General features: G+C 38.9%; 1 long non-coding RNA gene across 1 annotated transcript; it reads right to left on the reverse strand.

Moving 5' to 3' along the window:
• Positions 1-29,405: 29,405 nt before the first annotated feature.
• On the reverse strand, positions 29,406-57,315 carry LOC120372339. The gene is made up of 4 exons (XR_005584906.1): positions 57,181-57,315; positions 51,446-51,573; positions 32,612-32,768; positions 29,406-29,510 (listed from the first exon to the last, which is right to left on the reverse strand). It is a non-coding gene; the product is annotated as an uncharacterized LOC120372339 (long non-coding RNA).
• Between the last annotated feature and the right edge of the window lie 14,774 nt (positions 57,316-72,089).

The following is a 72,089-nucleotide window of genomic DNA, read 5'->3' on the forward strand; positions in this document are numbered from 1 at the left end:
AAATGTACTGTCACATGAGAATATCTCATTTTTTCCCAATACTGTCAAAGTAAATGCCTTGCTCAACAAAAGTTTTTGCAGTATTTTGGGTTCCCACTAGGTCAATAAGTATGAAATTAAAAGAGATTTGTCATTTAAGAATCAACTCCACAAAGTAAACATGGGCCATATTCTGTGAGAAGAGTGCTTCATATGCAGAGAAAGCAGGTTTGATAGCCAGAGAGATAATGCACATGTTGGTAGCCTTTAAGTGAAACATTAGAGCCGAACCATCAAGTTCAATGTAATAAAAGAACTTCTACTAAGTATGTGAACTTCTTATTGCTTGTAAGAGTTAAGGGGTATTCAATACTGCAAAGCCTTTATTGCAATGGTTCACTTTCCTGGTATTCTTACTATCTGAGATGCTAGGTGCCCTCTTATTCTCTCCTCAATTACCCTTGGCTAGGTAAACATCTATGACAATAATGAATCTGCTGCCTCTCCACTTCAGTGCCAGCAATCTATAAAGCCTATCTCCTCCACTGTCTTTTCATCTGGCATGTATGTTAAATGCAGGAGAGACAAGCCTCCCTTTCACATCACCACTCAGGAGAGGGAAATAGATAGCAATGAAAATCAACCCAGAAGGACTAATTTGTTCAATAATCAACAATCTTCCATGAGGGAGGGAGGTGTAAGGGCCTCAAGGTTCAAAAAGCAGAAATAAAAGTGAATATATTTGTATCTCAATACTGGAGGGAAACAGACAATAGTGATAAAATATATGTAACCAGAAATCTTAATTAGAAAAATATAAAATACAAATAGAAATGTTGTTGTGAGAAGAAGTATGAACTATGGTTAAAATGTCAGAGGCACGTCTATCACGACATAAAAAATGGGGCTTCTGTGACACAATAACTACTTAGTTAAAATATCAGCGGGGTAGCCGAGTTAGTCTGGATCTGTAAAAGCAGCAAAGAGTCCTGTGGCACTTTATAAACTAACAGAAGTTTTGGAGCATGAGCTTTCATGCATGCATCCGACGAAGTGGGTATTCACCCAGGAAAGCTCATTTTCCAGAACTTTTGTTAGTCTATAAGGTGCCACAGAACTCTTTGTGGCTTTTAGTTAAAATAGGATCAACAGCTAAGTCCAATTGTTTAAATTAATTGTTCACATTTGATCACTACTGTGACGGAGTGGGAATTTTCTGTAAATATTTTGTATGATTTCTGTGTGTGCCTCAGTATCCTCTATATTCTGCATGGCTAATTAGGAGGTGAGAAAAGGCTGTTTGCTCTTGGGTAGGCTATGCCAAAGGTGTGAATGGTAGCTAACTATCTTGGGTTTGGGACCCAGGTGATTGGAGAGTCCATGAAGACAATGGTGAAGCCAAACACCAGGACATTTACCACCTAGCAACTAACGATAGTGGAGGGCCACCCGCTCCGCAGGAAGCCAGCCGTGTTTGACAAGCTGGACAAAAATGGTCTGAGGATGGACCAGGTGGGACTGGACTAGGAACTTGAACAAAGAGCTCACAGGCAGACAGAGCGGAAGCCAAGGATGGACACCGCTTTGTCTAAGGCTCTGGGTAACCAGAATGGACCATGTTGTAGCTTTCTGTTCTCTATGCTAACCAAGGACTTTCTATGCTATAGGTAATAGGTAATAATTGGAGATATAACAATCTCCTAGAACTGGAAGGGACCTTGAAAAGTAATTGAGTCCAGCCCTCTGCCTTCACTAGTAGGACCAATTTTTGGCCCAGATCCCTAAGTGGCCTCCTTAAGAATTGAACTCACAACCCTGGGTTTAGCAGGCCAATGCTCAAACCACTGAGCTATCCCTCCCCCCATGTCTGCATTCCAGACATCTAATAAATCCTACTGCTTTTACAATGCTGGCAGAGAGTCACTACAGCTGCTTAAGGTTGGGGTACATTGCTCCCTTTGGGTGTACAAGTCTCTCTCAGGTGTCCAACTCTGGTGGACTTGCTGAAGGGAGCTCACAACATGACACCTCGGTGCTGAAGGCCCAAAGTTCAGTCCAAGAAGGTGGTGAAGCCAAGTGGCTTACCCTAGTGAAAGAGGGAAAGTGGGACCCTAAATGGAGATCAGGCACACTGAACGGGTCCTCCCAGGAACTGTTCCAGAGAACCAGACCTGTGGATCCATGACAATTATATGAATGTAAAAACAGAGTAATCCTAAAATGAAAAGAGGGTCTGTATTTTTAATAGACATATTGATAATGCAGTACATACATTGATTTAAGTAGTATCAAATAACTCACTGAAATCAGTAGAGTTACTACACATTTATAGATATGGGAGACTAGAATTTGGTGCATCATCATATTCTCCACAAAGAGTCAGTAATCTTTAAGTTTGTGAGTAAGTGTGAACCTATGGTAAAAGCAGCTGTTTGTCCTGAAGTTTAAACTACTAAGAAACAGGAAAGTATTGTTATTCCTTTTTCTATCTGAAAGGTTGTCCAAACTTTTGGATCTAGTGTGCTCTTTCGGTTGAGAAGAAACTGATATTGAAATCAGGTATTTCTTTGGGCTTTTCTACCAACAGTTAGTCCATGGCAAGCATAGGTGTGACTCTAACCCACACTAGCCTGCTGTAGCCTAACGGTCTGTAGGCGCACTGCTGATGCGTATTAGCAGTTCACTAATGTGCTTTGATCTAGTCCAGTTTCAAAGAGGACTGGATTAATGTGTATGAACAAATTGTTAATGTGTGTCACCAGGATCCACAAGACAGTTAGTCAATGGGCAGAGTAGCATGGGGTAGAGTCACACCCAGCTTGCTGCAAATTAATTGTTCATATACATAAACCAAGTGATGCAATCCTATTTATTTACAAAGAATGTACAAAGTCTTATTTCCCAGAACACATCAAGAATCAAACAGCAGGAGACTGTTTATTTGCTCACAGTTCTAAGTATCTTTCCAGCCAGCTCTTAGCTCAAATGCGCCATTTCCAGGCTTTTATCAGGGCCATAATGCCAGTGTTTGTTCTGACTCTGTCCTTGGATTTCTGTTCCTTCTCTCTCAGCTTCTCTGCTGTTTCTTTGCTTCTTTCACAGACACACCCTGCTCCACCAAGCAGAACCCTTCTGCCCACACGTGCCCTCGGTGCACTGCTCTCATCGGCAACGGAAGTGCTATAAATGTAAACGCTCTCTGGCGCCTGTGAGAGTGAGTGAGAACCCAAACCAGCACTTTTCTTTTACTGGTTCACTATCACCATTGAAACTGACAGAGCAAAAACTCTGCAAGTGTAGACATAGCCTTAATCTCAACTACAGTGGTACTATCACCCCACTATTATACATAGAAACAGAAGTCAAAAGATAATGCCACGTATAGCTAATTCTAATTCCTTTTCAACAACGTCTTCTTAGTATGTCTAATTAACTGTGATCAAAATGACTGAAGTCTTGGGTAATCCCACAATAAATGAATTTAGTACTCCCTTATCATTATTACACTTCTTTGCTACAGCTATCTAAAGTTGTACAGGTCATTCCAGTTAGGTTGTGATATTTTGCTTTTAGAAGAATCTTTCTGTCCCATTTAACACCGGATATCTAGTTCCTAGTTATTCTAATAATTATAAAGTTTTTCATATTTGGCCTACACTTTCCATGCTGCAGCTTAAATACATAACTTCTTGTTTTGTCTTTGTAGATGAAGAAGATCAATTGGTCCCTGTTCTCTTTCTAACATCACTTTCTGTATGTGAAGACAGTCATCACAACTCCCCTCAGTCTTCCTTTCTCTAAACTGAATAAGATCAACTCTTCCAACCTGCCCCGTGGGTCTTATAGTGCAAACTGTTTACCATTTTATTTGTACTCCTCTGAACTTTCAACTGTCTTTCATTTTTAGAAATATGGTGTCCAAAATGCAGCGTTCCAAACAAGCCTTGCCAATTCAAAGTTGAATGGAATAATTACCTTTCTTAATTTGCAGTTGATACTCTTAACATGATCAAAAGATCAAAAACTGGACTTTTTAAAAAAATAAGTTTTGTATGTGATCATGCTAGAAATTTCCTAATTAGATATTTCCTAATATCTAACCTAATTATAACGGTAGTTAAGTACTGGAATAAGTTACCAATGGAGGTTGTGGAATTCCTGTTTTTGGAGGTTTTTAAGAACAGGATGCACAAACACCCATCAAGGATGATCTAATTGTACTTGATCCTGCCTCAACATGGGGAAATGGATGAGATGATCTTTTGAGGGCCCTTCCAGCTCTACATTTCTATGAGTCTATGTATTTTAACACTATAATAATGTATAGGCACAAGAAGCCCAAATTAAAGTTGCATAGACAACCTTTGTTCTCGTATTTCCTAATTTATGAGAACTTGACTTTGCAATCTGAATGCTCTGTAGCTGTAGTTTTTGAATGCAATGTTAAATACGCAAGAGATTCCTTTTAAAATGAAAGGAGAAGTTCTTCTGATCTTTTAGTTATAGGTGTCAGTTGAACGTAACTTATATGTGGAGTACCTCTGGCTCACCATTTTTGAAGTCATCCAAATAACGAGACCCTCAGCAATTCTAATGCTACCCTGAGGATGCATAACCCCCACACACATAACACTACCAAGGGAGTGCTACAATCTACAACCACTACCTAGAGCCCTGGAGCCCTACCCTTCACAATCCTAATACCTGCTAGAGGTATACTACCCATCCTAACCTTAGCCCTACCTTCCACAACCCTAACCCTAGCCCAGGGAAACACACCCACCTTAACCCTATCTGTAGCCAGGGTAACCATTCAAAACCCATTCCTAAAACTTGCCTGGAAATTCTTACCCTCCACAACCCAAACACCATCCTGAGAAGTGCTACCATCCAGAATCCTAATCTGAGCCCAGAAGGTCCGACCCTCCACAACTGTAATCTTAATGCAGGCAGCCCTATCCTCCAGAACTGTAAACCTAGCCCAGAAATTCAGCTACTTCACAAGCTTCACCTTAGCCCAGGCAGCCCAACTCTCCCCAAACCTAACCCCAAACCTACGGAGCCCTGCCTTCCCCATCCCTAACTCTAGACCAGGAAGAGTGAAATTCCAGAAGCCCACCCCTAACCTGGGAACTCTGACACTCTACAAGCTAACCCTAGCTTGGAAAGTCCAACACTCCTGAACCCTAACCTTAGCCCAGGGAGCCCTGACCTCCACACCCCTCACCCTATGCTTAAAGGTGAGCATGTCCTTCAGTGCTTTGCTGAATGGGTATCTTAACCTGTAACCCTTCTCTTGAGTTAACGCTGATAGGTTTTTACAAAAACATATCTAGTGTTCTGATGGGTCTGTGATGTCGAAATATCAGTTACAGACCTGGTTGAGAATGTTGTAATGAATGTCCAGTTGTGAAATAAGTCATCCCTATTTGGACCCATGTCTCCAGATATTAAATGTATGGATCATAAATTCCTATGTTATGTATCTCTCTCTCTCTCTCTCTCTCTCTCTCTCTCTATATATATATATATATATAAGTTTAGCTCATCCCAGTTGAATAAAGGAATAGTGACAGAATACTAAGTCATATTTCCTTCAGGGGAGAAATTTTGTATATTTTACCATCTAAAAGATGTACTCAAATGGCAAGATAGGGTTTAGCTCAAAAAGGAAATTATTCTGCTGCCTAAAGCAAGGTGGAGATGGACAAGACAATTGGAACAAATGAGAATTGCAACAGCAAAAATAAGCACATGCAATATACAAAATCTCTTTAAAATATGCCAACCCAATGAAGCCCGGAAAATATTGAAATTGCGAACAATAATATTGTAATGTGAAAGCATAAACCACAAAAACAAGCAGCTGTTAATTAAAGCTGAAATGCATCCCACCTCCCAGCACAAAACCTGACAACTGGGCTGTGTGCAGGGAACTATGGGTGGATCTGGGAGGCAGAACAGACCTATCCAACCTGTGGCCAAACTACAGGGTTAAAACACAGTCCCCTAATAGCAGCATTCCAGCTTTTGGAGCAGAAAAAACATACAATGTTTTCATACCCATGTATCAAAGAATTTAGGGTCCCTGAATTCATAGAAATTAGAAGCTTCCTTCACACTGGCTCATCAGGACCAGTACAATGCTGATATAGATGCCACACACTGCTGCTGTTGCACCTGTATTTTACACAAGCAGCTAAGAAAGATATAAGGTGAAATTCTGGCCCCAGTTAATGAGGATTTTGCCATTGATGTCAGTACGGACAATTTTCACCCACAATGTTTCAGCATAAGATTAACATTAAAGAAAGTGTTACCATAGACATTAAAGAAACTGAATCCATAGACATTGCCAGAGGTTGTCTAAGAGATGCATGAAAATCCATCCTTGAATTTGCCCCAATACTCACAGATACGCTCTATTAGGTAACTATAGTTAAGTAAATCTTTTGCCATAGGGAGCTCTCTTCCCGCATGTCACTAATACAAGCTTAGTTATGACGGTCACCGATAACATTTCTCTAAATCTATAAAATGTGTTCTCATGTTAAATAAAAAGTGAAAACAAGCCTATGGTATATCTCAAAATATCCTCTTAAGGAAAAGGAGCTGAAGCTTTTATGCAATGTGGTAACACTTTCTAGTCCCATAAACGTGGGAACAGGATTATCAATAAAACAGACAGTTTTTATTTAGCCCATATTTTGTATTTGAAAGATGTTCACTAATCCTCTCCTTCAGTGGGAGATAGAGGTTTGCATTGTGCTAATACATCACTATATATACAATTTATAGTAAATGAGGAATGATGTGTGCATGCAGAGTTCTACATTAAATACAAAAAAAATCTCCAACTGTCTTACAAGACAGTAGGGTCATAAATGTACAAAACAGAAATTGTGATAATGACCATAATTTGGCTTCTTTGAGACTATATAACAGCTTGTGTTATTTGTTTTAAGGGGTGTGTGTGTGTGTGTGTGTGTGTGTGTGTGTGTGTGTGTGTGTGTGTGTGTGTGTGTGTGTGTGAGAGAGAGAGAGAATGTAGCCAAATTTCTATGGTTACTATGGGAACCATAACTTTGAATTTCTTGGCTTCTGTGTATGTAGAATCTCAACCATAATGTATTTTTTTTGCTTATTATTTCTCTGTGTGTGTTAAATTAAAAAGTAAAATAAATGTGTTTGATTGTGATATTGGGATCATTATCTGGACATGCGTTTATTAGATTGCCCATTACATTGACATGCTACATTCCACAGTGCATACTGTGCATCAGGTAACCAGCACTCTACAGAGCATGCAGAATTTGAAAGTTACCAGCGCAGGTGTAGGGCAGGTAAAAGGCTACCAAACTGGCTGGGCTGCTTCCAGTGCTAGGAAATGTGCATGTTGGAAGGGAAATAGGGCATCAGCAGATGTCCAGAAAGGTGGCAACAGTTTTGCTGTCTTCACTATGTTACAAATGCAGATTCTGAATGCTCAGTAGAGTGCTTCTCTGATATTTCTCCCAGCCATTTACAGAGGAAGAATATTAAAACTGCTGACTATCTGAAAAGGTAGGCAGCAGTCATAGTCAGAAGAAAGGGACCAAAGGCTCTTCTCCTATGGCCAAGCAGGGGAGTTGGGGGTGTGGCAGCAGCTCCCCCCTCACCATCTTGAAGTAGAAATAACAAACCAAGTACATTGTACAGCATCCCCCATTATAAAAATTCTTCCATCACCCCTGTGCTCTAGGGTAGTGGGATGCTTTCAGCAGAACACTCCTTCCTCAGGAATACTGGAAGGTGGCCCACAACTTGCTCCCGCAAATGCCTTTTCAATTCATATTCAAGAACTAGGATCAGGTTTTCTTGTGACAATCCAAAATGATTAGGTCCAAGAAATAATTGCCTCCCTCAAAATGGGGTTGTTCCAGTTCTAGGACTTTAACAAAGCTAGTAAGCTCAACTGCAATTCTTATGGGTATTTACAGTTAGCACTTAACAAGAATAAAAACAATTGATTAGAGAATTATAATAAGAATGTGAAAACAAGAAAAGCTTGCAGTGGGTCACTTACGCTTTAAGGAATGAAATTTCTGTTTCAATTAGGTACGAAAACAATGTTACCTAGAAGCAATTACATCAGAATCAGGCATGAATTGTCATTTCTCAAATCAAACACAAATACAAAAATAATGTACAATATTTTCAGGGCTCATAGTTAGGATATAATTTCCCACAATACCTAGGAAGACAGGTAATGTGACAAAGCACCTTATCCAAAATCCACTGATGTGAACTGAAAGGGCCCTGTTCAGTCAACTTTGGGTCAGACCCCAAAGTAGAACCAAGTTGCAATGCATGGGGTATGGAAAGTTTATTTAGAATGGATACCATTAACATCTGGTTTTTGTCCCACCCAGACCAGTAAAACAATCCAAAATGTGTGGATTTTCCCATTCTAAGTATAGGGAATACTCCAGTAAAAGTAAACACATACATGTGGGAAAAAGCTGTTTCATTGGCATCCCTTATACATTGATTATTTCTTCCCCCACACAGTTCCACAACTCTCAGCCATATAGAATGTTATTATTAATATTTTTTCCTTTTTACTGCAGACTAGCCTTATCCTCAGACAAATCAATTTGGTAGACAGCCAGCAAATGTATATTTCCAAGGTTTATGCTGCAATGCTAGCCACATTCAATTAATATTTCAGCTGGTTACCATGTAAAGTTACAAAACCACCACTCAAATAAAACCAAAGCACAACGGGTCAATTTTTGCACTATTAACCTTGCATAATCACACTGAACTGAATGAGGTTGTGTGAGGTGTGAATCAACACAAATATTGGCTCCATATGTTTAAGGTAATACAAATCTGCAAAAAACCCCACCAAAAACAAAAATACCCCCACACCACAATTTCTATACCAATCACAGCACACATTCTATCGCTACAATCAAAATTTCAGAGAAATGCCAAAGAGACTGGATGACTTTGTTTAGCTAAGTGATGACTAAGAGGGGGCACGACCTGCACGTATATATTTGAAGAGGAAAAAGAAGGAAAGAAGAATTTGTGTAGATTGACTTAAGGGGGCACAACTAAAAGTGATGGGAATATATCTTTCTGACAGTGAAATGTATTAGAATGTGGAATAGTCTCTGAGGGGAAGTAGTGGAAAATCCTATCATTTAGAACAGTTAAGACATTATCAGATAACACTAGAAAACTGCATACTGTAGCAAACATTCCTGTATTAGAAGAGACTGGACTAGGAGACTCAACAGTGAGAAGACTTTCATAACTTTACTTTCCATGGATTTTAAGATCTTGCCAAATGAGCTTAAAATATTTTTGCCAGTGTATGTGACTAGCAAGCACAAATGAAAGCAGAGGGGCAGATCCTCAGCTTCTATGAATCAACTTAGTTCCCTGGACTTCAGCGGAGCACCATCAATTTACACCAGCAGAGGATCTGGCCCAAATACCCAAGCAAGACACTTTGGTAAACATAAATTAACATAAATTGGGTCATTATTCATTCAAATGTAATGAGTTTCAGTGCTATTTACATAAATGTCTAGAAGGCAAGCAAGCACTTTAGGATGACAAAAAGAGTTTCACTGTTCAAAAGAATTGCTAGGGAGTAGGAGAAAGTAAAGGACAATAGCTGACCTTTACATAAAGCAAAAATACAATACATTCATTTTACAACAAATTTAGCCATCAAGTGAATGATATTTAGTTCTTCTCTGCAACACTGAGACTTTATTGGAATCAGGCCACATTTCAAAAGAAAATCATTCTGTGCAAAATGAACATTGGGCCAGATTTATAAAGACTCGAGGTGCCCAACTTCACCTCTGATTTGTGCACACAGTTCCCACTATTGTGCATATAATTGCACAATTACTGTAACGTCACATCAAATTAGGCTGTCAGTGGCCCATTTCATATGTGTGATTGCATACCTCTGAAACCCAGCTACAGAAATTCTTCTCTCAAGTGATGTGCAGAGTTTTCAGTAATGGGAAAATGCTCCTGAGGACCAAGATCTCTCCCCATGAAGATGAGCTCGGACAGCATTGTCTCCACATACACCTGCATGGAAACAATGAACAGAACCTGCAGCCATGCCCCCCAAAAGGTTTCTTTCAACTCTAGAACAGTAAGAGTGCACTTCAGGAGAATTGCTAGTTAGGCAGGAGAAAGAGTGCAGAGCTGCAACAGGGACCAGGAATGGGAGCTGGAGGCATCTTAGCAGGAGAGTTAGCCAGCAGTTCAGATAGTGGGAATCCCAAAGGGATATGTCTGCACTTGAAACTAGGCCTCATTGAGCTAGTACACTAAAACTAGTTGTATAGGCAGGGTAGCATGAGCAGCAACTCAGGCTAGCCAACCAAGTACATACTCATGTGGTCTGGACAGGTTTGCAGGGAAACTAACCCCTCCTTCTATTCACCCCTGCCTGTGCTACTGAAACTATGCTGCTAATTTTAGCATGCTAGCTCAATGACTGCTAGCAAATATCTCCCCTCAGGCTGGGAACTGCACCTCTAGCTCCAAATGTATACATACCAAAGGGTTACAGGGCCAGTGTGGGGAGAGGTGACCTGGCCATCCCTGTAGTGGGAAGTAGAGTGCATTTTAGAATTTGGCAGGAGAAGTGGGATTATGGACACTTTTTGAGGGAGATGGTAGCAGGTGCCAGTAGGGAATTTAGGAGTCCAAGTTAAGGAGGCAGAAAGACAGTGAGGGAACAGGAGGGGATTTTGGGAACCAAGCAGGAGATGGGATCCAGATCAGGTTCCGACCCAGCCACCTGTCTGTTATCAGGAAGATAATCACAGTCCTTGGTGCAGGGACATCTTACTGAATAACTTAATCATAAAGAGACCATACATCCTCTTAAGATATGGGAGCATCCCAGCTATTACCATAGAGAGGGAGCCCCATGCCTTTTGTAATTCTCTCCTTGGACTCTCCACTATGGGAGAAAGGTGAAGAATCCTGTTCATGTTTACAAAGGAGGATTTGGTTAGAAGAGCCATGAGTGATCTCTCTATGGTGTGTTCTCTTTGAGGCTTTGTTACAGTAGGTGCTTCCCAGAGTGCCCCTGTCCAGTACTGTGTGGGGCAACCACCAACCAGCTTCAGAGCTGGTCTTCAGCTGCTCTGCCCACCTTTCAATGCCGCCTTCTGGCTTGTACAGTCTTAGTCCTTCAGCTAGTTCACTTACATTTCTTCTCCTGGGACTCAACAAGTCTGAAGCAATACTAACATAAACTCTTCCCTTTCCTCTGAGACATGTGCTAGGCACCAGTCTTTCCCAGTCCCTGGCCCTACCTAGCCTTCTCTCCCATGGTAGACCTCTATTCTTTGCCTGCTTCCAGCATGAGCACCTTAGAAAACCTTCCCTTTTAGAATGACATCAACTTGAAAAGCAACAGCTTCAACATTAATGTTACCAATACACTAACTAATAAATTACCCAATAAATTCAAAGATGGACTTTACCCCACCAATGATTACCACTCCATAGTCTTACAAGGTGTATTTTTCTTCACTTACAGCAATAACTGCAATTTTCCCCATCACTTAAAATAAGTAAGTTTTATGTGCATGCAGTGAAGAGCAATTTTGAGCCAGAAGTATTGAGATTCACAGCACAGTAGTAACTTTTCTCATCATACAAGCAAGAAGAATACCATGAGCCAAATTTGGATGCTATAGCCAGGCAATCATGGTTCATAGGCCCCCCCTCCATACAGCCAACTTACTCACATGGCTGGAGGGATTTTAGACATTAGTAACAATCCTTTTCCCCAAGGCTTGGTACACAAAGTTTGACCTTTGAATCTGTTGAAAGAAAAAAAAGTTGCCCAGAAAAGTCAGTAGAGATGAGCAAATAATTTATAATGCACAATTTGATGAAGTTTGTTTTTTTCTTTGTTTTCCCTGTTCAAATTATTTGATTTCTTCAGTGAATAATTCATTTACAGCCATGTTGTTGTGAACATTTTCAGTTTGCTCTGTGTTGCTGTTACATAAGTTTTCAATCAGCTCTAGTGATGGTGATCATGTATTTGAATTCTGAACCTCTGTTTGATTTCACCATCTTCATGTTTCTTATTTGCTTCTAGTATGAACAGGATCTTTCTTTATATTAATGTTTGGGAAATGCATGTTCTTCATGTAAATACTCATAGCGGCATGCAGACAAGTGCATTTATGCACAAGAGTATTCACGGCTCTGTGTTTGTTATTCCTTATTCCTCCGTTTTAAAGAAGAGCTCCGTGTAAGTTTGAAAGCTTGTCTCTCTCACCAACAGAAGTTGGTCCCATAAAAGAGATGATCTCACTCACGTTGTCTCTCTAATATCCTGGGATCAGCATGGCTACATCAAGACTGTATACACTTTTTCTGTATTTTCTTAAAAGGCAAATAAAAATTGCAGCCCAACTAATATTCATCAAGTTGTGCTTGTTTCCTGTGGAGAACAGTAAGAAAAGTAATAACTTGATTCTGTCATATCTGGAGTTTATAATGCATTTGCTTGTGTGCCATATATTATAAGACGTAATACGATTCCAGGGAAATACTTATTCTTGGGTGGATTGCACAGATAGATTAAAATGCTTTTTGCATTGTACATTTTACTGTAACTTATAGCTTCCACTACTATTTAATCATTGTGGACTTTTTCTTTCACTCTCTCCTTGCCTGTCTAGTATAATTCTTACTCTTGCTTCAGTTAGTTTCATCCATTTCCTTTTGTCTTTTGAATTTCAAGTCAAGGTCAGCTAAAAAGACCTTCTGTGTTGGCTCCCAGCAGAGTAGGAGATAGCTTATGCGAAGGCAGAGAAACAGGTACTCTCCCCTTTTTGAGCTTTGCGGGGGTAGAAGGACAACTTAAAGGAAAAGTTCTAACAGGAAAAAAGAAAGCTAGAAGGACCCAGAGGTTTAAGGCATAACCCTTCAGAAAAAAGAGGTCATATAAAGGTCTAAAATTGTATATATGTTTCTTTGGGCTTTGATGGAAAGTTCTTTTAGAGCTTGACTGGGAGAAAGAACTCCAAGTGATTGGAGAGTTTGCAAGCGTGCTGAATTTTTTTGCCTTATCATCAGTATTACATATTTTATAATATATTTTTTCATGAGTAAATTGTTCAGATGTTTTTCCTAGCTGTCCAAAAGGCCATGATATGTATAAAAACAGCATTTCTATAAGTCTTCTATAGAAATAATCCATGTACAAAAATTGGTTAAAGCACTGTCAACACTGAAGCCCCCCAGAAAGCAAACAGATGTTGATTTCAGGCTGTTACAGCACTCTTAGCTCATGCTGGATATTGCTAGGTATGTGACACACCATATATAAAACAACACACTGATCTGAGACTGCAAAACAGGGAACATGTGGGGTGATTCGAACTAGCTGGGAATATTTTGATGAGACATTTTTCATTAAAAATGTTGATCCTTTGAAACTGAAACTTTGCAAGGGAATAGGTCAGTTTCAGTGAATTTCTTGACTTAACATTTTCTGAAAAAATATTTTTGACATTGTCAAACTAGGACATTTTTAAAATAAATAATTCCACTTTTCTGATTTGAAACAATTTTGAAATTTAAGCCATGGGGAGTCTTTTAAAAATTGTTGAAAACAAAAATTAAACATTTTGAAAATCATCAAAATGAAACCATTGGAATGACCCCAATTTAAAAAAATATATTGAATTAGTGGTTCATGAAAATTTCCAAAATTTTGACTATGTCTCTGTTCAAGAAGGGAAAGATCTTCAAAATTTTGAAAATGTTTGTGGGTTGAGAAAACCATTTCCTACCCAGTTTTGTTCAGTCAAAATATTATTTTTTATTTTGATTGCATAACATCTGACCATTTAAAATGACATAGAATATATTTTTTCTAGTAGATGAGATCTGCCATAACCCAATTTATTTTCCTTCATTGTTGACATTTTGAGACTGTAAAGCTGACTAAGAATCTATTATTTTTATTACAGTTATTCAAAATATGTGCAAACATAATAGCAAGCACAACTCACTTGGCTTCATTACAAAATTCATAATAAGTTTGACAAAAGCTTCCCAAACGTGGTCTGATTTAAGATTCTAAAATATGTGAAATTTGTGGTTTCGAACTATTTCTACTCTCCACTAGTAACAAAGCAAAGTAAGGTAAGTATGACTGGTCATCCAGTTCTTAGCCTTTATGTGACAAGCTAATTAGTACAATGGAGTTAATTTATGCCCTGATTCAGCAAAGCAGTTAAGCACAGGCTTAGCTTTAAGAATGTGAATAATTCTGTCTTTGTTCAGCACTTAATCAAATGCTTAACTTTAAGAAAATGCTTAACTGCCATTGACTTTGGTGCTTTGCTGAATCAGGTCCATAAAAATATTGTAAAAGGTTAAGCTTAAAATTTCCTCTTTTGTGCTTTAGGCCAAATTCTAATAGTATCTTCTAGGATCAGGCCCATCAAGACTAACTTATTACTGGGAGCTCAGAGTGCTCAGCAGCTCACACAATATAGGGGCAATAAACTCACAACCATTTCTTCATGCAAACAATCCTTATACACCCAGGCAGCCCAACTGATTTCAAAGGGGTTAAGTAAGGGTTTGTACATTCAGACTCTACATGGTAATATTTTGTGTGTGAGTTACCTAGTTTTTTATTTTATGTGCCGTGAAATATATCTAGCTTTGACGTTTTTCTATATCTTTTGGAAAGCATAGGATACCCTTTATAATCTCATACCTTTAAAAGCACCATAACTGCAGTCATCTTGGCAATTTCACATTTTAACCTGTTCTGAGACGTTCACCGCATCACTAGTTTTCCATCACCAGCTCATATCTTAAATATGTGATTGATGAAAACTACATAACCAAGACATTTTAAATAAATTATGACACAATCCCCTCCCCCCTCAAAACCCAAGAACATTTCATGAAATTAAGATGCTTTGTAGCTAGTATGTAACAATAACAACAAAGACAGATACCTTAGAGAAAAATGGATTTTTATTTTAGGCCACTCTGTGAAAGAATCATATGATTTAAATCAATTGCTTTGGGGGGGGAATATAATGTAACCAAACAGACCTTTTTATAAGCTTCACAACAACTGCTTCCAATCCATTGCAAATGTTTATAATGGAAAAAAAATGAACCTTAGCTGTACAGTAGCAGCACTGGAGGTCAACACATCCTGAATCAAGTCAGAAAAACTACCTACACGGTAGAAATAATCATACAAGGAACATACGAGGTGTGTCATCTCACTCCTGCAGAGTAGTAACATGTTCGTTTTTTCAGTAATTCATGAATGAAACCAAGAGGCTAAAGTTTGCCATTACTTAACCCTATTAGCCTCCTTGAAATTATATAGGTTCACCTGAGGGCAGAATTAGGCTGAGCAGCATATTTTGATTCTCTCTCTGCATTTGCAGTGCATACACATGCCATACAAAAAGGCAGACAGTGAAAACTAATGGAAAACTTACTTGAAGCTTTTGACTAGCGCTGATCAAATTATTCCTGGTGAATAAGTTATTGGATGAACTTAGCCTTACATTTACAAATTTTTAATGAGCCAGATTTCAGCCCATGTATTCATTATTTGCAAGTGCTTGCTGAATAGTTTATGCAAACAAATAAACAATTCACTGTTCATTACATGTAATCTGTTCATCACTAGTGACATTGGCAATTGTTTTAGCTCCATGACTGGATGACTGACATTTTTTTAAGAGCTTGGTGTAAGTTTAAAATCTTGTCTCTCTCACCAACAGAAGTTGGTCCATAGAAGACATTACCTCACCCACCTTGTCTCAAGAAAAAAAATAGTTCCACAATATCTACAATAGGGGATAAACTTATCTAGGAAATAATAGACCATGTGAACACAAAGTTATGAAAGCTGCTATTAAAAGAATTTTGATGCGCGCTTACACATCTGAACAGCATGGCGCACACAGTATTTTTGTGTGCCATTTCTTGGATCCATACTTTTAAAAGTTCAGCTTCTTGAAATGACAATGCATAGCAAGTACTGAATGCTAGATTAATATTTATTATTTTATGGCAACTAAAAGTTGCCATAGGCACGTAAGAGAAGATGTGAAAAGCACAATCCTTGATCAAGCGAACTTACAATGAAAATTAAAGATGTAACAATGGCAAGCACTATAACGTAGAAGAGAAGGGGTGCAGGAGGATGAGGATGTACAAAGAGTCAGTGACTCACTTTGGGTGTATGCACAACTTGGCAGTTCTATGACTTTTTTCTGGTTTTGAATGGAGTTACCTTATTTCTAGGATTGTGGACTTCTAGAAATGCTACTTCTAGAAGTGATATCACAGTATGAAGATGTTTTGATATCAGGGTAATGAGCATCCTTAGATGGTAAGGTTGTTATGCACTGGACCATCTTTTTATTCTCTGTTTGTCCAGTACCTAACGTAATAAGGGTCTGATCCATGATTGGGACTTGTATGCACTATGATAATACAAATAATTATAATGAAATAAATAAATAAGGTAATTAAGGTGACTGTTCAGAAAACCCATGGTTAGGCTATATTAGAAATGCTCTGTTAGACTGGCAATGAGATAGTGAGGAATACAGTCGTTGGCAAAGAATTAGGCACTGTATTTTGGAACTAAATGGGGTTTTTATCTTTTTTCCTACAATTTATTTTCACAATTTTGCTATATCTTATTATTACTAATATTTATCATATCAAATCATTGGTGATCACATACTATTTATAATAAAAATGTAAGATGCAGAGATTCAGAGATGTATATGTTAGCTTTCTTATTTGTTTTTTTCAGTTGGTTATATGAAATTTGGTATAAGAAAAGATTTTATTGGGGGTGAGGGGAAATGCAGAGAACCGTAAACATTCAAGGGACTTACTTTGACTTTTGCATTTTTTTGCCCATCATAAGTTCCTTAATGGTCACTGTCATTACCTGATTCTTAAACTTAGCATGCACTATTTTTACCTTATATGACTTGATCATAATATATTGTATTGTACAGAATTGCTACTGAAAATTTTATAAGGAACAAATGCTGTGAGTCTTACAAGCCCTAAGAGGATTGAATAGGAGTTTTGCATTAGTAAGGATGGTAGTACTAAGTGCAGAATTATCCATATTTAAAATAATGCAAACTCTTCTGTAAGTATTGAAACTCAGTATGTGTACACACACACACACACACTTTTAGCCATAGTTTGATTAATCATAAAGGTCAGTACACTTATGTTTCAAGTCTAGCAAGTCGTTCCTAAACTGTAACACTTGCCAATATCCAGAGGGCTTGCAGGATGAGGTACTTATGACATGTAGGGTGGGGTGGTTAGGGCCTGAGCCAAACCTATTTAAGTCAATTTTCACTTTAAAAAAACTGAATACATGTTGTTCTTTTTTATGGTTTTTAATGAAGATTAATTGAAATTATTTATAGAGGAAGTGTTTATAGCCTTAAAATCAATGAACACACAAAAACCAAAGGAACAAAGTCACAAAACTTGCTTCAGGATTTAGTTTAAGTTTTCTAAACTCCTTGAATGCTGACCTTCTAAATTACATGTAACCATCTGCTCATGGAATCTATATTCTTCAGATGAGGGACTAGGAGTACAAAGCACAAATTTCCTAAGGGCTAGATTCTTAGGGGAAGCATAACTAGAGAAGCATGACCAGTAATTTCCCAGCCTCAAAATCTCTGGAGTTATCAGCAAAGATAGTGAGGAGAGGATTTATGATGTGGAGGGCACTGCTGATTAGAAAATTCACTTTAAATGGATGCTAAAACAGGAAGAGAAGAATCTTGGCTGGCACTCAAAATTTAAATAGAGCATAAAAAGCAGTTACTTTATTATTTCAGAAGAAACGAAAGGAATGTAAACAAGAATACTTGTAGGCAACTTACTGTATTAAAGAAATATAGAAGGATTGTAATTCAGACTTTGGAATCCATCAGTTTTATATTGTAAAAGAATAATAAATACAAAAAACAACAATATTAAACAAGCTTTAGAAAGCTATTTAAAAGCAATTTTAAATTAAGTAGTATATTAGTGAGCATTTGATCAGCTCAGCAACATTTTACGATACCGTGGATTCTTAGTTAGCTATAATAATAAAAAAAAATTGGAAAGGAAAACACTTGCATATCACAATTTTATTTTATTTTTAAAAATCCATTTACAGTATTGATTGCTGAAAAGCAAAATAGTGGGAACTCTACAGGAGCTGTCACTTTACGAGACAAGGGTATTGGTGTGTACATTACCTGCAGACTTGTGCAATCTCCCTCAGCAAACACTGCACTTTTGTGATGGTCTCCACTGTATCACAGAGTTCCTTTTATCTAGACTTTACAGTATTTTTTTACTATCACAGGCTCCCACAGCACTGGGCAATGGCACGTTACTGGGGAAAAGTCTTGTATAGGATTATCTTTGTGATTATTATTCATATAGTAAAATAGATGGGTACAATGCACTGCAAGCAAGTTAAATGAAGGCTTCCCAGGAGTTTACAATCTAGGGCCCCAATCCTGCAAAGATTTATGCATGTGCATAACTTTATACATGAGTGCAATGCATAGGTCTTTGCAGGACTTATATTCTTGATTACATAGAAAACAGAAAACAGCAAGGTATACATAAATAAAAAGAAGAGAGGGATAATAGGAGGACTATGGACACAACACAGAGAATTTCAACTCACTGGACTCACAGCAGGTAACACGAAGTATCACTCATTACTGGTGGGGCAGGATGACCGCAGCTGCTTGCTTTAATTCAGTAAGAGAATATCAAAATGTAAAAAAAAGCAAGTGCAATAGTTAGGTCAAAGACTAACAGAAATTTGATCAAACTCATCTTAATGAGAGATATTTTACATTTCTATAGCATATTCCATTAGAGGGTCTCAACACACATTACAAATATTAATGAACTAAATATTCCCACTTTACAGATAGGGAACTGAAGCACAGGGTGAGGAAATGACTTGTCCAACTTACAAAGGATGTCTGGCAGTGGTAGGCATAGAAACCAGGCAACTTGGCACAGTTCTATGACTTCACTAGGAAAAAAAACTATTTTTTTCTCTCTCTTTCTCTGTCTCCCCCCACCCGTGTCTCTATATATACACACACATTACAACACTATAGGGACCTGGTTGTCCACTACCTTGTACCTGCTGCAGTCACTTAAACCTATGCAATGTATGTGTAAAATGTCACCAAAGCCAAACTCTCTACTCATGCTAGTGGCAGCATTTTACATACACTTGGCACAAGTTTAAAGGGCAACCCAAGGTGCAAGCTAGTGAAGAATCAGGCTCAGAGAGTGTGGCCGTATTTTAATCTTGTAATTAAATTTATTTTTCTAAAACAAACAGATAAATAATAATACAAATAGGCATTCATGGACATGCAAGCTGCAGAAGAACATGGAGACTAGGAGAACCAGGAAGTCTCAGTCAGATGCTTGAGACACATTTTCATGAAGAAAGATTTAGATTTCATTTTTCATATTTTGCTTTCTTCCCCCTTTTCACCCTGCTCCTTAGCTCCAATTAGCTCCATTAGAAATGGATCAAGTGGAAGGTTTGTCACTTAGAGTGCATGATCTACCGACTCAAGTTTCAAAAATACTAACTTTTGATTCTCTTTCTAACAATCCTTCTCAGCCTAAAAAGACCCTCTTCTAACGTCCACGATGGCTTTGATTGAGGTACCTAACATACATATGAAAGTGCACAGAACAAGCAGAATTAATTACTTGTTCTTTCTTCTCCACTTCTATCTCATTCTGCATACACCATTTCTGGTTTTGCTAAGGACAAATTAGCTGAGGACAAGAAGTCAATATTTTCAATGTTCACTTTTCATGCAAATTCTTCAACTAGGACTAATCCCATAGAGAAAATTTAGGAGACATTGGAAAAAAGCCCTAGTAATGGTTATGCATTTTTATTCTCATAATAGTGGTTGCATTTCACATTTCACATAAGAGAAAATTTTTGTACATTCAAATTTAGTACTCATGAACAGACAAAATACAATTATTCCACAATCAATTATTACTTTTCTTCCCAGAATTGTCATACAGGTCTGTCACATCTTACACGTATTTAACATGCGTGATTTCAGCTTTACGCGGTCGGCAAAACCCCCAAAACAAACAAAAAAAGGAGAAAAATAACAATTTTAATACTGTATTTGTAGTGTGGGCAATTCTGCCCACCATTACACTCAGTGTAATTTTGACTATACGCAATTTTCGCTTTACGCGCTGACTGTGGAACGTAACCCTAGCGTAAGATGCGACAGACCTGTAATTCATATAAGTATCAATGGTATTTCATTCACTGACATTCTGCTTTCATGCTAGAAGAGGATATAAACAGAAGTAATGTCATGAAATCAAGAAAGTAAAAATGTAGGCTGAATAGCAGGGTCCAATTCCTGTTTCTTATTAGTCAAGTTCAACAGACCTTAGAATAATCTTCTCAGAAAATGGTGGACACATTTAAAAGTAGATTGGACAAAACTTTACAAAATATGCTGTAGAGCAGAGGTTCTCAAACTGTGGTCCACACATGAGAGAATGAAGGCATAGCTCCAGTAATTAGGTGCCTGGACCCTGGAGAAGACGCACATGTAAGGTGAGGTGGTGGCCTTGGGGGAAATGGGGGTAGGTGGGAGAGGGCAGTGGGGTGAGAAGAGGGGGTGGGAGGAATTTGGATGTGCAGGGCTTTGATGGCCAGAGAAAGAGATGACTTTCCCCAGCTCCAGGTCTGTGGCTGCCAGGGAGAGAAGGACCTTCTTCTGAGTCGCAGCTGGGGGGCTGCCGTGACAGGGGAGAGAGGGCACATCCATCACTACTGATATTAAAATATGAGTTGTGTGCTTTTATTTGAAAAATAAAAAATGTTAATTATTATTAAGGTTTTTCTTATATATAGCACTTTTATCCAAAGCAGTTTACAATAGTTAGCTAACGGAACAAACAACATTTGGAAAGATCATTTAGTGATCTGCTGAGACCCTCAACAATTTTCAAGCGGTCTGCAGGAAAAAAAGTTTGAGAACCACTGCTGTAGAGAACAAATCATGCATTGGCAGAGGATGAATGAGGTGATGAATTAGGTCTTATGCATCTCTAACTTCTGAGTTTACTATCAGAACAAAGGTGTGGGGAAGAGTGGATATAAGAAAATTGTGTTAAGAAAGTTAAGCTCAGGCTTAGCTCTCTTATCTACAGAGATGTTGTTATGAGATGAAAAACACCTTCTGGAGTTGCCATAATAGTAATAGGAGAACTTATTTGTGGATAAAATCTATTAGAGATGTTTCAGCAGATAACAGCAGAATATAATGTAGGAAAATAGGGTTATAGCAGAAACAAATGGCTCCTAAATAGCAAAAGACGAGCAGGATTCTATGACAAGCAATATATCCTTGTTTAAGAATTAATTGCCACCTTTCAGCAACATAGGAATTCCATCTATAGGAAGCTTGAAAACAGACATTTCTGGAAAGGGAGAATTATCCTTGCGATGTCCCAATAATCTTATAAATCAGAAAGGTAAGTTAACATTTTCTGGAAAGTGAAGGATCTTCTGGAGATGGGCCAGCACTAACTACAACAACATTTGGAAGCATCAGTTGTGCTTTTCAGTTAAAATGCAATATCATTAACATGCATGGGGTTTCTAAGTAATCTTTCCTTGACTCCTTTCTCTTAGAAATTGTTATCGTCTTTGAAGTAGCAGGAGAGCAAAATGAACTAGAGGCGCTACACAGCATGTGCATGCAAAGAAAACACCCATGAAAGTTGGCATGATCTGTTCAAGCCTAATTTGACAGCAAGGATTTTTGGTATACCTATGCACACATTTACAGACATATGGGCTATATACAGAGATAAAAATATGGGCCTGATTTTCCTCACCTTCCTTCTGCAAATAGTCCCATTGACTTCTGTGGTGCTGCCTGAGATCCTGATTGAGGAAAGCACTCAAACATGGACTTTAACTGAATAGACATGGACTTAACTATGTGCTTCAATGCTTTCTTGAACCAGTAAGGAGCTCTTGAAGGAAGAAGTTGAGCAGGACTGACCCTATAGTTTTGTATTTTATTAATCATTTTTGCTACTAGTGCCACCACTCCACTGAACACCATTAGAAAAAGGTATAAACATTACATCATCATCATCTTGCATTTTAAAGCCTCAACCCTACAGTGGGATGAGACTGGCCCTCTTTGCTGATTCCCAGAATAAGAGGTTCTTTTGGACGGGAATCATAACAGATTGTTTTAGGCCTTTAACGAGTCATGCAAGCTTCCCCATATAGGGCCTCCTCATACTACATACTGAGTATCCCGAAAGCCTACTGAGGTCAGATTGGAGCTTGATGTAAGAGGAGGTCACTGGCATTGAAGCTTTCCACATTCCTGGGAAGTTGGACTGCAAAGGGAGGATCTTGTTATCCAGGAAGATCCCTGGTGCTCTTTGGAACCCTTCCCCAAAGGTGGAGCACAGGGAGACTGATGAGGCTAATGGAAGTTGAGGGCATTTGATGCTTCTCAGTTAATAAAGTCTATAACATCACAGCACTAACCTGGAGATACCAACTCTAAAAGTCAGAAGAAGGTTTCATAATTTGTTTTCCATTTGCATTTATTCTTGATCCCTGCTGAGACTCTGCCATCATGAAAGTTGGAGCTAGTTGTGATGGGGTTTTGTGACATAGGCACCTGTCAACTAGGAACTGTACTGAGACCACTAACTCATTTTGCATAAACTACTGAAAAGCAGTCAAATTATAATGCTTTTCACATCTGCTAAGAACTTGGGCTTCAGATGGTATATTGAATTTAATATTCCCTTACGCAGATATGTAATCAGTTTTTAAGCTCAGAAATTTAATATCTCCCATGATGGAGTAAATTTCCTGTGTGGCAAAGAAAGTGAAAAGGAATTTATAGCTTGAATTCAAAGTCCTCAGCTGCCAGTCTGTATATTGGGTGTTAGTGGTACCTAAATTGCACCAAAGTCTGAAGCCTAATGCGTTCTAGCATTTTGTTGACTGTGAAGTCGAATTCTTTATTGACAGAATCCAAAATAGAATAGTCTCAATTATAAGTTGGTAAATATTTTTTAAAATAATAAAATATTAACTGTAATTCTTTACAACATATTAAACTTGGTCTCCTAATAATCGATACATAATTTGTTTGTTGCCCCACATATATTCAGTGTGTATAAAATATATTCATAGAGATAGTGGAGATATATCATTTAATCTTAGAGCTTTCACAAATGGAAGTTATTCTATAAATGTACTTAAGGACTCATAATGTGAGTCAAGTGATGGCAAAGTTCTTCCAAGGCTTCTGCATTAAGCAGCATTTCAGAAACATGAAAACATTAAACTATTACCCTACTTTTAAGGATACAGAGTAATAGAGCAGTAATTCACTGTTAAGTAGCAAATGTAGTGTACTATATGTTCAAAGTAATGCAACAACCATCCCCTTAGTACTGAAAGTTAATGACTGCCTTCTTTAGTAATGGCCCAAAATGAATCCACTATAAAACATTGGCTGTGGTGGCTGGAAATTATGGCATTATTCATATTACTTCCTGTACAAATTAATTGTAATTTCAGTCTGTACCTGAACGTCTCAGCAACGTACTTTTACTCTGGTCATTTGGTATCACTTCTCCATCTCAGAGAAAGTTTCTGGCTGACCTGTTTTTTCTGCTGCACTCAGGCAATATTATTGTAGTGTTTTATTTTAGGGAAAGAGTTTCAAAAGTGCCCAGCACAATGGGATGATATTTTCGTACAAATGGGATCAGATTTTCAAAAGGGTTCAGCTCACAGATGCTTCTATTCTATGTAGATTCTTTTCCTGCACTCATCACTGTAGCATTCCCATTGTGACAGAGAGCCAGACTGTCAAGAAAGCAGGGTATCCTAAGTCTTTTGAAAATCTGGGCATATTAATCTCTCTTTCATCCTCTCCATGGGGGAAAACACCATATGTGCAGTGCAGTGATTTGTTTTGGTAAGGCTTTATTTCCATTGGCTTTTTGATTTGAATATGTACATGTGTGAGAATGCAAGATCAAAGAAATGCGCCTTTTTTCGTGGAGTGGAAGGTGGCAAAGTGTGTGCTCATTCTTAGCTCCTTGGGGAGTTCATTCTGTGGTTGTGAACAAGCCCCCAAGGAAGCTGTGTTGTTCTGTACAGAGGAGCTTTCCCTCCTGGAAGAAAGTTTCATTGTGCATAAGGAGAGGAACTGTTGATCACAATGAATGGGAGCTGGGCTCTTTAAAAAAACTGACTCCTTAGGGTATGTCTACACTACACACTGGATCAACGGGCAGCGATCGATCCAGCAGGGATCTATTTATCGCGTCTAGTCTGGACACGATAAATCGACCCCCCAAGCGCTCTCCCATCAACTCTTGTACTCCAGCGCCATGAGAGGCGCAAGCAGAGTCAACGGTGGAGCGGCAGCAGTTGACTCAAAGCGGTGAAGACACCACGGTAAGTCGATCTAAGTACGTCGACTTCAGCTACGTTATTCATGTAGCTGAAGTTCCGTAACTTAGATCGACCCTCCCCCGCCACCACCACCCAATAGTGTAGACCAGGGCTTATTTAGATGCTGGAACAAAGTGCCTAAATAAGTGCTGTTGAATGCTGAATAGAGCTGGGCAAGAACTGTACAGAACATTACAGTAGAGTGCAATTTCTTTTTGCCAAATATGGTGTTTTCACTTTTCCAAATTGCCCACCTTCTTTATGGCTGATTTTTGAGCTCCAAGATGATCATTTTAAAGTCAGTTACTCAAAGTTTCAGACAGAATTTGAAATCAAATGCAGGAGACTAGAATGACAAATCGTTACTAACAAACGATTAATGGATATATTGTTGATTTCAAGTCACAGCACTTAATATGTATTGAGGGGGTGTAGAGCAATTAGGAGTCATGGGATATTCTGGATGATTCTTCCAAAATGCCGTTGGAGAACATAGCGGATCACATGCTCGAATGTGAGATGTAATCCTTTAACAAGGTGCAGCACGGATTTTCTTCCAGGACTGCCCCTGCTTCTCTGGCCAGTGTGGAATGAAGCAGAGCTTTTGCCTATGGATGCTAGACTTTTCTACTCTGTGGATTTAGTGGTTGTGACCCTATAAAGTACTGAGCACACTCTAGCCAATGGGAATTAAGCATCACCGTGAAAGCGCTCAGCACTTACAAGGTTTGGGCTCAGGGAATATAAAGTTTGGGATTATGGTTTGCTATTATGTTGGAAGGAAGGGAAGACTCCCTTCCTCCATCCCACTTCACTGGCATACTCATTGAGGGCTAGCTATAGTCCAAGTCTTATTTTCAAAGTAGTTTGAATTTTACTATCTGGACATTTTGGAGTTGAAAAAATTGGAATGCCCATCTGTGTTGTCCCTTGTTTTGAATCTGCTACAAATCAGTCGGTGTTCTGCACTTGAGATATTTCCTCTGTGCTACTTGATTAAACTAGCATATGGAGCCAGAATCAGGTGGCAGGCTGCAATGTCACATTCTCTTACAGCTTCTGAGAATCAAAAATGTTTCCATTGTACTTTCTTACTTTTTTTTTGTGGAACAGTGAACTTAAATCTTAGACAGTAACCTAAGGGGAACCTGGAAGGAGCACATTTTACTCTTTAAAAACCATTATGTCAAAAGACAAAAATGATAAACCAGTGCTAAAATGGGAAATACCTGAGCAGTCACAGGTGCCATTTTCTCCCCAGGTGGCAAACCATTTACAAACTGCTAGGAGTGCTACATTTGAGTACAAGGGACATTAACTTCTATGGAAACCACAGCTGAGAATCATTTTTCAGAACTATTACTTCCTCTTGAAAGTCACATGAAGCAGATAGTGAAATGCAAGGATGGGTGACCTAAAGTTTTAATGTAAATCTATTAATATCAGTCTACATTAATTTGGTTGAGATAAAATGCTTGCAAAGGTAAATATGATAAATAACTCCTACCCCAAAAACTGGATATCATAGAAACTGAAAAGAGCTACAAATATGCAAAGTTTGGATGTCCCTGAAGATAAAGAGGAAACAGCAACATTATTTCACTTAAAGGTGACCTGGGGAACCTATGGAAAATATACAATCCAAGCATGTCACATATAGATAAATATAATCACAATTTGCATTTTAAAAGTGCTTTTAATCCATGGATATCAGTGTTTTTATACACATGAAGGCACAGAAATTCAGCTTGAAAGAGCTCTTTGAGATCTTTCAGTCTGCACAGATCTTCTCCATTAGAGTTACCTCTGCTATGGACCAAAGCCAAAAAAATACGTATTAGATAGAACTTTGAGTTATTAACAGGGGTGAGGTAGAACATATTGTATGACACAGGGTCAAATCCTGGCCCAGATTGCTTTGCAGCACAAGGAAATAAGGGGGGCATGGGAGGCCCCAAAACTCCATTGCAATGGCTACACACATCACATCTTGCATCATGGAGAGAACAGCAGGCCCCACAGAAATGCTACAACTCATCCCCACTTCTCCCCAGTGCAGGTAAGCCAAGGGTCCATCCCCCACTAATGCACCAGCAAGGCCATACTGGCACACTGATAGAAGTATGCTGTGACTGGTACAGCCCTGGACTGACACAGATTACTTCCCCCTCGAAGCACAGCAGGAGACCAGAAGGCTGATTATGACTCTAAGAATCACAAACTGCTTCTTGGTCTGCTCTAGGGACAACAACATTTTGCCCCATGCTGGGGGCTGCAAAGAAAGTCACAATTCAGCCCGAAAAGAGAAGAGAATTGAGACAATTCTGGTGAACAGTGCTATATACCTTACATAATGTATTATGTGCAAGTAGTTAAATACAGCCTTATGTACTTCCATACAAACTTCTTATACATATAGACCTAGACTGTGAACCCCTTATTCACAATGGTAAGCAGTTGTTCACATGACCTTTCCCATTGTCTTTGTTGTATATAAATGCCTGACACCATTTCGGGTACTTTGCTGGAGCAACATTTCCTGCTTAGCTATAAATACTGCAGCATTGCATCCCCGTGACAAATTGTATTACAAACTTTTTTTCTCACTGCAAGGACTTATAAGACTATTTATCAAAAGATTCTAAAACTGAAATATTTATTTCCATGAGTCTATTATAATTTTGCTTTTTAGAGCATGCCATTTAAGTAAATCCTCAAATGGTTCCTTTGTAATATTTCTACACTTTGACTTCGTCACTCGCCTTTACTCCAAGTTTTGCACAATAGAATTCATTTGGAATTCAGTCTTTAATTTTTTATTTCCTTGCACATTTTCTTTTTTTTAGATGAAAATGTCATTCAGTTGTTTCCAACGCAGTATGCTATTGCTAAAGTTGGCAATATTCATGTTTTTCAATAAGGTCATGGCCTCCTGTACAAATAACTAAGCACAGTTCCAATGATAACAATATTTTCTTTCTGCTAGTTATCACTTGGGGTGAAGGTGAGCATGTAAACCAGATGTTTTTGGTAAAAATAAATTCCTAAACTCATGACCTACAAATGCTACTTCAGCATATCTTCCAAGCCAGAGAAACATCCTGCATGATTTATAATACACACAACATTATATAAGGAAACAAACTATCATTAATTTAATATTGTTATTTATGAATACCTATGCAATATTCACAACTGTGTCTACAGCCACTCAAAACAATAACTCTAATTACTTTAACTGCTCTATAATTCTCTTTTTTTATTTAGGGATGCATTGCAATTCCAGATAGTTTTGTGATTCAAATAGAGGAGGAGGAAAACAAATAGATAAACAATCATTTATCATGTGCTATTTATGCAAATACATTACACTAACTGACAGAAACAATCTTTCAACACAATGGCTAATTCTTAAAATAAGAATTTGGTAAAAATGCAAGGAGAAGCTTGTGTTCTGTCTCATCCACAAACCACATCCAAGTATTTGTTTCTCAAAACATCCTGCTTTGCTAAATAGAGAACAAATTATAACCATCCACATACTGTTTCTTCATTGATGATGATCTAGGGGCAGATTGTGATAGCCCCATATGTGAAGTACAAGGAGGAAGGAGTACAAACATAGGGTCTAGCACATTTAATACTTGCTTTCAGAGAGCACAGGAATGCTTCCTCCCTGTGCCTCTGTGTCTATACTGAAATTAAAAACCCACGGCTGGCCCACGCCAGATGATTCAGGCTCATGGGGCTAGGGGCTGTTTAATTGTTTAATGTTCAGGCCCAGGCAGAAGCCTGAGTTCTGGGACCCTTTCACCTTTCAGGGCCCTAGAGTCCAGGCTCCAGCCTGAGCCAGAACATCTACACTACAATTAAACAGCCCCTTACCCCAAGCCAGCTGGCTTGAGCTAGCTGTGGGTAGACATACTCATAGTGTTCCCTCAAATGCAGGGAGGAGGCAAGACTTCGATTCCATTCCCCTCCGTTTCACATTGGAGAAAGATACACATTGGTGTATCATCCCAAATGACAGTAAATCTGGCAGTCATTTTGTGTACTGCCCGGTGGTGGGGTGAATTATGTTTCTCTGAGCTCCTGATGGGGCAGTGGAGCTCTGTACTGCCCCCTATACTGGACAACGACTAACTGCTAGAATTTGTCTTTATTTACTTATTTGTAGAGCAATTAAATGCATGGTAAATGCTTTACACCAGTAAGTAGGAAACTCGGCTCCTGTCCTGAAGAGTTTACAACCTAAGTTTACAATTCTGCCAACACTTATGCACATGAATTGTTTTCACTACTCTAGTTGAACACAATGGGAATACTCATATGTACATTTGTTTGCAGGATCAGTGCTTATAAAACATTTAGAGACTGAGGAAGGGAGACACACATACACAAGTTTATATGCATAATATAAATGTGAATATTATAAACATATAAAGTACCAACTATCCCCATTTTTCATGCAACACAGCCAGCATTAACTGATTGATGTCTCATAGCAGCAGAAGCTATTCCTGAGTAGGGATTAGAAGGAAGTGAGGATGTTATTTTCACTGATTTTCTTGACTGTCACTCTCCCCCTATGAGATGGATGCATCGAAGAAATGCCTATAGAAAGTGCCTTTGGAATGAAAAGTTCTATAGTATATACATTTAAAGAGAAACTGCATATAGAACAGGAATACATATAATTCAAGAACATTACTAAAAATGTATTCCTTAAGGATATGAAATATTCCTTGTTCTCTATTATTAGAAGCAATCCAATTACAAAAAAGGAAACCAGGAGATAAGAAGTACCCCAAAGAGGAAGAAAAGGATCCACATGGCGTTAGCAGTTCCCGTTCAATCAATCCATCTTCATCTCCTCCATCTTGCCTGATGGATGAAATTTCAAGAGTAGCTAAAAGATCAATGAGAACAAGTCATTGTTAATGCTGCTACAGGAAGACTAAAAACAAAAACAAAAAATGTCTTCTTGCTTTATCCCCACATTACAGCAGTGACACTAGCACTTAGGTACCATTTGTGTGTCCTGAGCTCTGCTGCACACTGAAGGGGCTTGAATGCTTCCTGAGAGGAAAGCAATCATATTGAGGCTGCCCAAGAAGGAGAAATGTCCTCAAAAGCTGAATAGAGTTGAAGAGACTAGGACATTACCTTTTGGAAATGTATACAAATAATCAAAGGGACAATTAGCAAGAAATGGTCTAGTGAAGAATTGGAGATGGTGGTGGTGGTGGGGAATTCACTTTTAGGAATTTCACACACAATACCTCTAGTTCTTGTGTCCAAATGATATGGATTTCAAGCAGATGTTCATAATGATAAGTTTGTACCCCAAATATGTCATGCTAAATGGAAGTTGTGGATTGGTGTGTCTGCATACAGTCTAAGAGTTATACCTTTAGTCAAGATCTAAAGTTTACACATCCAGAGATCGGTTTCCGCACTTTCCTGAATGAATGCCCCCCTTCATTTGAAATGGATGTTCAGCAGTATAAAGTTTGAAAAATATTCCAAAATCCCTATCCTCTCTAAACTGGCTCTCTCCATCTCCAGTTTTATATAAATGAGACATGGCACATTTTCTTGATAACTAACACTATGACAGACTTCAAGGGCTGTTGGTTCTATATGCTACACTTCAAGAAAGATGAATTGTTGCCTTACTTTGAAGACCCTAGGGAAAAGGATGATTAACTGAATCAAAACATGTTTCATCATCTGAATTTTGGCAACTCTAAGAACAAGGGTTATTTAGAAACATCTGAAAGTAACGTCACTGAACAACAACAACAAAAATCACCCACTCACTCACCAGTAAAATCAGTATTTTGTCATGTATATTACTTTATATATTAGCTAGGATAAATGATCGACACAGGAGAAGGGTTCAAATTATTTGGGCTATTTTGATGCACTTGAATTTTTCAATAAACTTAGTCTCCCTCTTGCTTTGTGTTTTTCTATTTCAGAAGGATGAAATTCCATCTTTAACCAGCCACCCTTGTTTCTTTGTCAGTTTCTGTATAATATGTTTTGGAATGTATGCTAATGTAACCCTGAAACATATAATCAAAAGTGTTTAAGAGGCATTTCAATAGTGTCATAGAATGGTGGATATGTAGGTATTCCTTTGAGACTGTTACTTTGTGGGCACTGTGTTTACACCAAACTTCAGTACTTCACAAAGGCAAATCACGGAAACTCAGCAAGGTTGAAACCAGGAAAACTGTAACGGGTGTTCCTTTCCCCTCTAGCTGTTTTGTTGGTAAGTGGTGCTAGAGAAAAGCTGGGGGAAAATGAGAAAATGAAAGAAAAAATGTTCTTGGAACTGTCAGTCACACTCTCTACAAGAGACATGCAAGCCTGTATTTGTATTAAAGAACTGTCAGATTTTTTGTTAAGGCAATCTGGACTCACCTATTTCATTTAGCTACTCCAGTGCTAGAATATCATTGACAACTACCACAACATGCGCATTCCTGGATTCCATCTCCCTCCTCAGTCTTGGGTTCTGCTGAACAGTATAGTAAAATCTGGCAGCTATCTAGAACATCTCTCCACAGAATGCAGTAAAAGTAGCAAGTAGCTATATACAGGGGAGTGGGCTTATTGTAGCTACAGCAAAATGGAGGTGGGATATGGGAAGGTAGCTTGTTCCAAAATTATGCCCTTCCTCCACAAACACAGAAGAAGGGTGAGTAGCCCAGTTGTTTGTCCCCAGAAGAGTCAAGAAAGCAGAAGAGGGCAGCCTGCTGCCCCTACAAGATATCTATAAGCAAGCTATGACGTAGGGAGGTTAAGAAATCCATTGTTATGGATACCTGTGAAACTTGCTTAGTTCTCATCACATTGAAATTGCTATTTGTATTAGATTTAAATACAACATCCAAAATCAGCCCAGTCAAGAGATCTGATCAAGGATAGGATTTGTCAGGATTCATCCAACTGAAGCAAAGTTCAGTGCCCATCTGATATTGCCTCATGAAAAGTTCCCTTTTAGCATATTCCATATGTTCTATATGTATGGTTAGCATAGCACATAGGCCTGGGGTGGGCAAACTTTTTGGCCTGAGGGCCACATCGGGGTTCCAAAACTGTATGGAGGGCCGGGAAGGGAAGGCTGTGCCTCCCCAAACAGCCTGGGCCCCGCCCCATATCTGCCCCCTCCCACTTCCCGCCCCTGACTGCCCCCCTCAGAACTCCTGACCCATCCAACTACCCCTGCTCCTTGTCCCCTGACCACCACCCCTAGCCAACCCCCCCGCTCCCTGTCCCCTGACTTCCCCGACCCCTATCCACATACCCCGGGACTCCCACACCTATCCAACCGCTCCCTGCTCCTTGTCTCCTAACTGCCCCCCAGAACCCCCTGCCCCTTATCCAACCCCCCACCCCACTCCCCACCCTCTTACCATGCTGCTCAGAGCACCAGGACTGGCAGCCGTGCCAGCCACGCCACTGTGCAGTCTAGAGCACCGGGGCAGTCCGTCGGCTCTTGCAGCCATGCTGCCTGGCAGGAGCTCGCAGTCCCGCTGCCCAGAGTGCTGGCGGCATGGTGAGCTGAGGCTGCGGGGGAGGGGGACTACAGGTGAGGGGCCAGAGACTAGCCTCCCTGGCCAGGAGCTCAAGGGCCGGGCAGGAGGATCCCATGGGCCTAATGTGGCCTGCTGGGTGCAGTTTGCCCACCTCTGACATAGGCAGTCCAAGTTTCTCTAGTTGCTGTACAATGCAGATGCGGGACCAAGTCCTGAGTAAACCTTTGAGAAAAGCAGAAGCAAGGGATATATTTGCTTTTGATTGTGATGGGAGTTAGATAATTTCCATGAAATGACATGTGTTATAGCTATAAAGTCATAATTCCATAGTAATTCCATTCAGAAATGGATAACATAGTAGCTTCAATTACTGCCTCCTCCTTTTTGTCTGATTGGTTATAATTTATTAGTGTTTTCCATCATAAATTAGATTGTGATCTGAATTTGAATGTGCCTTAACCTTTATATGGTTGACAGAGTCAAATGTAGCGATCAGGATTCCTCTTCTCTCCTTTCAGGTACATGGCTGATTGAATAGGGATGGTTTCTGTCACTTCACTCTATCTTCAATGGTGGTAGAGACTTTTGCCCAGGTGTTCTCTCATTGGTATGTTGTACTATCAAAGAGAATATGATTGCTTTATACATGCATGCTCTGCAACTATTAACATCCTTCTCATGAATAATCTCAAATGTGATTAAATAGATTATGAAATTTAGGAAGATGGGAATATCCATATTAGATCAGACAATGGGTCAGGATATTCTTGTATCCTGTCTCAGAATAGCTAGTGTCAGATGTTTCAGAGGAAAATATCATCCCCTTTCCCAGCCACTTTTTAAAGACACAGTAGCCAGAACTGAACAGGTGGAGTGACCTATCCTTGATTTACATTCCAGCATTATAATATTCTGGGCATTATTTTCCTCTCTCCTTATTTAAAAAGAATAACATTTTATTTGCTGTTTTCACCACTACTGCTCACTGAGCAGTGCTTTTCATTTAGCTGCCCACAATGATGTCCAGGTCTTTTTTTTCCCCTGAGTAGTTACACTTAATTGACAATACAGCAATGTATATGAATAATTCAAATTATTCCTTCCAGTAAGCATTATCCTGCTTTTATAAATGTTATATTTCTTGTGCTATCCAGCTACCATTTCACACAGCTTTGTTAGATCTCTCGGGCATTCCTCAGTCTTCTCTAGCCTGGACAAACCTAACTAATTTTGTATGATCTGTACATTTTCATAGATTCCAAGGCCTGAAGGGAACAACATGAGCATCTAGCCTGACCTCTTGTATAATACAGATCAGGGAACTTCCCCCAAAATAATTCCTAGAGCATATCTTTTAGAAAGGTATCCAGTCTTGATTTAAAAATTGTCAGTAAGGGAAAATCTACCATGACCTTTAATAAATTGTTCCAGTGGTTAATTACTCTTACTCGTGAAAATTCACATCTTATTTTCAGTCTGAATTAGTCTAGCTTCAGCTTCTAGCCATTAGATTATGTTATATTTTTCTCTGCTAGACTGGAAACCAATTATCAAATATTTGTTCTCCAGTAGTCCCAGGACCTCACAGTAGATCAACAGCCTTGGTCCCCACCCAATTATCTTTCTGCCCCCTTGTGTCTTCTTGGGGAAGCTGTAAGGGAATGTCCTCCCTTTCTCTACTCTGGGTTCCAGTCCAAGGACCCTTATAACACATGGTTAAGCTCTGTCTTGTCAAACCTTTAGTTTCTTCCCTGGACTACTTCCTACTTTGGCCCACCTCCTCGGGGCACTTGTATTCTCAGTGGGGGTCTGCCCCTTGGGGTAAATGCCTAGTCCCTGTCTTCAAGTCAATAAAGGAAAGGCAACCAAATTAATAGAAATAAAGAGCAACACCAGATTCTCTGTCCTACTAGGATTTTCTAGCCATCTCTCCTATCTCTCTGTGCTCTCAGGCAAGTAAAGGTAGCTTGGTTCTCTACTGTGATCTTTTCTCAGAGCTGAGAATGAGAGATCCGTCCTCTTCTCTAAGCCCTTCTGAGCATCTCCCTTTTTTAAGGCTCCTCCTCCAAAACTGGCATACCTTGTACATGTGGTAGGTCCAAAGCCCACAATTGTTCCTTTATCCTTTCTTGCCTCATGCAGGGTTTGTATATCATATCCTACTCCACTGTTAACCTCTCACCATGTTCAAAGTTGACTATTTACCACTATTCTGTTTTGTCTCTTAGCCAGTTTCTGATCCATTACAGTATTTACTTAGTTTAGCCTCCCCAGACATGCTATATTTTCAAACAGCAAACAATTAGAAACTTTGGCTATGTAGCAGAATAGATCAAATGCACTTCTTGAGTGCCTCCTAGTAGCTGTGTTGGTACTGCAATCTCTTTTTTCTGCTCCTGCTGCCCCCTGTAGGTTGCCAACCTAACTAGGGAGGTCTTCAGTGGCATCACATTCCAGCCAAGTCACACAGTCAAAATGGACCCCTTCCAGGTAGCAAAGAGTTCATCAAACTCTCTGCCCTCATCAAGGTCTTTAGCCATATCTATGGGCCCTTTAAATCCAGCCCTTTGCTCAGGCTTCTAAAGGAGCTTGTCCTTTAATTAGCTTCTGATGCATTCCCTGGGCCTCTTCTCACCTGGTCCCTTTACCTGCTACTTTAAAGTTACAGTTCTCACATCCTTTCTCTCCCAGGTCTAGTAAATGCAGCCAGTTGAGTTCATTTGCCCTGAGAGGAGCACCCTTCTTCACCCCACTGGTCCCAGCCAGGAACTGAACTGTTCAGGCCTACAGCTCCTTTTACCTGAGCCTTATGGGCTCTGATTGGCTGTTTCCAAGAGGTCTCTCTAGGCAGGCCTGCAGGACCTTCCTGGGGTAGGGTAGTGGGACCACAAAACCTCCAGCAGGAGCCACAAAGGACAAGGTGAACCCTGTTACACCATCTATTAAACGAATTTTTTGCATCGCTGAATAATCTGCTTAGTTACTTTGTGTAGGCAGGGAAGAAGTTAAAAATATGACTGCAAATGAAAGTTGTTAATATCACAGCAATAGACAAAATGGCTATTTTTTAATCTTAATATTAAATATGTGGGAATCTGTGCAGTATTTATTCAGACTAGGCAAATCCCTTTGGGAGAAATAATCCTATATATTGTTGCCTATTTTTGGAATGGAACCTAAATTAAGTCTTTTTGTGATTCAAAAATGGCAGGTTATTCCCCTCCCCCACAAATAATGTATTGTTACATGCACCTTTGCAGTTCATTGCTCTGGTTAGGGCTAGAACCTACCCATGAAAACTGAAAGGATCATGCATTGCCGATAGTTTGAATAAGTTGCTGATAAGCAAATGAACTATGATGTGAACTTTGAACCTTCTGAAGTTCATCTATCACTACATTATATGGTAAATATCACCTTGACCCCAGCTCTTCATAATGATTAGGTGTTATTCTGAATGCATCTCTTTGAGACTAGAGGAATGGAGGATTGCTTAACACATGCTCACAGCTTTTCATCCTACAGGAGTCTTGAGGAGAATCTGTTTTTTTTTCAGAACTGAATATTTCTAACTATTTTTCGATGTGATTAGTTGGTTCATTCTAAAGGTCTTATTTTCAATTAGGGGAAAATGTGATGTTAAAAAGCACACAGAACTAGTAGTATTATAGTAAATTATATTAAATCAAAATAATTACTAGTAGTAGGAAGGCTTAGATGTATAAGAAGAAAGATGTACAGAGCTGTAACATGACCCTTGGTGTAACAGTGACCTTGCCATGCATTTCACAGGGCATGTGATCCCAAAACATGACTTGGGGATATATTTTCCCATCTTTCCAGGGTTAGCTAATTGAAAACAATACAAATTAAGGCAATAAATATTTAAACTTGCGATTACTCTAGGGAGGAAAATCAATGTGTCTTACTCCCTTTAGTATTTTGGAACTCTCACCCAAATTCTCCAATGGATAGCTAAGGCTTATGACTAAGAATACCCAAATAAAATATCCCCAAATCTTTGTCCCAAGCATGCAGATACTTTTTAATTTGTTTTCTTCCAACAGATATATTTTCTCATGCATCCAAGTATTAAATCTAAAGCTGGTCAGAAGAAAAATCTGACATTTGGCAAAAAAAAAAAAAAAAAAAGGGAAAACTAAAAATTTCTGCCCCAAACCAGCTATCTTTGGCTGAAAAGTGAAAAATTGTAATTGGAAAGGCTGCTGTGTTGCTTCATGGAAGTGGAATTCTGGGTGAGTCTGATTAATCTGATTGATATTTTTAAGTTGTTTATGAAAGCCTGCTGTTTTAGGAGTTGATTCTCCACTGTTGACAGGGCCTGCAGCAGATACATACCATACAGGGACAATTGGAAATACTTAAGGTTAGTCAGACAGAAAGTCAGTGCCCAAGACATGTGCCAAAGAGGCCAAGGGAGGAACCAGTGCGGCAGCCTGTTGAGGCTGTAGAAGCTGAACACAGCCCAGGGGATCCAGAGCAGAGAGGCTTGGATTCGCCTCACTGTAATCTTAGCAGGTGGCCTAGAGAGGGCAATCACTAGGATCTGTGACAGCCTCAAGGCTCTTTTCTCATACACTAGTGGGCTTCCTGGAATTTTCCATGGAAAGCAGACACTTTTTGTGAATTACAAAGGCCTGGTCCTGAAAATCCCTGCTCACATGAATAGTCTCTTACTCAGTATTTGGTGGAGAGATTGGGTCCATAGCATGCAAAGGACAACAGCAGAGCCTGTGTGGACTTAGTGTCTGAATGTTTTAAGTGTGACTATGATCTAGATGTACTCCTTAATATTGTGAGAATGCAGCAGAGAGATCCTCCAATCAGTTTTAAAATGATAGAAGATATTATCATGATCTCCTTTTGATTGTTAAGCTAGGTAATCAAAGACCACTTGGAAAATACAATGGATGAAATCCTGGCTCCACTGATGCTAATGAGAATTTTGCCATTGGCTTCAATGCAGGATTTTAGCCAGTATATCAACCATCTTGCAAACATGCGTGTTACAGAGAAACTGAAAATACTTCTCTTTAAAGCCAGCAAGACAGCAATCAGAACTGTATTGCCACTTTAGGTGCATGAATAGAGCTAATGAATTAAAATACAATACAGAAAGCACAATTAGTAGAGTGAATGGTGAGAAAGTTACTAAGACCATTTTCCTCCCATTTCATTGCTTATTCTTCCAGTATATATAACTGATTTAAATGATACATTCAGGACCTAGGAGTAGCCTGAAGCTGGAAAGTCTTTTCTGCTTGATACTTCTTACCCAGCTACTTTAGGTCTAAGATCAAATGTCACTATATCTGATTCAAAACAGCCTAGAAATACAACACTTTGGAGTTCTGGTGAATTTCTGATTTTTTTTAAAACCTGCTTGCCTTGGTTAGTAGGAATAGTAAGCTTTTAGGAAAAGTTGGATTTTCAATAATTTTTTTTTGCCTGAGCCCAGCAGAAATTGAAAGTCTTTAAGAACTGAGTTTCATCAAGAAAAGAAGCTTAATTGAAAAGCTGGCTTTCCAAAATGTCTATCTTCTACCCACAACAGAACTATTTTAAAAGGCTGCCAGGAGGCAAAGTAAAGAGGAACTGGGAGCAAATGCAACGCCATATATACATATTTTAGACACACACACAGACTCTCACTCATTTAGTATAATTGTAATTTTTTTTACCACATATATCAGGCATATGCAGCAAAGTGAAATTACCTAAATCTCAGAAAAAAATTGAAAAAGTGAGGCAATATGTGTGATGGGTTGGATCACAGAAACCCCCTTGGGAGCTGCCACCCGATGTGCCAAGACTACTTCTACCCCTGCTTTCCCTGCCAGCTTGGGACTCCAGCACCCTGTCTTGCTGAGCCAGACATTCCCATCTGCTCCAACACAGACTCAGGGTCTGAATTACTTGCCCCAAAGCTGCGGGCTTCACTGAAAGCAGCTCACAGAAGTGTTCCTGTCTTTAACACTCAGATGCCCAACTTCCAATGGGGTCTAAACCCAAATAAATCCATTTACCCTCTATAAAACTTGTACAGGGTAAACTCATAAATTGTTCGCCCTCTATAACACTGATAGAGAGAGATGCACAGCTGTTTGCCCCCCAAGTATTAATACATACTCTGGGTTAATTAATAAGTAAAACGTGATTTTATTAAATATAGAAAGTAGGATTTAAGTGGTTCCAAGTAGTAACAGACAGAACAAAGTAAGTCACCATGCAAAATAAAATAAAATGCACAAATCTATGTCTAATCACACTGAATACAGATAATCTCACCCTTAGAGATGCTTCAGTAAGTGTTTTCCTCAGAATGGACACCTTCCAGGCCTGGGCACAATTCTTTCCCCTGGTACAGCTCTTATTCCAGCTCAGGTGGTAGCTAGGGGATTCTTCATGATGGCTCTCCCCTCTGTTCTGTATCACCCATGTATATATCTTTTGCATAAGGCAGGAATCCTTTGTCCCTCTGGGTTTCTACCCTCCCCCTCACTGGAAAAGCACCAGGTTAAAGATGGGTTCCAGTTCATGTGACATGATCACATGTCACTGTAAGATCCCAAGCCTTCATTCCTCCCAGCCTGACTCACAGAAAGGCTTGCCTGCAAACAGAGCCATCCAGTCAATTGTTCTGGTTGATGGGCGCCATCAAGATTCCAAACCACCATTAATGGCCCACCCTTTGCATAATTACAATAGGCCCTCAGAGTTATATTTCATATTTCTAGTTTCAGATACAAGAGTGATATCTTTATACAAATAGGATGACCACACTCAGTAGACAATAAGCTTACAAGAGACCTTCTGCATGAAACATATTCCAGTTACATTATATTCACTCATTATAATTTTTTTATAAAATCATATAGACTGCAACGTCACAATATGTACAACACTCAGTGGAGATGATAAAATAAAAAGGGAAATATTAATGTCAGAAAAAAAATTAATTGCCAAGATTAAAAGAAAAACCCACAAAAAGCCAACCGGGATAAAGAGAGACTATCACTCCACAAAGCTGTAAAGGAGCTTGAGCAATGTTGGGCTACTGGTACAGCATTGTAAATCTTTCAAAAAAACTGACATTTATGGACTGTATATAGGGACAAACTTTTCTACAGTTTGATACGTTTCCTGAACATCATAACATATTGCACATTTCACTGATGTTAAGAACCAAATACGCACATACTATTGATTGATGTGTAAACTACTTTTATGGCAGTGTACCAGCCACTCTTTCTTCCTCATATTGAAAACAAAAACAGAAACAAAAGCCCCCAAAGGTACAACAAATTTCAGGAGATAAGACTTCGTCCATCAAGGCAGCAGGCTGTACACTGATGACTGATGAACATGACAGGTGTATGCTACAATACTCCCAATGCACCAGATAGCAACTTCTGCTGTGTATTAAAAGCTATCTTATGGAATGTGATAAAGTTAACATAGGTGAACCTTGAAAGCTGTAGAAATAATCAGTCAGGAATGAAATAATGAAAATTTATTTTGTGGGAAATACTGGCACTTCAAAGATGGGAAGTGGAGAAAGATGGAATTATTATTTGCTGACAATGTAAGAAAATGTGCCAAGTTCAGCATCAGCTGGTCCTGTAGGAAGTACATATGTTAGAATAATCCAAAATAAGATTATATAATTAATAGTATTATGGTAATGCCTAGACACTAACTGGGATTGGGGTCATTGGGAAAAGCACAGATTATTTACATAGTAAGAGATTGTCCCAGTCCTAAAGAGATTACAATCTAAGTAGACAAGACAAGACAAAGGACAGGAGGAGAATGAGAGGCGCAGAGGGGTGGTCATATGAAAAGTGGATCTATAATTAATTTTACTTTCCTCTTCTGAATAGTTTAGCCTGCTTCTCAACTGTCCCTCATCTTGGGCCAGATCCTCAGCTAGCATAAATCAGCACAGCTGCGTGGACTTCAGTGGAGAGATGCCCATTTACACCAGGTGAAAATCTGACCTTTTAGAACCAAATTTCCCTCACTTTGTGGATAGATGATGCATCATCCCAGCATTCTTATTGTAAATTGTTTAGCTCAGACTGCTGAGTCATGAATTCTAGAGTGTAGACACTTATTTATGCAAATAAACTGATGCTTGAATCATTTAAAGCTTCATGCACTATTATCATATGTAACTAAAGGCAACTGAAGAGTACTCAGTCCTGGGACAATTCCATTAACTTCTGTGCAGTTGCATACAGATTGAATAGTAACCATTTATGACTAATAGACACCTATACTCTCAAGAGATGCAATTCTGACCTCACTGGAAGTGAACGGCAAATAGAATCCTTGCATTTCTGATTTCTTGGGAAAGCACGTATAATTTACCTACCTATTCCTGATTTTGGTATTTCTTCTCCTCAAAGTTTCTATTTGTATCATTGTTAATCACGTTCATGGCGTTTGACCCATGTTTCTTAACCTATACAGTCCTTGTCTGGTTATACTGAAAGAAGGACAAGAGACACTTGATATGGATTTTAATCAGGCTGCAACTTTATTATATAGATGTCTGAGACTGAGATAAAGTATATAGTGCAGGCAAATCCATGTTTATTCAAATCATTATCTGGGGCTTCCATCAACCCCCCTTCATTTTCCATCTAGGTCCCTGAGCCAACCCATGACTTGGACCTTACCATCCATTCCCCTCTTAGGAGGGTTAAGGTGGACGATAAAAGAATGGGGCGGGGTTGGCTCCCTGCCATACCAATCATAGGAGTTCCCAACTCCTCCCCTCCATTCAGTTCCTTTATCCAGCACTTCCTTTTAAATCCTTACCAGGCCATTTATCTGTTCACTGGATGCCTTCCCTATACAATACCTGCATTGGACATCCGCCCCACACTTACAAAATAAGTTATGACATATAGCCTTTTCTTCTTACCTGAAAAGGTCCTCCCTGACACCCACTGTGGGGAAGGCGAAACTCCGCCAAAGCCAGTCTTGTGGTGAGGGAAAAATTCCTTCCCAGCCCTCCTAAAAAGGAGCAACTGGCACAATGCTCACAGTAGGTCCTAACCCAACCTGATATTCACCACCTCTAGGGGAGGGAGGATGGGTGCTGCCTTGTCTGCTGCATGGAAAAAGGGATTCCAATGCCCAGGGCTTACACCTTTATGTCTTTCCAACCTCACATTCGCAGGGGTAAGTCAGCACCACAAATCTGACCACTGCTCAACTTTTGCAGCAGTTTCTGACCTCCTCCCTTCCACCACCATAAAGTACTGCTGCCTTCCTTCGGAAAGCCTGGACAATGCCTCAACTTCAGGTGCAGTGTGGTCATTAATGTGGTATTTGTATTTTACAGACACCTTACTATTTTGATAACTTATTGCTGGTACAAAATCAGCGAGGGAGTGGAAAGCATGAGCTGTATGGTGGGAGAGTGCTAGATGTAAATGTAAAGGGTCGAGTAACTACCCCCTATAAAAAAGAAATGGACCATTAGTCTCTGAATTACCAGATCTTAGAACACAGGTAGTGTTTTCTCTTTTCTTCCAAGAGTTTACCTGTTAGTGGACTCTTTGCAGCTGCTCAACACCTTCAGTAAGCACGGTTCTGGTCTTATTGAGCATGACCCTAGCCGGTCCTGAGAGACTAAGCTTGGTGTTACATATTAATTACTTCTTGTTTCTTGTCAGAATAATCTTAATTGTCCTGAGAGATGCAGCTTCATGCCAACTATATATTTCAACTCTGTCCACCCCCATCTGTAGTAACATTCTCTGCTCATTCTGATACATTTGAAGTCCTGGCATTAACTATGATGCATTTACTGTTTTGGCAGAATAAGATTTTATGGTCCAGTTGTCAAGGGGATAACTGGAATCCGTTTGGCACAAGCAAGAAACCTCCAGTCTAGGAATTACCTGTGACTGTCACAGATGACAAAATGTTAATTAATGGATTATTCTAAAGGAACAATCAGGCTGAAGCAGCCCTTTACCTGTCTGACTTTATTAACAAATACTTTTCATCCATGACAGGTCAGTCCCAGGCTTGAGAACCTCATCTAGTTCACATGGATCCTAGTTACTGCCCTGATTACTGTAATTTCAATGAGAAATTGAAAAAAAAAGTGCTTGTGGTTAGAAATTCATATGCACTCATTAAAAATTGTGCTGTGAAATTTAATTGCCTCATGTTGTACAATAACTATTGTGAGTGTTCAAAGAGCCGTTATGTAATAAAAACAATTACAGCATAAAGCATTTGCTGAACACTTGGTGTTAAAGCACTTTCTAAACATCTTCTTCTCAGCTACAATCTCACCCCAGTCAAGCCTAGGGTGATGATTGATAGATGAAAACAATATACTCTCCTCTGGTTGCCATGGCAATGTTCCTATCAGTCTGACTGATCAATGCAGGGAGTCAGATTTCCCTGCATTACTCATCTTGCCAGAAATGTTATAATCCCTGAGGTTTGGCAGCACATCACCCCAATTTACCTTTTTAATGTCATCTAAACCACTGCAACACATTATATTAAATATACCTATCTCTGTAAAGTTAACAGTCTTGTAGTAACAGATGATCACTCTTAAGTGCACATTTCTATAAATTATGTACTGTTAAAATGAAGGGAATATAAAAGCAATTTCTATATTTTAAAGATTCAACTAATTAAAGTGTATGTTCTCTCAGTGTATCATCTGTCACTTTTAAATTATTCCAGGCTGCTACTAAGCAAATAACATCCTGGCATGGACCCAATGCCTGTGCAAACTCCAATTGATTTCTATGGAACACTTCATGCACATGGTGGTCTGTGCTAGCTCATGTACTTGCTCGATAATAGCCCAGCATTAAAGCCTTATTAAAGAGGTGTGCTCTGATAGTAGGTCAGGGAGCCAGGAACTATTCAGATATGATCTCAAGTAGATCTTCGATATATAGGGTGAAATCCTGGCTCCACTGAAGTCCACATCAAAACTCCCATTGACTTCAATGGTGTCAGGTTTTAACTGGCACCTATCTGTATCTATAGGCACCTAAAGACCTTTGTGAAGCTGGCCCTTAAATCCAATTCCAAAACTGGCTTAGGCACTTAGGCATCTAAGTCTCATTAAAAGTCAGGGGACTCAGACCCTTTGGAAAGTTGTACTTAGAATTTAACCTCCACCACCGTGTGTCCATCTATAAAATGGAAATAATATGAATACTTACTTGCTTACCTGCTTCACAGAGTTATTATGAGAATTAGTTAATATATGCACAGCCCTTTAAGGAGAGATATTAAGCAGTATAGATTGTGTTACTATAGACTCCTTTATAAGTTTGATGATAACAGCTCATTTAATTTAAATACAGCATTGTAAGTCAGTCTAAAACCTTTGGACATTGCAGCCAGAATTTCTGAAATATGTACTCCCAGTTACACATAAAAAGTGCATGGCTGATTGTGCCTATGATTTTTGCATGCGCAAATGAGAAGCTGAATATGTAACAGAGTAATCTTCATGATCATATGGGATCTTCATATATAATGTTCTCACAAATACTATAATTAAATTGTTATAATTGTTAAATTACAATATCCTGGTTTTGGTTTTCCCACTGGATATGCTTTAAGGCCCTGATTCAGCAAAAACCTAAACACGTAGTTAAATTTAGGGATGTGAATAGTTGGTGAAAATGGTGTCGGAAAAAATACTAATTTAGGAAGGAAAACCATCTAATTACATAATAGCTATGTATACTAAAGTCGACACTTAGCTGAAAACATGATAAACAGCAAATACTGAAAAATAGAATTGCAAATAGGTTTATATATTGTGCCATCTTGCCTAACTTTTGACTGGTTATATTAACTGAATCATTAAGTCTGTTGAAGAAAGTATTGACCCATATCTAATTGCACATTTTCAGAATAGAGAAGACAATAGTCCTATCAGATACTTGATGACTGGTTACCAAATCCAAATGGAGATAAATATAATAAAGAAAATACATTGAGGAGGAACTTTAGCTGGTGTAAATAAACACTGCTCCTTTGAACTCAGTGAAGTTGATTCATACCACCAGAGAATTTGGTCTTATCAATATAAAACTCATATAGAATAATGAATGACAGATTTTAAAAATGTCCATAGAAGAGTCCCCTTTCATGAGCCATATTTCTCCGGAGGTATTTGTTTGTAGCAGCTCTCTACATTTGATTGTAAACTTTATATTAAGAAAGCATGAGGGATTTCTAGGGACATAATAGCTGAGTCATATCTGAAGAAACACTGGATATTGCAGATGAAGCAGGATATTTAACACATTTTTAACATAGATTTCTAGTATCTATATTGATATCTTCTAATGCTTCAAAATCATGAAAAAATTATGCTTTGTCAGCCAGGGATTGACAAGCATAACCATTATAGACAATCACAAAGCTGACAGCATATTCCGCTGAGATCAGAATAGAACAGCCTTGGAAAGACAACAACATTTTAATAACAATAGGGCATTAATAGAATACTTTCAAAAATGAGCAGTTTAATTTTTAGTCTCATGACTTTTAATTAGAGAAAGCTTTTTAAAAAAAATATGTTTGTACTTTTTATATTTATACTTTACTGTGAAGCAAGCTATGATCCTGAAATGACTTCCCCCAAACCCAAATCTCGGTGCTCTTGCATTCTACTGCAGGATTAGGTCCTTAGCTACCAAGAACTGAATCCTGAAATTTGATGCATGCAGGAGGTGCCCTGTTCCTCTCAGAGCCCCACTGAAATCAATGAGTGGGGGGTCAACTCCATGCAATAAATTGCAGGACTGGGGCCAAAGGCCCTGATTCTGAAAACACTTGGTAATATGCTTAAATTAATTCATGCAAGCCAACCCATTGTGTTAAGCACATGTTTAAGTGTTTTCAGGATCTGGGGATGAAAATACTGTAGATATCCATTCCCAGATAAGGTGACTATCAGGCCATCCACATACTTATGTAATACAAAATCACGGGCATGAGCCTGCACTCATTATTGCATAAACTCCCCCAATACTCTGCTAATTCTGTGGGCCAGAGCCCCAACTCCTCCTTTGCCTGTCCACCTATTTGGGGTTGATTTGTGCATAGAAGGAATCATAGAATATTAGGGTTAGAAGGGACCTCAGGAGGTCATCTAGTCCAATCTCCTGCTCAAAGCAGGACCCATCCCCAACTAAATCATCCCAGCCAGGGCTTTGTCAAGCCTGACCTTAAAAACCTTCAAGGAAGGAGATTCCATCACCTCCCTAGGTAACCCATTCCGGGAACAGCCTCTGTACATAGGTGCTGGAACTAAGATTGCTGGGGGTGCTAACTCCTGGCTTGAAGTGGTTTCCATCATATACAAGGTTTACAGTTTGGATCAAGGGCTCCCAGCACCGCCACTATACAAATTGTTCCAGCACCCCTGCCTCTACACTTAGAACAGCATAGATAGACTGCACTTGTCACTGGTCCTTCCACACCCACTCCCAGGGAACCTGGTTTGGAGGCAGGGACAATCTACCTCTAAGAGCGCACCACAGCAAAAACTAACAACAGAGCATGCCTGACAGGAATCATTAGGGATTACTGATGTCATTAATATTACTTGCTTGTTTTTATTTTTAGGGGGAAAAAACTCCAAACTTGCTGGTCACACATATAACTTGCCTAAGTGACCATATGTTCCTATCACTGTTATCCTGATTTGCTTGCTGTGGGTGTCTTCACTGTATGCTCTTTGGGACAGGGATTTCAGTGTCATTCACTATGTGCTTGTAGAATTGGGTTCTGATTCTGATCGGAACATCTGAAATCTGATTAAGTACAAAAAGTAAATCATGAGAATGGTAGCTCAATGGACCACTGTGTAGCACTCTCTGTAGTAGCCTTGTACCATAGCAGTAAAAAGATTTCCAGTTAGATCAATCTGCTATATAACTGGGGGAAATGATTAGACAGCTGAGTTTCATCATTTTTAAAATATTTCTTAAGGTGGGGCCAACTGCTGCAAACCAATGGATTTGCAGCTTTCCTGAACAGCAGCTTTTCAAACTAGACAAAAAGACTGCTCCATTTGGCCATCAAGGGAGACAGAACAGTTACACTGTTGATTTGTTGCCGCACCAGAGATGTTAATTAGGCAGCAGATTTGCAGCATCCCAAGGCAGAAGTGATAATTGGCTCAAAATATTGTAATTAAAGGTGAAATGCAAAGCTTAAAAAAAAAAAAGATGACTCCTCGTTTCTGTCAAATATGATCAGCCAGGTTTTTTTTCCCCCAACCTTCAGCAAGAAATCATTCTCTATAATTCTTTCCAAAATCTCCCCCAAAGCTTTCCTCAGAACAATACATCTTTGCCAGTTAAAATGCTTTTTTCATACAGTCACAGATTTTAAGGCCAGAAGGTTAGGTCACGCGGTCTGACACAAGCCACAGAATTACATCCCATTAGTTACTCCTGTACTGAGCTCAATAACTTGTGTTTGACAAAAGCACATCTTCCAAAAACGAATCTAGACTTGATCTGAAGACTGTAAAAGATGGAGATTACACCCCTTTCCTTGGTATGTGTTTTAATGGTTAATCGAACTCACTGTTTAAAGGTTGTGCCTTGTTTCTAATTCAAATTTGTCTGGCTTTAATTTCCAGCCATTTATTCCTGTTATGCCTTTAAGGACCTGATAGAGCAGAGCACTTAAGCATGTGCTTTGACTGCTATTATTGCATCCAAGAAACAAACAAACATGCTTCTGTTTTGCAAAATTCAAAACCTAGCAAATATTTCGTTTTTCAAAAATGTTATCCAAAATAATTGTCAAAATCTTTCAAATTTTTCAAATTTTGAGATTTTGAAATGTTAAATATTCATTTAATCCCTTGTTTCCATTTTTTCCCCTTTTGCACTGAGTGCAATACAATGAATGATGACCAGGTTTTTCCCTCCACTTTCTCCATTTTTCTTTCTGCCATTCTGTAACTTTTCCAAAGCTGACACAGTTTGAAAAGTCACAGCTGAACATGAGAAAGAAAAATGAAAAATGAAACAAACCCTAAGTATCATTCATTCTGCTGCTCTCTGATGTTTTTGATGAAAAACTAGAAAATGTTGAAGAAAAAACAAAAGCTCGGACTGAAAGTTTTCAGTTTAAAAAAATAAACCCTGCAAGTTTCAGCAGAAAAAAGTTTTGAATGAAAAATTTCAACCAGCTCTTAAAACTATCTTTGTGTCTGAGATTTGTGAATTTTCTAAGTAAATATTCAAAGGTAAATAGTGTGAAGCCAACTAACAGTAGTCTGCTAACCCCTTGTTATACCATTAGTTGAACAAATAAGTGTGTCTAATATATTTGAACATTCTACATTTGTACCAATTGGTAAAAGACACGCATCACACAAATACATACTATATATGGTATAAAGTGTCCACTGCTCAAGTGTACACATCTGGATATTTCCGCAGTTATGAAACCTATGATTCTCCCATGAGTATTATATGACAGACAAGTTCCACGGAACGTGAAGTGAAGAATCATTAGTTTGAGATCTGCCAAAATACAATTACTTCAGAAGTCTGCCATTTCAACAGTTGACATAATTGTGTGAACTCTCAAGACAGTGTCATCCTATATATGAGTCTAACATCATACTCCCATACACTATAGTTGAATATGCTTTCATGGAATTAGAAGGCAATTATGTGATGATATTATGAAACGGCAACCCATAATTCCCAACATTCAGTAAAGAGGGCTCTGGCAATCTGATCCTTGATGAAAACACAAATGACAATTCAACTAGATACCTACAGAATATGTCAGAAAATATTTCTGCTCAATCAAGCAAGACAGATAATCAGACACAATGACTGTAAGGAAATACAGAAGGAGGAGGATGAAAATAATATTTTGGAAACAACTGATGCTAGCATTGAGAAGAGCAGTGAAAATGAGAGATGCTGACATGGATACCATTCAAAAGTCCCTTAGCACAGTACTGTCCAGGGGAGAGAGAGGCACTTGATTTGTGCCCTCCTTACTGGCTCAGTTATGAGCCCACCTACATGCCTGTGCAACGGATTAAGAGGGACTAAAGAACAGATTTACACTTCTCCATGGAAAACCTATGTTGCCGGGCTGCCGCTCCCCATCTATGCACATGCATGGGGAATGGGACGAGTCTGGATTCCACCTCTGCAATTCACCAGCCCATGCCCCTGAGCCAATGCAAAGGGGAAAGCACCAGATTGTGACTCTCTGGTTTATGCCCTGCTCCTAGGGCAGAGCAACCAAGCACCGCTACTTATTTGTTAGGTCGCAGTCCAACCCAATATGACTTGAAATTACATATGCAGAAATTTCCAGCACAAAAAGATGTAGAGAAATATCTCAATAACTTTCTAAAAAGCCAACCTGAACATCCTGAATGAGTTAAACACATAGCCTGGATATCTTACAAATTACATGGTGGTGATAAACTTGTAACTGGTAGTAATATGCATATGAAAACTCAACAGAGAGCTCTTAAACCCATTCAGAATATGCAGGTGCAAAGACAACAAGATGCTACAAAATGTATCACAGTAATACAAAATATGGAAGAAACTAGACATGATTTAGAAATTGTAACCAATATGATTCATGCTTCTAAAGCATAATAGCAAGATAAAGACACATTTGTGAGTGGAGACATATAGTAGGTGGATTAAATGAAGACGGTAGCAATAAAAGGAACCAAGCAGAGCGGTGTGACTAAACCATGGACAAGGAAATAATAACTGATTCAGAAACTCCCTTGAGGAAAAGAGCATGAAGTCTAAACAATAAGGAAGTGTCTTACCAAGTGATAACGAAGGAGGGAGATATATATTAGACAAAAAGGGTTCACTGAGGGACATCAAACATAGACCTATTATGTGATTGCATAGAGTCATCCAGTCAAAATGTTGAAAAAGTAATATGAGTCCCAAGAGTTACTTATGTATGTGAATGGGATCGAAAGGTATCCCCCATTGCAAAACCATTCAACAAATTCCTATCTCCTTTGTCAAACTTTTCTGTGGGGATTTGAATGCACTGCTTTATTTTCAAAGCAAGCTGTTATTTGATGGTTCAAATCAACATAATTATCCAAAGGTATTTTTGTCTGCAGTGCTGTGTTGTGAATCATTCAGCCCAACAATTTATAGATATTTGACACACTTTACTGGGTTTCAAAAGCAAGCACACTCCATTCTGAGAAATAGGAGCTAAAAACCTAGATAGATGGGCAAATAGATATGCACACATGTTCCATTAAAACAACATTAAAAAGAGATCATTATGTTTATCCTTGATGAAAACACAAATGACACATTATGACACAAAAAACACATTATGTCAAAAGAATTGTGGGTTTAGAATATCCAGATGTAGGAAAGTGAATGACTAAGGGCTGAATCCAATGCCCACTGACTCAATGGAAAAACTTCCACTGAAGTCACTGAAAGTTTTTCCATTGACTTAAATAGGCTTTAAATCAGGGTTTCACATGCTCAATGTAAAACATAAATAGAACTGAAATCTCTTTGCCTTATTAAATATTTTTTAAAGAAGCATGGTAAAAAAATCCATTCACAGACTTACCAGGAGTATAAATATACACTTTACAGGAAGATCCCCTAACAAGGTACATGAAAAGAGATGGAACACATAAATTATTGGAGCTGACCAGAGGACGACAATTCTATTTCATGGCAATTTTCAAAATTTTGAAATTTGGTTTTGTTCTGCCTTGGAACAAAACCATAATCTTTTCAAAAGTTTTTTTGCAAAAATGGAATTGTGTCAAAATGAACATTTTTGATTGAAACCTGAGTTTTTTAATTCAGGAAGGGGTGTGTGTGTGTGTACATATTTCCCAGAAACTTGGGACTCCATTTACAAAGGAGCAAATTATGATTGACAGCTGCATAGTTTGGAGGAAGTATATTCCCATTATGCCCCCTCAAGCGAGCATATGCAAATTGCAGTTCCTGAACTCTCTGAATTTTTGGAGTATGGGGAGGATGACACTGTGGGGTTTTCTTCAGTGGGGTTTTGGAGCATAGGAAGATCAAGAATTGGAGGGTAGCAGAGAAGTTGTAGCTTGCCTTATGAAAAAATTCTACTGAATTTAAAAAGGATGAAACCAACATGTTTCTATGGAAGTCACACATTGCCACAGAACTTTGTCAGAAAATCTGTGGAATTTTAATACAGGATAATATCCTTTCTATATTCATCCTATATAATTCCAGAGTATGGCATATTGTTTTAAATTTTCAAAAGACTTGCTAAAAACTCATCTGTTAAAGTGATTTCTACTTTTTCTGTTTCTGATGTCTGTTTGCTGTGGATTTCTTTTTGGAGCAGCAAATGTTTCTGATTGCTGCAGTCAATGTATATTGTAAGAAAATATTTTCACTCTCTAGAAATCTTACATGAGGAGTAACTGGTGTCAGTTGTGGTTGCAACACTTGGGGCAATGCAAAGGCCAAACTCCATTCCCATCCACAGCTAGCATGTTCCTTTCTGGGAGAACCTGGTAAGTTAGATGTATGTGAATGTTAAGGGAACCTTTGCTTAGATCTACTTTTGCTAGCAAATCCCTTTTATAACTTTTTTTTAGCTGCTTATTCTAAACAACTTGTCAGCCATAAAGAGGTTTACAGGCTTTAGATTTAAAACTGGACAGAATCTCCCAATGGACTTGAGGACTAAGGCAACAGATGTTTTCCAGTACCTCTGAGAGGTTCTCTTAGACATCTGCTCTAAGGCTTGAGTCTCTCTCGGGCCTTCCTTTATCTCTGTCTGAATGGCAGGCAAACCACCTTTGTCTGGGTGAGTATGAAAGAAAAGGTGGCAGTTATTTCTATACAGTAGCCTAATTTAGCACTGGACTGGAGCTGAAATTTTGGCCCTTACAGTAATGCTTATAACATAGGTAGAAATATAAATACTATTTATCAATACATCCTAAATGTAATAAAAATAATTAACAGTAAACAAAACTGAGGCCCTCTGATCTGACATCCATCATCGGGTCAGCCAAATGAAATTAAATCTTGCCCAAATTTAAGAACAATCCCTTAAAGCTCCTGTGCTAGGAATTGCTTTGGCAGTGAGAGAAAAAGAGTATGTGCTTTGTACCTGCATGCTATGATGATCAGTGCTACCTAAGTAGATACAGGTCTATATATGTTGACTGCAAAAGGTGTTGATAGTCTCATCGAGGTCTTACTTCTGCATAGGGATCCATGTGAGCAGCCCCCTGTGCCTGTTCATATCCATCTGCAGATTGTACATTCAGCTTCTAAACACTGCTTTCCTCAGAGAGGGCAAAGTCCTGTCTCACGATGCTGCTCAATCCTGCATGATGAAATTGCACTGTTTAAATTTAACATTTACACATTTAAATGTTACCTCTGTTCTTGGGCACAGAAAATACAAATTTCTCAGGTTAGGGAAACCCTTATATATTATTATCCACCACTTACAATGCATAATGCCTTGTCAAGCACAGTACCTGTAATTTTGGTGAAAAAAACATCACCGTTGTTATACAACAGCTCAACTGCATCTGGCTAACCCAGGGCTAGAGGAAAGTTAGTGGACTTGATAGACCAGTGGTCTGATCCATTATGGAAAATCTTATGTTCTTTTATTATTTTCACAGCTAACTCTTTAAATTAGTTATCATTGAAGACAAAAATATAACAAGTTATTTTTTATGATTTATTTAGAACCATAAAAGAGTTGAGCTGTATCAAAAACAGTGACATAGCAAATACTTTCAAATGATAGCTTGGAGCCTCTTTGGAGTTGTTTGTTAAATTAGGTAACTAAGCTGTTTTCCTCAATATGGAGATATTTCAGACTAAACTATAATAAAATGATCCAAAACATCCAAAACATAATGTGTTAAAGTGGCTATTTGACCACTGGTTAATTATTTATTGACTTTTGTCCGCCAATTTTTAGATCTTTCTAACAAGCTCTGTCTGTTGCTAGAATTATTATTATTATTATTTAGGGTCTTGACAGTGGGATGCTGACCTTTACACCATATTGTATCATCCTCCATCAGTACTGACTACAAATTTTCCCCATCAGATGTCTCAATATACAGCTCCTACCTCAGTTAAAGAGCTTGCACTGCATTTTAATACTGCTTCTTGCTACTCCCATCGGAATTATGTCTTTGTGGGTTTTACAACTCTTGGCTTGCAGTGAACTGCACCAATAATGTCCAAAAAGGATGACAAAGCATACAATTCTTTCATCGTTCCCCACTCCCCAAACACAGCCACTCGAACTGTGATGCAAGAGGTTGGAATGCATAAAGAAACGGCGTTAAGATCTTGGAAGTCAATGCCTTACTAATTCCTCCAGCATTCCCCAGTAATACCTTGAAAGGAACTGTTTCGAAAAACAGTCATTTCAGTCCTTGACGAGAACTGGCAAGGATTGTATTCTCAAGATACAATTCTCCATTTTAGTTTCAAACGGGATTGTTTTGTGTTATCTGTCTAATTGGTTAATGTGTGTAAAAATTTTGAAAATGAAAAAATGCTATATAAGAGGTAAATAATTATTGATCATAATTGAAACGCAGCAAGTCACTGTCAATCACTCATAAGGAAGTTGCGTGCTAAGGAAATATCTTTTTTTTTTAATTCTGTGAAACAGCTTTGAGTAAAAAAAAAAAGCCTTTTTATAAAATAATATTATCAAAACATTACAAAAAGTACAGAATTCACAAAATGTGGCCAAGAGATATCTAGATATTTCAAACCTTCAAGTGAAATTTGTTTTTTCTAGATTTCCGTTCACCACCCATTTATGCATTTAGGTTGTGGGTTTTTTTTAGTGTAGATAGATAGATTAGATTGTTACACATACACGGTGATACTATCCAGCTGAAATTGTTAGGAGTTTTGCCCGAGTCTCTTTTCTTGAGGCAAGAGTTTAAGCACAAGCTTAGGCACTTTCCTGAACTGGAATCTAGGTGCATACTTTTCACCTTTTCCTTCCTTCTGTCTTTCAATTGTTATTGCTGTCTGGTCTCATTCATTTTGCCTGTTTCTTTTCCCATTACTTTCTTTTTCTCATGCTCCTGTGTGTGCTACTGTTCCCCTTCCCACATTTCTGCTATTGCTTTTTTTTTTACTTCTTCTTTCAGCTTGTCTTCCTTTCTCTGATCCACTTCAGCAAGATACTTATACATGAACCAGACTCTAAGCATGTGAATAGTCCTGTCAACTTCCATAGGAATATTCACTTGCATACAGTTAGGAATATTATGCTTCTGTCTTTCCTTTGAATATTTTCATCCCATCTGCAGTCTGAACCAAAAATATATTTGTAAAAACGTATTCTACGAATAACATTTGGCCTTTTTTTTTCCTTTTTTTTTTGGTTAAAGGGGAGTCCAATAGAGTGGATACCATTTCTCCATTCAAACTCTAAAATCACAAGATTGGATAGCAATTCACTTGCTCCAAAAAGCAGCAAATATCTCTGGAGACTATGCATTGTTATGGGCCTTTTGGAGCTTATTTTACCAATCACCTCACTATACCTTTAAGCCAAGGCGGCCCAAGGGGTGGGAATTTGTCTGGCTGACTGAATGAAGGGAACAGTGCTTTATGGCTGGGGGATGGGGAGGTAGGAAAGAGGAAAACTGATGCAAAAGGGAACAGGGGCCAATGTAGCGGCACTGACTCATCCCCTGGGAACTAGATGGTTGGAAGGGTTTAAAAGGGGCTGCCCTGTATGTGAAGCCACCTTTTACACACAGCAGACTGAGGCAGTACCCACCCTCACTCCCCTTAGGTGGTGAAATACCAGGTTTGGTCAAGACTTGCTGTGGAGATTGTGTTAGCAGCCCCTTTTTTAGAGGAGCTGGGAAGGAATTTTTCCCATATCACCAGATTGGCCTAGGTGGAATTGGGATTTTTTTTTGCCTTTCCCACAGTAGGTCCAGGAAGGGCTTTGTCCATGTAGCATGAAGGGCAGTAGGCTACATGTCACAACTCATTATATAAGTGAGGGGCAGATGTCTAGTGCAGATACTCCATAGGGAAGGTATACAGTGACCAGATAAATGGCTTGGAAAAGGACTTAAAAAGGAGGTGTTAAAGGAATGGGGTGGGGAGACTCCTATGATTGGTACAGCAGGGAACCAACCCCCCCTTAATCCTCCTATGAGGGGAGTGGATGGTAAGGTACCAGCAATGGATTTGCTGGAGCAACCTGGATGGAAAAAGAGAGAGGGAGCTGGCAGAAGCCCCTGTGTAATTATTGAATGAACATGGGGTTATCCGCACTGTGCACTTTTATCTGCCAGGTAGTCCCACACATTTAATAATAAAGTAGTGGCCTGATTAAATCCATATCAAATATCTCCTGTCCTCCTTTTGGTAGAGGTGGACAATTCTGTAGGTTGTTAGTTTTGACTATTGCATATGATAAATTGCATGTTAAATATTTTAACAGAATACTATACAAAGTAAATATACTAAAACAACATTTCTTCTGGCACTGCTGATTATGTAGATTTTTTTTCCATAGTCTGCAGAGACCATGAATGTAGGCTGCATATAGGTGAACAAAAACCAACCAAAGACTGATGCTCGTGAAAGTTGCTGTGGCCATAGACAAAAACTCAAACTTATCCGAACCAAAATCTAGAAAAGAAGATATGAAGAAGTTATATTTAGAATGATAACTGCAGTGGAACAAATTATTATCAGTTGTTTCAAAATGTGTATCAGGCATTCCTTGTACAGAAAAAAGCCCCAGGCTTTCCTAAATATGCTGGATTTTATTCTCTCCCATGTTGCTCTTAGAGTTAAATTGAGACTTTTTTTTTTTACTAGCTCACTAGCTGTCTGAGTTATGGTGGTGACAATAGCGTACTGAATACGTTATATGCAATGTCATGAAAACCTGTTTCCATGTCAGCCACCCATAGAACTCTGATGGGTCCCGATTCAGACCTATTGCTGAAGGATTTGTCAGGAGTTTTGTCAGCCACTACTCAGCCTATGTTGGTAAGGGCATGAGACAGGTAGTCATTCCTCCTCGCTGACTTTTCCAGGAAGATTGAACGTATTTTTAAGTTTAACACCATAGCATGGTGACTGAAGACTAACCTGGGGAAATATTTTGGCACCATTTTGAATGGATTTTTATATTTTGTTTTTATATTGTATGTTTTTATTTATTTCATTATTTTACCTTAATTATCTGTGGAGCATCCTAAGTGAGTTATGGAGGTTTATATAGTTAACAATAAGTAGGTCATGCCATCAACTTATCAGCAGAATTCATTAATTCTAATGGGGAATTCTGCTTAAAAACTAATGGCGCAATATAGCTTCAATACCATTATTATTTATTATATGCATAGCGTACACACATACGTCCTGATCCTGCAATCTGAGGCCATGATTCTGCAATCTGATAAGTCCAGACAAACATTTACACCCCTTTGGAATCCAATCGCAGTCAATGGACACAAGGGGATCTCTTGGCAGGATTGGAATCCTAGGTGCATATCATACACATGCTTAATGTTATGACTTCAGGAGGACTGCTCTCAATGCTTAGGTTAAGCACACATACATATGTTTTTGCAGGATCAGGGATCTCATGAGTATTTTTTTAGTTTATTTCAATTACATTTCTGTAAATGTACAAAGGAAAAGTATAGAATGGTGAGATACTTCAACTATGCAATTACAGGGATACAAATTAGGTATTAGAGTGACAGCTGTGTTAGTCTGTATCAGCAAAATAATTAGGAGTCTTGTGGCATCTTAGAGACTAACACATTTATTTGGGCATAAGATTTTGTAGGCTAGAACCCACTTCATCAGATGCATGGAGTGGAAAATACAGGAGCAGGTATAAATATATGAAAGGATGGGGGTTGCTTTACCAAGTGTGAGATCAGTCTAATGAGTTATGAAGTATCAAATATTTTTTCAACCATTTTAAATGCCGAAATTGTTTACAGGATTTCATTTGCTAAGGAATAATCCAAATGTACATTTTGATACATGGATGGAACATTGGCATTGTAACTGCATTATTTTAATAGTTGTACCTCTAGCAACAACTAATGTGCTTCGGTGACGTTTGGTTCCCTCATAGCCCAGTGCTGTATATTAGAATGGTCAGCATCAGAGTGGATAGTAATTAACATGGTGATCACCATTAAAAAGTCACTATTCACCAGTAAGTATCACACAGTGTTATCTGTGATAACGCATTGAGCTCTTGATCTAGCAAAGCATTCAAGGACATGCCCATAAATTGAAGTATAGGAGGAGTCCCAATGAAGTAATTGGGAAAACACATATGCTTAAGTACTTTCCTGGATTAGGGCTTCACCCTAAGAAACAACTGCAGTATCTCAGATACCACTCAGTGGTAACTTGACCCTCACCTATTTTTCCATTCTTTCTGCCTCTCTTACCCTTTTCTTCCTCCCCATTCTTATCTATTCTTCAGTCTTTTTCAAGAATAGCCCTCTTCTTGTTTAAGTGTTTTCCTTCCAGTTGCCTGTTACTTGTGCAACACCAGGTGCCAAATCCTTCTTTATTAACTACGTACTTGCTGATAGCATTTGGTTACAGCATGTTCCTGCACTGTGCTGAGCTGCTTCTTCTACCTGCAGCAATTCCTATAAATGTCTGTACTCATTCTTTTCTAAAGGTTGCCTAAAAGAAGTAAGTAAAAACCCTGCTGATTGACCTAATTGGCTACTGTTAGATTGTCACTCAGCTCCACCTCCCACTAGCCATTAAGCTACAGGGTACCATTTCCTGCTAATTAATAGGCTCTGTTACATTGTTTTTAGGTGAGCTTTCTTCCGCTGTATTTCAACCCAGCACAACACAGTGACAGACACATAAGTAGTACCCAGAGCAAATTAAGATCCCTGGTTTTACTTATTTTATATAATACCTCTTGTTTATAAAGCTCTTTTTCTCAGCATCTGATTTTCCTGCTTAGGGCCTCATCAATGAGAGTTCTGTGCAGATAGTTCTTTTAGGATCTGGCCCATGCATTTTCTCTTCTGCCTCAATAGACAAAATGGTATGTTCTGAATGATCAGGAAACAAGAAGATGATAAACACACAGCCTAATACAAAAATAGTAAAAGAAAATAATAAATGAATCCCCTCCTGAAAGATAATTAATGAACCTGGATTTAAGATCTGTCTTTGGATTCATTCCTGGAACACTACAGCCAGAAAAAACTAAGTTGTTTGATGTACTGATTTGTACAATAAGAGTATTTTTTTTTATTATAAGAAACTTCTTTAAACCCTCTATAACCATCTTTCATCCTACTTTTTAGGGGGTATTAGGTAGGTATTTCTGGCTTTTAATGTTCAGCAAACATGCTCTTCATCATATAACAACAAGATAAGCCATTTACAATACCAGCTTCACGGTATATCAGACCACATTTTCTGCCTGCCTTCTACCATACCTCCATTTTCTTTAATTATAGTTGTATTGCTCTACAATAATACAAAAAGTTTTGTTTCAATGAAACAAACAAATAATTTCAGATGCAATACAAAGCTTGCAAAAATAAAATCTGGTGTCAGAAAACCATAACCACAGGGCAAAATTGAGATCCACAACTTTGCTCTGATCTTTAAAGAAACAAGGTACAGAGTAGATAGTATCAGGCAGACTGTATACTTTGCAATCTGGTGTGTTCAAGGGTCAGCGATGAGTGAGTTCAGGAAGCACAGCTTCTGAGCCACTTTCAAAGAGGACAACTCTGGTGGTGAAGGATGAGTGGGGTAATGATCCTGGCCTCTGGAGAAGCTAGAGCAGCTGTGAGCACTATCCTCATGAAGCTGTTATGCTCCCTGAGTGCGAGGACCACAATTGTGCCTTGCCCACAAGTAGATTCACAGTTTCCAAGGCTGGCAAGAACCACTCTGATCATCTAGACTGACCTACTATATAACACAGGCCATATAACTCCCCCAAAATAATTCTTAGAGCATATCTTTTAGAAAAAACATTCAACCCTGATTTAAAAATGGTTAGTGATGAAGAATCCACCACAGTCTTTGGCAAATTGCTCTAATGGTTAATCACCCTACTGTCAAAAATGTATGCCTTACTTCCAGTCTGAATTCAACTTGCAGCTATTGGATCGTGTTATACCTTTCTCACCTAGATTACATTATTAAATATTTGATCCCCATGTAGATACTTACAGACTGTAACCAAGTTACAGTAACCTTCTCTTTGTTAAGCTAAATAGATTGGGCTCTGAGTCTATCATATTTTCTAATCCTTTAATCATTCTTGCGGCTCTTCTCTGAACCCTTCTTGAATTGTGGGCACCAGAACTGGACACAGTATTCCAGCAGTGATCACCCCACTGCCAAATACAAAAGTAAAATAAACTGTCTACTCCTATTCAAGACTCCCGGTTATGCATCCCATGTTTGTTCTTTTGGCCACAGTGTCATATTGGGAGCTCAGGTTCTGCTGATTAACCACCGTTACCACCAAATCTTTTTCAGTATCACTGCTTCCAATAAGAGAGTATGCCAGGATAGAGTAAGACCATCCTGTAAGCCTGACTTATATTCTTTGTTCCTAGATGTATACATTTGCATTTAGCCATATTAAAAAACACATATTTTTGTTTAGTCTAGTTTAACAAGCGATCCAGATCACTCTGAACTGGGGAGCTGTCCATTTCATTAGTTACCACTTCCCCAATTTTTGTGTCATTTTCAAACTTTATCAGTGATGATTTTATGATTTCTTCAACATCATAGATAAAAATGTTAAATAGTTTAGGGCCAAGAACTAACCCCTGCAGAATCCCACTGGAAACATATCCACTCATTGTCAATTCTCCATTTACAATTACATTTTGAGAGCTATTGGTTAGCCAGTTTTTAATCCATTTAGGCATGTACCATGTTAATATCATGTCATTCTAGTTTTTAAATATAAATATTGTGTGGTACCAAGTCAAACTCCTTACAGAAGTCTAACACCATTACTTTTATCACTAAAATTGCAATCTCGTCAAAAAAGATATCAAATTAGTTTGATGGGATCTACTTTCCATAAACCCATGTTGATTTGCATTAATTACATCGCATCTGTTAAGTCTTCATTAATAGAGTCCAGTATCAGCAGCGTCGTTATTTTGTCTGGGAACGACATCAGGCTGGTAAGCCTAAATTACCTGGGTTGTCCCATTTACGCTTTTTAAAAATTGGCATATTAACTTTCTTCCAGTGTTCTGGAACTTTCCCTGGGCTAGAAGACTTATTGAAAATCAACACTAATGGCCCAGCAAGTTCTGAAGTCAGCTCTTTTTAAATGCTTGAATCCAAGTTATCTGGACCCGCTGATTTAAAAATGTCTAGCATTAGTAGCTGCTCTAACATCCTCCACAGATACCAGTGGAATGGAAAGAGTGTTATCACCATGATAAGACAATATAATCTTTTCCCCCTAAATACAGAAGTGAAATAGTTACTGAACACTTTTGCATTTTCTGCATTATTATTGATAATTCTGCCATTTATGTGGACCAATATCTTTTGGTTGGCATCTTGTAAAGGCATTTTCCCAATTAGCACTCACATTTTTCAGATTAAATTCTTCCTTCCAGCTGATTTGACTCATAATTGTTTTCAGCACTCGGAAATGGCCTATCAAACTACATATATTAATGCTCTGGACTTTAATCTGCTTGCACATTATAAATGTGATCAAGTCATGATCACTTGTACCTAAGCTACCAATGTTTTTTTAGTTCTATAACCAGGTCTTCTTTCTGCGTTCAGGCAAGGTCTAATAAAGAACATCCCTAGTCACAACCTTCCTGAGTTAGGAAATTGTCATCTATACTTTTTTAAAAATTCTAAGTCTGTTTTATTACTGGCAGCATGAGACTTTCAGCGTATGTCACTCTGAGTCCCCCATGATCACTTGATTTGTTTCCTACACATTATCAATAGGTGCATAAGGAGGTTGTCATCCTGTTCCCTAGTATGATTTGGTGGTCTGTGACAGATATCAATTAATACCTATCTTGGCCTTTATTTGTTAGGACATTGATTGACCCATAAGCATTCAAGATCATTTTCTTCTGAGTTTATAAAACTTTTCTTTTTTGAATATCAATGTCTATTGTCATTAAATAATTATAGTCTGATACCCCCATAATTTCCTACAACTGTGAACAATGTGATCAAAAATAATTGAAAAAAATCTTGAAGCCCACTATTTTTGCACAACTGTGAAAATTTACATAGATAAAATTGGTACAAATGCTTAAAACATCTATGTTATCTGTCTAAATTATATATAAAAAAATCTAATTCTGCCAACCCTACACAAAAGAGGTTGTTTTAGTGTCAAGTTTCTTTGTGCCCATCTCTCATTTTCCTACGTGCACTTGTTCAGAGCTGGGCACAAAATGCCTCTAAGTGCATACTGTTTAAACTGTTAAATAGTTGCATGGTACACATACACATCAATTCAGAGAAAATTATCCAGAAAATTATCCATAGCATTAGCGTGCTTTTAAGTTTGTTGCTTTTCTCAGGCTTTTTGTTCAGCTATGATTGTACAGTTTACATACTTCTTTCTCCATGTATCCTCTATGTCTATTATTAGCGTATATTTTAAAATAACTTTTTTACTAAATTGTTTAATGCAATCATGTTTTGAATTGGTACAAAATGGAGCAGATCACTATGCTTACTGTTTTATGTGGGAAACAAAGCCTTGGGTCAAGGGTATGTCTGCATTAATGGATTGTATAGACTTTAATGCTGACAGACAAATGTATTTGAAATGCTATTCCAATACATTTGTAAGGATTGCAATGAACACATTTATTTTCAAGATAATTGTGGGAGGAATAAAAACTAAACAACCAGGTTTGTAGTCTAAGAGCACAGCAATTTTAATTAATTAAGTCATTGACAAAGCAAGCCGTGGATCAGAGAATGCAAAAATACAATATTGCATTTGTATCCTAGCAAACGAACAATGCATAGGTTGGGCACCAATTGTGAATTGCTGGTTTTACTTACACTTTATTCTTTGAAACAAAACATTTTCATGTGACTGGAAACCACGACATGGTGTAATAACTAACAATCTCATCTCCAAGAGTACGATCTTATCTTTGCTACCCCCAGCTTTTTTCTAACATCACATTAGTTTTACACTAGAAAAACAACATTGTGTGACGTGGTGTTGTGCACACTAAACCCCTCACTACCCTGTATTTATTTGCCACAGTAACTTGTTGCATTGTGTTTCAAATTAGACTGCAAGCTCTTTGGGACAATGTATCTACCTGTGTGTTTTCACAGCACCTAGCATGGTTGCCCTAGCCCCAAGTGGGGCCATTTGACACTACCCTCAGTACAAACAATAAAGGAACTATTAATTTGCCCAACTGTTAGTAAGATCTATTGGAAAAAACTAGCACTGAAATATGGTCTTCCTTTACTTATTGGACTACAATATATCAGTAGAACGAAAATTTGTTCACTTTCAAGTTTCAATTGTTAGGGCTAGATTCTGATACCCTTTCTCACATGGAATAGTGGAAAGGAAATCAATGTGATTTGTCTCTGTTACAGATGCTTGTTGCATTCTAAATTAGACTCCAAAATCTTTGAGCAGAAACTGAATCTTATTAAGTTCTTGGACAGTATCTAACTTACTAGCATTCTGATCCTCTGGGCACTTTGGGCTTGTGATATCAGAAATTCAACAAGTTTGTTAGCATTCTTTTGAAGCAATGTATGGGTATATTCCAATACCCTTTGAAGTCAATGGAAAGTCTCTGATTAACTTCAATAGACATTGGATTGGGCTCCAAATAAATTGATATGCCACCACTAAATTGAATTATATTGTCAATGGAGAATCCATCAGTATTCTGTAAAAATACTACTTTTGTTGATCACAGAGAAAAAGTGTCTCTGAAAACACTTCAGACTTCACATTTTTTATTTATTTAAGATATTATACCAAAATCATTGTACTTGCAATATCTATTATGAGATCATGCAGATATTTTGCACAAGACTACCCAATGAATTCTCAAACTTAATATTAGGTGTGGTTTAATAATTCATTTACACTTCACATTAGAGAAACATGGGCCCATCACCGAATAAAGAAAATGAAAAGCATAAAAGGTTTCCAAATATGAACACACCAAATCAGCAGTTAATTCATATAATTCAAGGCCAGAAGCAACATTGTGATCATCTAGTCAGCCCTCCTGCAGTGATGTTCATAGAGTTTAACCACAAGTATATACAGTTCTCTCTCTTTCTTCAATTCATACACAAGGTCATTTTGAATCTTTGAGCTATAAATGGAATGTGATTAACATATTAAAATATAAAATATATGGCGGATAAGGTCAGAAATGGACAGCATAAGTACCTTTCAATGGTATTTATAATATTATATTTTTATTGAAATAATAATATAAACTTTTTACTCATTTTTATACACATTAATCCCTATCAGTCTTCCACAAAACCAACAGATAACCCATACTAAACTATTTTGTGACCCTAGTTTTGCTTCTAAATAGAAAGAAGGTGAAAAGAAAACACAAAACAAAATACAAGTAGTAGGAAAAGGGGAAACATATTAACAGAATGTTAAAAGAAGAAGTAGACATACCATATAAACACAAGCTCTACATCTACATTTTCACACTTGGAACCTAAAATTATGCATGTTAGTGAGTAGAATTTCAAAGTTGCTGCACACCCAATAGCTCACACTTACCTCAGGAATTGTGGTTACTCTGCACCTCTGAAAGGATCTGATCTGAACCCCATTGAGGCAAATAGAAAGAACCACACTGACATGAATGGGCTTTGAATCAGTCCTAAAATCAGGCCACTTTTACTTGGTACATTCATTCTGAAACACAATGTTCTTACAAAACATCTCCCCATCCCTGATGATGCTGATGCATGAATGAGGCTATAAACAGAATGAGCCATTTTAATTTCTAGCTCTATTAGAAACACATGGGGAAATGTTGATATTTCCCAAATGGAAATGCACTACAATGATAACTAAAGAACTTAAGACAATCAAGCTTTTAAAAGAATATTACCAAGAGAGAGATTTAAAAAAGAAAATGTAGAGAAGAAAAGGTACGGCACTTCCCTTTTAAACAATGGTGAAATTATACAAAAATGGCTACCATTTCTTTTATTATCAATTTACATCTAATTATTCTGTGCAATATGGCATATTGGGAAACTTATGTTTTCATTTAAAAATATACTATGTTTTCAAGTGGAAATTTAACACACTCTCAGAATCATCATACCATTCATTGTTCTAAAATTCACTGTTCTATAGTACCATATACTATTATACTTTATATCATTATGATTCTAAATATGATTTTAGAAAACATGTAGTATGAAGAAAAAAATTTTGGAAAGAGAATTTTATCATTTGTAAACTTTCAAAAATATATTTTGGTACTTAAATTCTCATATTTATTTTGATTCTTTAAAGACCCAAATGTCCTACAGATGCACCAAATGTATCCATATTTCCCCAGAGACCTGTAACAACTTGGTAAATTGTCACACTTGTTAAATTGATACTATTCATTTTTCTACTCTGAGCTTTCAGACAGGTATCACTGTTGCTATGTGAATATGTCTGAGTCCAGTCGGTTCTTTGCAGTATACTTTTTCTTCCTTGCCATTCATCCTGTTTCCCATTTCTCCTCTTTCATTTACTGAGTAACTCTTACTCATCCTTTTTCATCTATAGTCACGACTTTTTCTGGTGTTTTCCATCTAAACTATTTTAATCTAATCCTTCATGGGATACGGGTTCAGAATGATAGCATTCCTTTCAAATCTCATTTATCATGTTACCACAGGTCTGTCATCTCACTAGCAGTAAGGATTCAAATTTTCACCTTATTGTTATAAAGATCTCTTGTTATGAACTTCTGACCTCCCGCACTGTAGAAAGAGAAATAATTATAAAACGCGGCTACTCCTCTTAATACTAATAATTTGTCAGCTTCTGAAATTGTTATGCACTGTGATAGCCTGGTCATTAGCTTGGTACTATATGCAAGATAGGCCATTTACAATACCAGCTTCACAGTATATGAGACCACTAGCAAAATGTTTCTAATATGGATGCCATAATGCAGATTCCAACCGCTAAAAAAATTAAGTCTACATGAAATCATTTTTGTTTGTTTGTGAAATTAATATGAACTGACTTGCAAGTTTGTTATTTACAATTATTACTTTTAATCTCTTATCAGGGCCGCCCAGAGGGGGGGCAAGTGGGGCAATTTGCCCCAGGCCCCGCAGGGCCCCCCACGAGAGCTTTTTGGGGCGCCTGGAGTGGGGTCCTTCACTAGCTCCGGGCCCCCGGAAAACTCTGGCTGGGCCGGGGCCCCAGGAGCTTCTTCCACTCTGGGTCTTTGGTGGCATGGAGTCCTTCTGCTCCGGAGTAGAAGGACCCCTGCCGCCGAATTACCGCCAAAGTGGGGACCCCCACCGCTGAAGACCCCAGGCACCCTGGATCCTCTGGGCAGCCCTGTCTCTTATAAATTATACTTCAATACTTAAAATAAATATATATTAACATTTAACTTTGTGAAAACACCATAGGCTGGATTCTGGTTGTAAGCCACCACCTCTTGGGCAGGAGAGAAAGGGGCTGTGTATCAGGGTCAGCACCTGAGTTATTGTCTGACGGACGAACAAGGCCATCAGGAGCTAGCATTGCAGTGATAGGTTTTATTGACAGATTTCAGAATGGAAATACACAGCATACCCAGGGAAGACTGTTGTGGAGAGCAGTTGCTTTCTGTGTTTTTCCCTCTTCCCATCCCCCAGATATGGAACTTCAATCATGTAAACTTCCACAGGGTCTGGAAATAAGTGGTGGCCAGGGAGATGTATACAGTGAATCTGCTAATCTACCCTACCCCTTTGTTTGATTTAGGAATTTTCAGCTGCCGTATGGAAATGAGCTGTAGTGAGCATCACCAGATGAAATTTAGTCCTTTCACTTTACCTTTTCACATGCTGAAGAGGTCAGTATTCCTACTAAAGAAACAGATGACTTAAGTGACTTATCCATGGTCACAGGGAGAGCCAGGAGTAATTAACATGCATTGTTTGCACGACAATCATGCCTGAGGTCCCAAAAAAGGCTAGGACACCTCTGTTAGGCACTGTACAAATATAGTGAGACACAGTCCATGTTCTGAAGAGCTTGCTAGCTAACATGCAAGAAAGAGAAACAGCAAAAAGGGAAATAGAAGGATATAGGTGAAGTGACTTTACACAGCAAGACTGTGGCAGAGCTGGGGAAACCTTCTGTTCAACTCTGCGTGAGTTTGGTGAAGCCCTCAAAATCCTAACAAATTAACAGCATATTCCTCCACTGTGCAAAGTTAGCTCTCCTTCTTCCTACTGCAAGTCATAATTTATACTGCCTCAACTTTGCTGTAGTCTCTTACCTTTGGAATCTGTCACTCTCTCAATATTTATCTAAGAAAATCACTTGTACTATCAACAATTCTGTTTATCACTAATAAAAAATGAATCACTAAATTTTGTTCGAGCCAGAGTACCAGGAAATACTGAGAGATCATCTCTCTTGATATTACATATGAGAGTTCCTTTACCTTGGTTTATTCAGTGCACTTAATGTTACAAAATCTGTTTCATGATATTGATTTTATAATGTAATTGTTATAAACTAATTTTATCTTGTAATAGCAAGAAAGATGATCTCTTAAAGACTTTCCTGGTACTCTGCTGCAAGCACAATTTAAAATAGGGCCAACAAACTCTGCTCAGTGGAAGTCCACACTAGTAGCTTGCCAGGAATTTTAGGGGTGAACCAGGTTCCTATACAGATTGTAATATCAAAGAGGTGCGGGCTCTTGGCTGGAGACCCCTCCCAGACCACAGGGATTCAGCGTCATGGCCACAAATCACCACAGCCTCTCCATTGCAGCATGGACCTGCCCATTCGCTACCAGCAGGGACTGTGACCTCTCTCCCTTTTCTCTTGTCGACAAGGTTGTTGATTGTCCTATGCCTCCCTCTTTTAACTGTTTTGTCCCGCTCCTCCATTTTAAGATCCACCCTGCCAATTCCCAAACCTGGCTCATCCCCAACATCTGATTTCTCTGTTCCTGGAAGAACATCTCTGATGGACATCTTGTGACCAGACTGACTTTCTCTACTACAAATTAATTCCCTCATTTCTGCCATCATCCTAGCTAAACAACTCTACTTCTCCGAATTAAATTCCATGTCTGCAATCCCAGCTGCCTTTTTGCCACCTTAAATGCTCCCCTCCTCCTGCCTCCACTTCACTCTCTGCACGGGAATCTCACTGATTTCTTCCAAGATAAAATTGACAAAATATTACAATATCTTTCTCTTTATCTCAGTTTGCCTTCCCTTCCCTCTTTCTCTCCTACAGCTATCTCCTCCCTCTCACCTGGCACAGACACAGAAGTTCCTAATCTGCCCTCCTCCTCTTACCCTTTTGCTTGCCCCAGTTAGCTCTCCTATTTCGTTTCATGATCTCCCCTCACTGCCACTCTCTTCCCCTCCCTTACTTGTCGCTTTAACCTCTGGCTCTCTCCTTCACAATACAAATATGCTTTAGTCTCTCTCATCTTAAAAAATCCACCCTTGACCCCATTACTTCTCCAAGTACTGCTGCATATCCCTTACCATCTCTTAGCACATTGAATGCATTGTTTGCAATTGCTGTCTGGAGTTCCTCTCCTCCAATGCCATCCTAGACGCTGCCCAGTCTGGCTTCTTCCGCTTGCACTTAACTGAAACTGTTCTTACCAAAATCACTAATGACCTGTTCCAAACCAAATGTCAGACCCAGTGTGACATCCTCATTCTCCTTGACCTGAAAGTTGCCTTTGACACCTTCTTGAAATCTTGTCATATCTTGGCTTATGTGATGCTGTCTTCTCCTTGTTCTCCTCTTACCTCTGTAATCCTCCTACAGCATGTCCTTCTTCCAGTTTTTTTCTGGTGATCTCACAGGCCTCTGTCCTTTGGTTAAGATTTGGGCAAGCTATGTTCAGCGTATGAATTCTGATTGATATTATGAAGTTGTTACTATGAAAATTGCTGTTTTGGGGGAATTATAATATTTTAGTAAAACTGCTTCTTTCTTTCTGAACATTTTATAAAGATCAAAAAAGGCAATTTTGAACAATTCTTCTCCCTTTTGTTATGGATAATTTGCTTATTTCTAATTACCTCTATGGGCTCTCTCAAACTCAATAAGTAGGTGCAACTACAACCGAAATATATGGAAATTAGACCCCACCCTTAAACTAGATATGATCTCATGCCTCTGGAGAAGGAGGGTAAACATTGTCAGGAAAGAGGGGGAAAATACTATTTTGGAACAACTATGAAACACCGTAAATTATAGATTTAAAGACGTAGTGTTGTCAATGACCACGTATCAGAGTTTAAAACTTTTTTTTTAGAATGCACTTAAGCCACTCAGTCAAACTATGATGCTGGACTTTCCTTTCTGTTAAATGTTATATACCAAAAGTGAAAAAATTCTAAATAAGCAAACAAACAAACCTGTGAGGATGAATATTGGCTTCAATTCTTTGATCATTTAAAAACTGTTTACAGTCATTCATTTTCATGAAACTGGCTGTATTTTTCCTGTATATAACTCATAGAATAAGCCTTTTCCCCACTAGAAGAGAAATAGCTTGAAAAAATAATGCCTTTTTCCATTTGTTTTCCTTGCAGCTCTAAAGAACAAGCAAGTCATCTTGTTTTTTATTATTTACAGCCACCGTTAATTTTTGATGATCATCAAAATAAAATGTATTGCATTAAAGAGAACAAGATTCCATTATTTAACAATAGAGTTAGTAAACATAAGCATGGCATGATAGTGTGAAACGCATGCGTAAACATACTGCCACGCTTGGTTGTGTAAAATGAATACTCTGACACTGTAGTGGCTGTGTCTGTCCAATTAATTATTGAGGCAGTAACTGCAAATTAACACAGATTATACACTAAGCAGTTACGGTAGGAAAGTTTTTATTTTCACCTCAAGAGCTATTCACCACATTATGACTGTTTACACCACCTGAGCAGCATGAAGATGCCGTAGTACTAAAGAATCTGGTCCATTTTTTAAATTCTAGCATTACCCTGACTTCCTCCCTCTCCACTGTATTTACAAAACAAGTCTAAATTATGAAATAATGGCTACATTTAAGTAGCTAGTTGAGTGATCTCTATGTGACTTTACGCTGTAAATACAGCAACTACAGTAAAGGTAGGGAAGAAAGAGGGTAGCCATTTTGGGCTCCCTTTTTCAGTCCCACCCTTGCCACCCTTAATTGAGTTGCTGGGTCTCTCAAAGATTTCTTTAGCTACTGGACCAAATTCACTTCTGGCTTAATTAGGCACAGTTCTGTGGATGGCAGAAATCGTGTTTTGGGGCCTGGAAAGAATGTTTTGCCCATTTGGCAAACTGCTGTGTGTTTTCTCCATTTTTTTCATGGCATCCAAGAGAACTGGTTTGGGGGGGGGGTCCAACTGTCACAACTTTGTCAGGTTCCATTACACTCTGTGGGTTAGACAGACTCCAGCTGAGGGCCCTATAATCCAGGGGATGCTTCTGCATTGGTCCTGGTGTTTCACACACTGTGATGAAGGGGTTTGCCTCTCTGGGTATGTCTACACTGCAAAAACCCACAGCTGGCCCATGCCAGCTGATTCAGGCTCGCAGGGCTTGGGTTAAGGAGCTGTTTAACTGTGGTGTAGACATTTGGGCTTGGGCTGAACCCTGGCTTCTAGGACCCCGCAAAGTGGGAGGGTCCCAGAGCTCGGGCTGCAGCCTGAGCTTGAGCATCTACACCACAATTAAACAGCCCTGTGGCCTGTGTCAGCTGGCATGAGGCAAGCCAGGGTATCTAATTGCAGTGTAGACATACCCTATGTCTTGCACAGCTTGTGACTCCCCTTATCTCATCGTTCCTACCTCCAGTGTGGAGAAGGGGAGGAGTCAGAACTCTGCGTTCTAGTCAAGGTCTTTTTGGGGTATGTCTACACTATGAAATTAGGTCAATTTAACAGAAGTCGAGTTTTTAGAAATCGATTTGATACAGTCGATTGTGTGTGTCCCCACTAAGTGCATTAAGTCGGTGGTGTGCGTCTACAGTACCGAGGCTAGCATCGACTTTTGGAGCGTTGCACTGTGGTAGAGATCCCACAATTCCCACAGTCTCCGCTGCCCATTGGAATTCTGGGTTGAGCTCCCAATTCCTGATGGGGCAAAAACATTGTCGCAGGTGGTTTTGGGTCCATGTCTTCAGTCCCCCTTCCCTCCCTCCATGAAAGCAATGGCAAAAAATAGTTTCTCGCCTTTTTTCCTGGGTTACCCATGCAGACGACATACCACGGCAAGCATGGAGCCTGCTCAGCTCACTGTCACCGTATGTCTCCTGTGCGCTGCTGGCAGATGCGGTACTGCAGAGCTACACAGCAGCATCCCTTTGCCTTGCCTTGGAGACGGCAGACAGTACAATACGACTGCTAGCCATTGTCGTTGTCCCATGGGTGCTCCTGGCCAACCTCAGTTAGATTGGTCAGGGGTGCCTGGGCAGATAAGGGTGCTCCTGGTCAGCCTTGGTGAGGTCAGTCAGGGGCGCCTGGACAAAGATGGGAATAACTTCAGGTCATTCTCTTCTTTAAGTTTTGTCTAATGGAGATTCAGTCCTACCTGGAACATCATGCAAGCTGGAGGCTTCTGCTTCAGGCTGCTCTCCCAGTCAGCAGCACCATGCGGTCACACCTACCCCAGCCTACCCCTTGCTCCTATGGCTCATGAAGCCTGGACAGTTGTAAGGAGCAGTTCAACTAAAGGCTGAGTAAGTGCAGAATGGTGGTAGAATGTGCCTTTGGATGTTTAAAAGCTCACTGGCATAGTTTACTTACTCGATAGACTTCAGCAAAACCAATATTCCCATCATTATTACTGCTTGCTGTGTGCTCCACAATATCTGTGAGAGTAAGGGGGAGACGTTTATGGCAGATGTTGAGGCAAATTGCCTGGTCGCTGATTATGCGTAGCCAGACACCAGGGCAGTGAGAAGAGCATAGCAGGGTGCACTGTGCATCAGAGAAGCTTTGAAAACCAGTTTCATGACTGGCCAGGCTACGGTGTGAAATTTCTGTTTGTTTCTCCTTGATGAAAACCCGTCCCCTTGGTTCACTCTACTTCCCTGTAACTACCCAACCACCCTCCCCTCCCCCCTTTGATCTCCGCTTGCAGAGGCAATAAAGTCACTGTTGTTTCAAATTCATGCATTCTTTATTAATTTGTCACACAAATGGGGGGATAACTGTCAAGGTGGCCTGGGAGGTGTGGGGGATGAGGGAAGCACAAGGGTGGGGTAGTTGTAGGGGCACCCCCTAGAATGGCATGCAGCTCATCATAGAAGCAGCATGTCTGGGGCTCTGACCCTGAGCGGCCATTTGCCTCTCTGGTTCTTTGGTAGGCTTCATGCAGCACTGCTGCAGGTCCCTACTATAACCTTGGAGATTTTTTCAAATATTCCGGCATTTCGTTTTTTGGAACGGAGTTCGGATAGCACAGATTCATCTCCCCATACAGCAATCAGATGCAGTACCCCCTCCCCCATTTGGCCCATGCTGGAGCTTTTTTGCGATTCTGGGACTCCATGGTCACCTGTGCTGATGAACTCTGCATGGTCGCCTGTGCGATCAGCTCACTATGCTGGCCAAACAGGAAATGAAATTCAAAAGTTCGCAGGGCTTTTCCTGTCTACCTGGCCAGTGCATGAGAATCGAGAGTGCTGTCCAGAGCAGTCACAATAGCGCACTCTGGGATAGCTCCCGGAGGCCAATACCATCGAATTGCGTCCACACTACCCCAAATTCGATGCAGCAGGGACGATTTCAGTGCTAATCCCCTCATCGGGGAGGAGTACAGAAATTGTTTTTAAGAGCCCTTTAAGTCAACAAAAATGGCTTCATCGTGTGGATGGGTGCAAGGTTAAATTGATCTAACGCTGCTAAATTCGACCTAAACTCATAGTGTAGACCAGGGCTGAGGGTTTAGAGGAGTTATGGCCTTCACTCCTACTCTCAGGTTTATAGCTCCAGGGTCACTGGTGCCCAATTGAGATCTGTACTGGAACAACCCTACCAGGTAGATTGGCACAATTACCACAGTTAAGTAATAGTTTTAAATAAAATTGCTGTCTCCACATTTAACCGTGTTATGGAATCTATGTCTCATTGCTTCCATATCCACAACCAAACGCTGTTTCCAGAAAGTAGAACTGAAAAGTCACAAGGCAAATATAACATTCAAGGCCACTTTTCATTCCTACATTCAAAATCCTTCCCCACACCTCAAAATATAGGCTGTCACTGCCTATTTTTATACATTTTAAAATCATTAGCAACAACACTGAGGTGGTAACATACCGATGTGAACATGTTTTGCCCTGTCTAAATGATCAAATTCACTGTAATACAAAACATTGCTCAAAAAGTACCTGGTGTTTCAACTATACTAGGTTTTTTGTTTTTTTGTTGTTTTTTTTAATCAACACCGAATGGATGGCTGTGAAGAAATTGAAAAATTATTAGGTTTGCTCATTTGAAATTATTTGTCAATTTCTTTTACAAATAAAGCTTCATCTGCAGATCATTCAAAATTCATGCTCAGCTGATTAGTTATAAATCAATGGGAATTCCAGTGACTTCCCAGTT

The sequence above is a fragment of the Mauremys reevesii genome, linkage group 9 (genome assembly GCF_016161935.1).
Source record: "Mauremys reevesii isolate NIE-2019 linkage group 9, ASM1616193v1, whole genome shotgun sequence".
In the NCBI taxonomy this organism is placed as follows: domain Eukaryota; kingdom Metazoa; phylum Chordata; order Testudines; family Geoemydidae; genus Mauremys; species Mauremys reevesii.